The sequence below is a fragment of the Macaca thibetana genome, chromosome 4 (assembly GCF_024542745.1).
Source record: "Macaca thibetana thibetana isolate TM-01 chromosome 4, ASM2454274v1, whole genome shotgun sequence".
Taxonomy (NCBI): Eukaryota; Metazoa; Chordata; class Mammalia; order Primates; family Cercopithecidae; genus Macaca; species Macaca thibetana.
This window is the reverse complement of record NC_065581.1, coordinates 81,875,871-81,947,959: the sequence shown is the minus strand read 5'-3', so window position 1 is coordinate 81,947,959 and position 72,089 is coordinate 81,875,871. Positions and strand designations below refer to the sequence as shown.

At 39.2% G+C, this 72,089-nt stretch overlaps 1 protein-coding gene and 1 non-coding gene across 2 annotated transcripts; one reads left to right on the top strand and one right to left on the bottom strand.

Moving 5' to 3' along the window:
* Positions 1-38,597: 38,597 nt before the first annotated feature.
* TBX18 (T-box transcription factor 18) lies at positions 38,598-68,633 on the top strand. Its single transcript, XM_050788177.1, has 8 exons — positions 38,598-38,889; positions 40,009-40,213; positions 42,409-42,510; positions 45,965-46,136; positions 54,746-54,913; positions 58,453-58,517; positions 64,532-64,626; positions 65,710-68,633. Exons 1-8 carry the CDS (start codon positions 38,598-38,600, stop codon positions 66,432-66,434), a joined length of 1,824 nt encoding a protein of 607 aa, XP_050644134.1. The 3' UTR covers positions 66,435-68,633.
* On the bottom strand, positions 56,115-56,217 carry LOC126953974 (U6 spliceosomal RNA). The gene has a single exon (XR_007725444.1). It is a non-coding gene; the product is annotated as a U6 spliceosomal RNA (small nuclear RNA).
* Positions 68,634-72,089: the final 3,456 nt, after the last annotated feature.

The following is a 72,089-nucleotide window of genomic DNA, read 5'->3' as shown; positions in this document are numbered from 1 at the left end:
AACACTGCAATAAACATATACCATAATGATTTCCCTAGTCCTTCCCCAAAGGGACATATATTCATATACTTGGGTGACTGGATACACTGGGAAAAGAGGAATACCCAGACATATCAAGACATAAGGTCTGAGTTGACACTGATTCCCAGAGACCCAAAGCATCATCATAGCCCCCTTTTAGAGAGGGAACTTTCAGATGCCTGATAATAAATGGAGTTCTGGTTAAAATCTAGCTTATAAGGTCTATGGACCAAGCAGTCATTTCCTCAGTTCCCTATTTTATGACTGGAATTGACATACTAGGCAGATGGAGTTACCCTACGTTGAGTCCTCAGCCTGTGGAGTAAGAGCTATCATAGTGGAGAAAACTGAATGGAAACCTCTGAAACTGTTCTTGTCCCACAGACCAAGACAGTCAATCAAAAACAATTGCACAAACCAGAAGGGAAGGCAGAGATTAGTGTCTCCATTAAAAAGATGCCAGGGTAGTGGTCCTGATTACATTTCTGCTTAATTTGGCAGTCTTCTCCCTGCAGAAAGCAGGTGCCTCTTTCCAAGCCTTAAGCTTCTTTATCCAGAAACAGAGTGGAGAATGATTCTGTTGTCATGATTATTACACATGGAAATTTCATCACTTGAACTCTGATTTATTACTCAAATTATGAATACTTGCAAATCACACCAAATATTAGGACTCTTTCATTTTTTGTAGAGTTTTTGGTTTTGTTTTGTTTTTCTTTTCTTTTCTTTTTTTTTTTTTTTTTGGAAGAACTCAAGAAAGAGAACAACCTGGCTATGCTTTTCGACAGGGAAGATTACATTCTGGACACATTATATCCATCTTGACTGCACTCCATCAACAAGAAAATTCATGACATTCTCAAAAGTGGCACATTTGTGTTTGGTGGTTTGCTTCTCCAAGTTCCTCTACATGGATTGTTCTTTTCCCTATATTGTGCCAGATACACTACAGCTTCTATTTTAAGACCCAACACAAGAGCTTCCTTGACCAGGAGACTTCCCTGAAACTTCATCTACACACCACACTAGTTTAGTTGTCCTTTCTTGGTGCTCCAGCAATATCCTCTGCAATTTAAAAATTGCCAACAATATTGCACTTATTTTATAACCACATTTTAATGTATCTGTCTCCCTCTTCAACTGAGAGCTCCTTGAGGGCAGAAACTGTGTTGCATTTATCTTTGAGCCTCAATGGTTTAGGATAGTGCCTGACACATGCTTGGTAGTCTGTAAATACTTGCTAAATAAAGGAATAAATGATAAAATAAATTTAAATGTTCCAGTGTGATGCTTGGATTATATACCAGATCCTTAGAATGCAGCACTTTATGAGCGATTTCCTCCAGAACACATTAGACTGTTTCATGAATGTGTATGTAGGCAATTTTCCAGCTCATTCTTTTGAAGTGGAGCAACATCCTACTCCAGACCACCCAGCAAGGACCAGTCTCTTTGCTTACTACTCCGCACCCAGACTGAAACATTGGCTTTCAGTTGATTCCAGGTGGACTTCTTGGCACATATCATCTCCACAGATGTGTCCACAGGAGGTCAGAAGAGTTATCAACAGCAGAATTATTGATTAACTTGTAGGACAGTGTGTTCCCTGAGGGCCTGGGGTACGCTGGAGCCTCACACCTGCTTCATCTGTCAAGGGTCCCTTTAGGTGATGCCACTTTTTACTCCAAGCTTAAAGCATCATTTTACCAGGCTCCAGAGGACTACATCTGTCATGTGCCCAGTGAGAAAATTCTGTCATGGCAGTTAGGTCAGTTGCAGATCTTGCATCTATCTTAGGTTAGATCTTATATTAATTCTCAAGCCATACAAGTCTGATTTCACCATCTAGAAGAACCTGCTGCAATCAAAGCTACAACCAAGATCTGCATGCACCACATACAGGAAAGAATTACAGCACAATTAACATAAATAATTAACTGTTTAAACATCTGTGCACAGCAGCTAATAATATGTTGGTTACTCTTTTATACCTGTTTCCACTGCCTGATTTGCTTTCCCCAGGTTCAAAGTATAAAAATATGAGACATCAATAAATTCAGATATATGTCTCTACCAGAGCAGAAAGGATCCAACTACATGTTAGGACCAAACAACTTCACATAGTTGGATCTTTTATCATTGTTCAGGGACATGAAGGAAGGAAGTGAGAATATTACCAGCTTTTGAAACACACTAACCTAGATTCTTATCTAGGCTCCACGACTTACCAAATGTGCAACTTTGGACAAATTATTTCATCTCAGTTTTATGCATTCAGCTGCTTCCATCTTATCATGCTGCTTCTCATGACATATGATCTTTGGTCTTGAATATATGATTCTAGATGGGAAAAAAGATAGAAAAGCAAGTAAAATACAATTTAAACACTTTCCAGTTACTCAGGAAAGTATTGGCTCAGGTTTCTAAGAAAACAGAACAGGCATTCAAATGAAAAACAATATATACATGCCTCTCCCAGAGGCTCATATAGAGGCTCATATAGAATATATACTATGGAATAACAATATCCTGAACACTTAGGATCAGAGCTGCCCACTTAGTCATTGTTCTGACCCCAAATGAGTGTTTATATCACTTCTCTATGTAATGTACTTTTTAATGTGGAAGTAAAGTCCATCAAGCAAATTCCTAATGTCTGTGCCATAATACTGTGCCCTCTGGACATCTCAGCATAATTGATCCCAAATTCTATCTGCCTACAAGTTAAGATTCAGTAGCTAGTAAGTCTACTAGTTACTAGCTACTTGACCTTAGCTGCTCATCTATAGAATTGTTTATAACACATATCTCACGGGGTCAGTGTGAGGATCAAATGTGGTAGCATATTCATTTTATAACATTGCCATCAATAATTGTCAAGCTCTTATTTGTGTCTTCAGCATTATGGATAGAGTGATAAATGAGAAAGAATAACCATTCATGAGGAGTCTTAAGTCAACATTTATAACACGGTGCCTGCCAAAATATTCTGCTCTACAAATAGTAGTGGTAGGATTTGAAATCTGACAGCCAGAAGGACATTCAACTGTTTATACTCAAAAGAAAGATGCATACCCTTGCCATATCCTGATTCCATGTCCACAACAAGATTCTGTGGTCCCCATATCTATATTACTCAATTTTGTGATCATGGGCACACTCAAAGATTATTGCAAAACATTTAGTTCTAGAAGATTCCAAGGCTTATTTATACCAACTGCCCAAGGCTGGTCAATTTACAAAAGAAAGAGGTTTAATAGACATACAATTCCATGTGACTGAGAAGGCCTCACAATCATGGCAGAAGGCAAGGAGGAGTAAGTCACATCTTACATGGATGGCAGCAGACAGAGAGAGAGAGAGAGAGCTTGTGCAGGGAAGCTCCCATTTTTAAAACCATCGGATCTCTTGAGACTTATTCACTATCATGAGAACAGCACAGGAAAGACTTCCCCCCATAATTCAATTATCTCCCACTGGGTCCCTACCACAACATATGGGAATTCAAGATGAGATTTGGGTGGGTGGGGATACAGCCAAACCATATCACCAACCCACACTTAAAAAGCTCCCACTGATAAATACTTTTGCTGCTGCCTATGTATGTAACATTTATTTAAACTTAATAAAAGGAATAGTATTTATTTCCAAAAATATCCCCTTAAGTGGTATGATATCACTTATTACCTATGCATAGTTTTATGTATATCAACCTAAACTGCATGTTATACAATTTCTTCTAGCTGAGTTTCTGTTTTTCTCATTCTTTCATAGAGTAAGTTATCAGATCTAATTTTGAAATATGAAAGCTATTATTCAAAATGTACCAATATTTCCAGGTGCACTTTATGGAAGTGCAGAACTATTTCTCAGAAGTATAAAAGAGTCATTGAAAAATGCTTTAAAGTGTCAACAAGTTAAAATTCTTATGAGTTGAACAGGGTCAAACTCAGTGGAGTGGAACCTCGAGATCCATTTGTGCCAGTCCCACATTCATGATGGGCCTCATATTCAGACTTTTGACAACCTATGATAAAAAGGGAATTATAATAATTATATATAATAAGTTTTACTTTGAGAGATAAAAACATTATTTTATTCCTTGTACACATTTAAAATATACTACGGTTATTTTAACTCCATGTAATGTTTATTGTCTAATACACTGCAAGTGTCAAAAACAGCCCAGGCTCTCTCAAACTTAGAGAAGACCTGGAGGAGACAAAAGATGTTCAGACAGCCTTTATATTCTAATATATTTAGTTTGTCAAAGCTTTATATTGGAACATCAGTGATCAAACAATTTTTCTAGTGATCAGAATTTTGGAAAACTTACACAAGTGAAGGTCATGAGAGTAACTTATAGCAAAACCCCAAATTAATGATTTACTATTAGAAGTATAGCATATCATTTACACTAAGGACAGGAAAGCTGTTAGGAAAGTCTGTTTAGGGGCTGCCATCATGAGTAGAAGCAAATTGCTGATTTTATATCTTTTGTTCTTCAACAAGCATTTATTGAACACCTAAAATGTTCTGAGTAGCACCTCAGGTATAATGGCAAGTGGTAAAGAGACCAGTAGAATTGGTCTCTTTAGGAGATTTCACTGGCCATTACAGCGGATGCTTAATCCTTAATGCTGAGCTAAACTTTGATCCTTAATGCTGCAGTTGCTCCTGTAGGAATAATTAATAATTAGCTCCCTACTCTACCTCATTCTAAACTTCCCTCATCCTTGGCTGGCATTGTGTTGACTTACCGGAATTAGACAATCATTCCTGAGGAGTCAAAGCCTTCAATTATACTGTTATGGTTGATGGAATTGCCCTTTATCGCTGGCCACAGAAGCACACCAGTAGACAACCTAGTGAGTCCTTTGGCTATCAGACATAATTATTCCATGCCCCCAAATTTGTAATCACAACCCAAGGTCCTAATGATAATCAGAATTAACTATCCCAGGCTTTGTTGGTCTAGTTATGCTTAATAAAAAATGGCCAGGTAATAATTACAGCTTTCAGGTCAATGGATCTGACTTTGTCTCCTAGAAGAAGTCACTACCATCTGTGACCCAGGAACTCTAACTCATCAGAGCCTAAAGAGGCAGGTCAGGGAAACAGAAATTCCATAAATGGACTACTGGGAATGGATAAATCCTACTTCCACCTTATATTAATTTGTATCATCATTCAAGAAATACTTTCTACCACTCCAAGATGGTATTGTTTGTTCAATTTATGTATTAAGGAAAATGCTTGTGGTGGATAAAAGGAAGAAGAACAGGAATAAGCATTGAGAGAGTGCAATTCAGGTCTAACAACTGTGAAAGAAAGTAGGGAAGGTGAAATACTATCTTTGCTATGTAAATGAAATTGCTATTATTTCTTCCTACTGCTGGAGATCAAAGGAAAGCATTCCCCAAATTAATAGCTGCATACCAAGTGTCTTGATGCTGTAGTAGCTGAAAATGAAGCTAACAATACTCACCACCACTAACACACACACACACACACACATTACATTTCCAGTCCATATAGTATCTGAACGTCATAAATCTCCACTCTACCCAGAGAACCAGCATGGTTCAGATCTCCTATTATGAGTGTCAGCTCAGCCACCGTATCTTGCAGTCTTCAAAAAGTCTGGATGTTCCATTTTTTCCCAGAGTAAAATTACCCTGTTCACGGAGTCTTTGAGAAAAAGACCTGTATATATTTATCATATGTATCTGAGTTGACACTTCAGGTTGTTTTTCCAAGAGGAATAGTCCCTTTTTCACTAGACTCTGGTGCTGTGAACTATACCCAGTCTGGAAACTGAAGGGTATAGGTAATGATTTTTCCATGGCTATAACTGATGTCGGCTGTCTGCTTTTTAGATATCAATTATTTTTGTTATACAAATCAAGAAACACTCAAGTCAACTTCCCCTCTCTCTTGGTTCTAAGAAACTTATAATCTATTAGCCATCAACACAGATCTGTGGTCAAGGTTCACTGATTGCTACTCTTGTCTTACTGCCAATTATAGCCATCATGTCCCTTTTACCTCTGATAACTAATGCTGCTACCAGCCTCAGCGGTTATATAATAACACCATCGCCATTGATATTGGGATCCAAGTTCTGTGACCTTCAGAGGACAACCACAGCCAAAGATCTCAAAGATTTTGGGGGTTCCCTTCACCAGTGCTTACTGCTTTAGATAATGGATTTTTCCCTCTTGCCTCTCAGGAACATGGTCAGGGGTCCCATGTGCAAATTCAGTTCTAAGATTTCCACCACACTGAGCCTTCTGACGTTTCTTCAATACTCTGGAAAAAAAGTTCTGACATTACTACCTTACTTACTGTAGGCCACTGCATATCCAAACTTCAAGGAGTTATCTCAACAAATTATTAAGACTAGCTAGAGACATACTCATTAGAACACTGAATTGTGTGAAATCCCTATGAATTCTCTCTTACCCAACCCATATGCTGCACCTCACCCTAGTTAACCCCCTCAAGATCCCATCCTGCATGTATTCCTATTTTCCTGCTGGTGTGTGTGTGTGTGTGTGTGTATTCATGTATATATATACACACATACATGTATATGTGTGTGTATGCACACACACACACACACACATCCTGTTTCTTCAATCCTGTTGGTAAGTAATTGTTTCTTCTGAATCAGTTCCCTGCTTAGGCTATGCTGGCACCTAACCCCAGTTACTGTCTGGAAGCAATGAAATATGGTGGGGACAGATCTTAATGACCATGAACATCATCTTCTGAGGCATCGACTTACTCGAAGTAATCACATAGTCTCCAAGGCCTGGCAAAGGGTTACACATACTGGTTACACCTGGCAAGGACTTGCTTCCAATGGCCAAGGGATTCAGGAAAATTGGGGGTTAATAGCTCTCAGGCATATTCACCCAAGTATCTGTATCCCAATTCTCAGAACTCTTCCTTACCAGAACTCTCATTTAGACACAAAGGAACTATTGAGGCTGCACATTTAGTTTTTTTTTTTTTTTTTTTTTTTTTTTTTTTACAGACTTGCCATCTTATAAACAGATCGAGGGACTGAATTTCAGCCCAGTCAGTCATGCAGTTGCAGGAGATGAAAGTTTTGTTAAAATTGCCATAAGGTCCTCTGACTGTCACAGCATGGCATAGGTTATCAGTTAGCTGTCTTAAGCCTATATATATATATATTTTTTTTGCAAGGCTTCTGTTGATGTCAGAAGCAGCCATCCAACACTGCAATCCTTATAATTATTGTTTTCTCTGATAATGTTCAAGTTCAGGAGATACCATGTTCTAATGCTATGTCACTCACCTGTACCTCAGCCAAATTAACCATATGTAACAGCTTTAACAACATATTAAAGCATATTAATATAGTAAAGCATACTGGGGGTTAGTACCATGACACTTCTATACCAATTGCCTTATACTGTGTTTCTTACAGCTTTGTAACTCAAAATGTGATCCACAGACCAGCTACATGGCATCACTTGGGAGCTTGTTAGAAACACAGAATCTCAGTCCCCAGCCCAAGGGTATTGAATCAGAATCTGTACTTCATTGAATTACTCAGGTAATTTTTATGAACATTAACATATGAGGAGGTTTACTCTAGAAAACAGATCCTGAAGCAAAGCTTATATGTTGCCACTTTTTTGGATAATACAATCCCAGTGAAACCAGACAAAGGGAAAACTGAGGCAGAAAAAAAGGAAAGCAAATGCATTGTCAATTCACCATAACTCCTCAGGAAATCACAGGCTGAATAATTGGTCACATGGTATTTCTTCAGGAAGAACACATATAATCACAGTAATTTGAAAAAAAGAGCCTGTTGTTGGGAGGAAATGGGGGGATGTGAGCAATTATGTGCTGACTCATTTCTGGTTCCTATCTATCGGTCAAAGATTGCCACAAGAGGCTTTAGTTTCCCAGCACTTCTGGGTGTACTACCTAGCCCCTTTACACAGCCACCCCAGAAGCCAGAGTTTCTTCAGGTCCCATGAGACCATATCTAGCTGCTGGATCGTACCCAGACACCCAGGGAAAGTCTCTGTTATAAAACACATTAACCAAAGTAAATCTAGAAGAAGAGCATCTTAGAATAAGCAGTATAGTGAGGTGAAAACTTTACAAAATCTATTAATAGTTGCAGAGAAGATAAGGTAAGTGAAAATATATTGCTTATTATTTATAGAAAGTGTTAAATGTTTCAGTTGAAATTTCAATTTGGTCATATATCTTCTAGAGTAATTTATATCAGTCTCTTTTCTGCAATGTTACATGATCTAATCTTGAAATATGAAGGCTATTAGTCTACAGTGAAGTGAGAGATAAAAGATGGTGCATTTTTAAGGCAAAACAGAAGGATTTTTTTAAAGAAACATTCAGGGGAAAAGGGAAGAACTCTTCACAAATAAAATATGATAGCAGAAATGAAAACTATATGGAAGGAATGGAAGTAAATTTGAAGAAATTTCCAAGAATGTAGAGCATAAGGACTAGGTAACATATGAAAGAAAAAGTAAAAAATAAATAAATAAAATAAAAGGTCAGTTTAGGAAGTCCAACAGTTAAACAAAAGAAGTTTTAGAAAAAAAAGAAAAAAGATACAAAGCTAAGGGGAAAATCTACCAGGTAATTTCAAAAAATTTTTTGTATCTGAAGGACTTGCGATTCTAGATTGAAAGCAGCCCATCTAATGTTCAACATAATAAATTTTAAAAAGATCTACACCAAGATATGTCACCATGAAATTTTAAGACACTGGGAAGAAAGAAATTATAGGACTTCCAGTAGGAAATAACAAGTTACATCCAAAGAATCAAAAATCAGAAAATCAGATTTATCTACAGCAAGATGGAAGCTAGAGGAAAACTGATACAAATAATGGATTTAATGACTTTAAAAATTGATATAATAAATTTGGAGGAAAATGGATTTTCACCTGAAATTCAATATCAGCAAAACTAATAGTTTTTGCAGGAATAAACAACGCAAGAGTAAAACAAATACATTTTAAAACATTCAAGCTCTGAACATTTTTACTCAGTGTGTGTACTTTATCAAGAAGCTATGGAAAGAGGTATTCCACCAAATCAAATAGTACACCAAGAAATAGAAAACACTGAGTCCAGATGACAGAAATCCAAGAACAGAGAGAGAAAAAGAAACTCCCCAGGACTCCCTTAGATCCCAGAACCAGAACTGTGCTTAGAGAGTAACTAGGACAGATTAGAACAGGTCAAAAGACTCTGAGATGCAAACCTAGTAGAAAGTGTAATGTGTCTGAATATATTGAAGAGAGGATTTGACATTTAGGTATCAAATAAGCTCACCTGCAATACCATTTCCATAGTTATATTAATGCAAATACTAATACAGATCTAAGTAAAATTGTGATGTAACTATATCTGAGGAGGGGAGATGGGAAGTCTGCAAGTGAGTGATGAGGGAGAGAAAGAAGAGGTGTGAGAGAGAACTAATTTCCCCCCGACCCAGTGTTGAAAGTCAGTAGATAATGCCTTAAAATGAAACATTAAGAATCTTAAAAACATGGTTTATTTGTAAAAAAATTATTTGTTAACACAATTTCATGTTTTAATTATGTTGCTATGAAGTGTTTGGTGCCATCTGGACCTATTCCTCTTCATTAATCATATTTTTAAGTATGCACACAAACACCCCTCTGCCCCAATGCATGCGTGCACACACACAAATGCATGCACACACACTTTATTTTTAAAACACTTTTACTGAGATATAGTTCACGTATCATACAATTGACTCATCCAAAGTGAATTTAATGTTTTTAACATATTCACAGATATATGTGAGTATCATTACAGTCAATTTTAGAACATTTTAACCACCCCAGAAAGAAACCCTGTATGCCTTAACTATCATCTCTCCCCACTCTCCCTCAATCTCTTCCAACCCTAGGTAACTACTAATCCACTTTCTGTTTCTATAGATATGCCTGTTCTGGACATTGCATAAGAATAGAAGCATGTAATATATGGTATTTTGTGACTGGCTCCTTTCCCTTAGCAGAATAGTTTTCAAGGCTCGTCAATGTTGTAGCATGTATCAGTACTTTATTCCTTTTTATGGCCAAATAATATTCCATTGTGTGGATATACCACATTTATTCATCCATTCACCAGTTAGTATTTGGGTTGTTTCTACCCTTTGCCTATTATGAATAATGCTGCTGTAAATTTTACATTTGTTTCTGGGTGAACATACGTTTTCTTCTTTCTTGGGTATATATTTAGAAGTCAACTTGTGGACTCATATGACGACTGTATGTTTAATCATTTAAGGAACTGCCAGACTGTTTTCTAACATGGTCACACCCTCTTTTATACTCCCACCAGCATTGCTTGGGTTCCAATTTCACCACATCCTCACTAGTACTTGTTATTATCTGACTTTTTGATCATAGCCATCCTAGTGGTGTGAAGTGTTATATCATTGCAGATTTGATTTACATTTCCCTAGTGGCTAGTGATGTCAAACATCTTTTCATGTGGTTATGGGTTATTTGTATATCCTCTTTGGAGAAATGTCTGTTCAGATCTTTCGCCCAGTTTTAAATTGGGTTGTCTTTTTATTATTCAGTTGTAAGAGTTCTTTGTGTATTTTAGATGCAAGACCTTTATCAGAAATATTATTTGAAAAATATGTGTAGAATTTTGTTTTTACTTCCACAGGTTTTTTGGGGGAACGGGTGGTATTTGGCTACACGAGTAAGTTCTTTAGTGGGGATTCGTGAGATTTTGATGCACCCATCACTCAAGCAGTGTACACTGAACCCTATTTGTAGTCTTTTATCCCTCACCCCCTTCCCACCCTTTCCCTATGGGTCCCTAAAATCTACTGTATCATTCTTATGTCTTTGTATCCTCACAGTTTAGGTCCCACTTATGAATGAGAACATATGATGCTTGGTTTTCCATTCCTGAGTTACTTCATTTAGAATAATAGTCTCCAATTCCCATAAAAAACCCTCCAAAAAATCAATGAATCCAGGAGTTTGTTTTTTGAAAAGATCAACAAAATTGACAGACCGCTAGCAAGACTAATAAAGAAGAAAAGAGAGAAGAATCAAATTGACGCAATAAAAAATGATAAAGGGGATATCACCACCGACCCCACAGAAATACAACCTACCATCAGAGAATACTATAAACACCTCTATGCAAATAAACTGGAAAATCTAGAAGAAATGGATAATTTCCTGGACACTTACACTCTTCCAAGACTAAACCAGGAAGAAGTTGAATCCCTGAATAGACCAATAGCAGGCTCTGAAATTGAGGCAATAATTAATAGCCTACCAACCAAAAAAAGTCCAGGACCAGATGGATTCACAGCTGAATTCTACCAGAGGTACAAGGAGGAGCTGATACCATTCCTTCTGAAACTATTCCAATCAATAGAAAAAGAGGGAATCATCCCTAACTCATTTTATGAGGCCAACATCATCCTGATACCAAAGCCTGGCAGAGACAAAACAAAAAAAGAGAATTTTAGACCAATATCCCTGATGAACATCGATGCAAAAATCCTCAATAAAATACTGGCAAACCGGATTCAGCAACACATCAAAAAGCTTATCCACTATGATCAAGTGGGCTTCATCCCTGGGTTGCAAGGCTGGTTCAACATTTGGAAATCAATAAACATAATCCAGCATATAAACAGAACCAAAGACAAGAACCACATGATTATCTCAATAGATGCAGAAAAGGCCTTTGACAAAATTCAACAGCCCTTCATGCTAAAAACGCTCAATAAATTCGGTATTGATGGAACGTACCTCAAAATAATAAGAGCTATTTATGACAAACCCACAGCCAATATCATACTGAATGGGCCAAAACTAGAAAAATTCGCTTTGAAAACTGGCACAAGACAGGGATGCCCTCTCTCACCACTCCTATTCAATATAGTGTTGGAAGTTCTGGCTAGGGCAATCAGGCAAGAGAAAGAAATTAAGGGTATTCAGTTAGGAAAAGAAGAAGTCAAATTGTCCCTCTTTGCAGATGACATGATTGTCTATTTAGAAAACCCCATTGTCTCAGCCCAAAATCTCCTTAAGCTGATAAGCAACTTCAGCAAAGTCTCAGAATACAAAATTTATGTGCAAAAATCACAAGCATTCTTATACACCAGTAACAGACAAACAGAGAGCCAAATCATGAATGAACTTCCATTCACAATTCCTTCAAAGAGAATAAAATACCTAGGAATCCAACTTACAAGGGATGTAAAGGACCACTTCAAGGAGAACTACAAACCACTGCTCAGTGAAATAAAAGAGGACACAAACAAATGGAAGAACATACCATGCTCATGGATAGGAAGAATCAATATCGTGAAAATGGCCATACTGCCCAAGGTTATTTATAGATTCAATGCCATCCCCATCAAGCTACCAATGAGTTTCTTCACAGAATTGGAAAAAACTACTTTAAAGTTCATATGGAACCAAAAAAGAGCCCGCATCTCCAAGACAATCCTAAGTCAAAAGAACAAAGCTGGAGGCATCACGCTACCTCACTTCAAACTATACTACAAGGCTACAGTAACCAAAACAGCATGGTACTGGTACCAAAACAGAGATATAGACCAATGGAACAGAACAGAGTCCTCAGAAATAATACCACACATCTACAGTCATCTGATCTTTGACAAACCTGAGAGAAACAAGAAATGGGGAAAGGATTCCCTATTTAATAAATGGTGCTGGGAAAATTGGCTAGCCGTAAGTAGAAAGCTGAAACTGGATCCTTTCCTTACTCCTTATATGAAAATTAATTCAAGATGGATTAGAGACTTTAATGTTAGACCTAATACCATAAAAATCCTAGAGGAAAACCTAGGTAGTACCATTCAGGACATAGGCATGGGCAAAGACTTCATGTCTAAAACACCAAAAGCAACGGCAGCAAAAGCCAAAATTGACAAATGGGATCTCATTAAACTAAAGAGCTTCTGCACAGCGAAAGAAACTACCATCAGAGTGAAAAGGCAACCTACAGAATGGGAGAAAATTTTTGCAATCTACTCATCTGACAAAGGGCTAATATCCAGAACCTACAAAGAACTCAAACAAATTTACAAGAAAAAAACAAACAACTCCATCAAAAAGTGGGCAAAGGATATGAACAGACATTTCTCAAAAGAAGACATTCATACAGCCAACAGACACATGAAAAAATGCTCATCATCACTGGCCATCAGAGAAATGCAAATCAAAACCACAATGAGATACCATCTCACACCAGTTAGAATGGCGATCATTAAAAAGTCAGGAAACAACAGGTGCTGGAGAGGATGTGGAGAAATAGGAACACTTTTACACTGTTGGTGGGATTGTAAACTAGTTCAACCATTATGGAAAACAGTATGGTGATTCCTCAAGGATCTAGAACTAGATGTACCATATGACCCAGCCATCCCATTACTGGGTATATACCCAAAGGATTATAAATCATGCTGCTATAAAGACACATGCACACGTATGTTTATTGCGGCACTATTCACAATAGCAAAGACTTGGAATCAACCCAAATGTCCATCAGTGACAGACTGGATTAAGAAAATGTGGCACATATACACCATGGAATACTATGCAGCCATAAAAAAGGATGAGTTTGTGTCCTTTGTAGGGACATGGATGCAGCTGGAAACCATCATTCTTAGCAAACTATCACAAGAACAGAAAACCAAACACCGCATGTTCTCACTCATAGGTGGGAACTGAACAATGAGATCACTTGGACTCGGGAAGGGGAACATCACACACTGGGGCCTATCATGGGGAGGGGGGGGGGGGGGAGGGGGGAGGGATTGCATTGGGAGTTATACCTGATGTAAATGACGAGTTGATGGGTGCTGACGAGTTGATGGGTGCAGCACACCAACATGGCACAAGTATACATATGTAACAAACCTGCACGTTATGCACATGTACCCTAGAACTTAAAGTATAATAATAATAAATAAAAAATAAAAAAATAAAAAAATAGTCTCCAATCCCATCCAGGTTCCTGTGAATACCATTAATTCATTCCTTTTTATGGCTGAGTAGTATTCCATCATATATACATGTACCACAGTTTCTTTATCCACTTGTTGATTGACAGGCATTTGGGTTGATTCCACATTTTTGCAGTTGTGACAAGGGACTAATACCTAGAATCTACAATGAACTCGAACAAATTAGCAAGAAACAAATCAAAGAATCCTATCACAAAGTGGGCTAAGGACATAAATAGACGTCTTCAAAAGAAGATACACAAATGGCCAACAAGCATATGAAAAATGGTCAACATTTCTAATGATAAGGGAAATGCAAGTCAAAACCACAATGTGAAACCACCTTACTCCTGGCAAGAATGGCCATAATCAAAAAACCAAAAAATAATAGATGTCGGCATGGATGTGAACAGGGAACACTTCTACACTGCTGGTGGGAATGTAAACTAGTACAGCCACTATGGAAAATGGTGTGGAGATTCCTTAAAGATCGAAAAGTAGAACCGTCATTTGATCCAGCAATCTCACCACTGGATATCTACCCAGAGGAAAAGAAGTCATTACATGAAAAAGATACTTGCACATGCATATTTATAGCAGCACAATTCACAATTGCAAAAATGTGGAAAAATATGTGTAGAATTTTATTTGGCATGTTTTGGTAACTCTCTACATGATCACAATCTCCATTGAGACACATTTACTGTATTCAAGTTAACTTCAGCATGTTTTGTAATTAAACCCTTAGAATTAAAATTAGATGTGTTGGATACATATTCAGTATTTTCCTTCCCCTCATTAACAGTTCTGTTAGAGTCATGCATACTGTACACACCAACACATGGAGGGTTGAAACATGTATACCGTAATGGTTATGTAGGGAGGAGGCACTCTGGAGCAAGAGAGCCTGGGTTCTAACACAGGCTTCACTACAAATTAGCTGTGTTGCTTAGGATGCTACTTCACTTTTCTAAGGCTTAATTTCCTCACCTGTAAAATGAGTCTAGGGATAATATCTACTATATGGTGATGTACTAGTGATTAAACTGGGCTAATAGAGTAATGATTTGGCTGCAATTTCAGACAAAAATAGTAATAGCTATTATGTTTATTATTGTTATTATTAGGATATGTACTCTGTTCCAAGTATTCTGTTTGTCTATGTTATCTAATTTAAACCCTCAGAAAATTATATAAAACCAATATTATCATAGATAGTATTTTCCTTATCTCAAAATTCAGGAACACTTAAAAATATTATTGTTCTATACCATAAATAAAGCATTCAGGCTGGGAGCGGTGGCTCATGTCTGTAATCCCAGTACTTTGGGAGGCCGAGGCAGGCGGATCACAAGGTCAGGAGATCGAGACCATCCTGGCTAACGCAGTGAAACCCTATCTCTGCTAAAACAAACAAACAAACAAATAGCCAGGCGTGGTGGCGGGTGCCTGTAGTCCCAGCTACTCAGAAGACTGAGGCAGGAGAATGGCGTGAACCTGGGAGGCGGAGCTTGCAGTGAACCGAGATCACACCACTGCACTTCAGCCTAGGCCACAGAGCGAAACTCTGTCTCAAACAAACAAACAAACAAAACTCATTCAATAACCACTCCCTGGCTAAAGACAATTACTGGATTAGATTATTTGTTAAAATCATTTATATTCAGTTTTTCAAAATCCTGGTTTATTTACCTATCCTTGTGGGGTTTAATTATTTAAACCTAGTATGACTTAAATATATACTTGATTTGTTTAATGAAAAATATTGACAGTGTTTATTTTGGCATCCAGATAAATTCTTTAGCAAACATTCACTTTTTTATTAAATGGATTTTCATAGTCTTTCCTCAAACATGTTTTAGTGATTTATATTCACTCATCACATTAATAAAATAAACGATAAGCAATTAATTAAAATGTTTATTTAAAAAAATACCAGAGCATAGTATTTCAGGAGACAGAAGTTTTTAAACAGCACATGTTAAAAAAGAAAGAAGGAAAAAGTTTTGTGGCATGTACTATAAAATTCCATTGTCTCTGAAAATAGTCATCATGTCTTGTGTATTTGCTGAATTTTTAATTTATAGATGGCATTAGAGTGCTAATTATAAAGACACCTTTTGGAGGGCTGCAGCAAGTTTCTATAGGCAGTTATTATAATCAAATACATTAATTTGTGTAAGCTATTTCATCTTTGGATAAATAATATATATGCTCAGATTCCACAATTATTTGAGAACCAAATGCTGAAGTGAATGCTATCATATCCCTGGAATATTATTTCTTTTACTCCTAAGAGCAATGAGTAGAGGCAAGTTTTATTATTACCCCTATTTATACAGAACAGAAAACAGAAGTTAAAAGACGTTGTGTGTCTTGGCAAAAGTTCTTGAGCTCCGAGTATTTAAGAAAAATCTATTCTGTTGCTTGCATCATGAGTAGGTGATGAAGTCTTAATTAGTGAGTAGAGTGGGCTCTCCTTCTCCTCTGCCTCCCCCTCCCTCTCCCCCCCCCCCCCCACCCCATCCCCATCCCCTTCCCCCTCCTTCTCCCTCCTCCCCCTCCCCCTCCCCATCCCTCTCCCCCCATCCCCTCCCTCCTCCCCGCTTCTCGTTCTCCTCCTTCCTCCTCCTCCTCTTCTTCTTCTTCTTTTTCTTTTTGTCCAACAACTCTTCCATTCTTGGTGCTCTACAGCAGTGATACTTCAAGTATAGTCCTGGACCAGCAACAGCAGGATTACCTGGTAACTCGTTAAAAATGCAAATTTCCCAGGCTTACTGAATCAGAATAGGAGGATGGAGTGTGGGTGTGGTCCAGTATTCTGTGTTAAACAAGCCCTCCAGATGATTCTAAAGTGTAAGAATCACCACTCTAGAAATTGCTGTCTCAATTATCACTGTCAACCTCTTAATTCCAAATTCATTGACCTTAGTTTCTATGAAACTTGCTCTTTGGTGGCATTTAATATAACTCACCAACATCTCATTCTTGAAACTCTGTTTTCTTGAACACATTTTTGTCTGGTCACCCCTTCTGAAACATCCTTTCACTAGTTTTCCTCTTTATTCCTAAAGGAGGAGATTTCCTAAGGTTCCTAAATTCTCTTTTTACCTCTGCTCATGATTGTTCATTTCACCAGCTCTCACAGCCTTGAGCATTATACATATATCACTGACTTCCAACTCCCATCTCCTCCGAGAACTTTCAATTAGTAAATTACTTTGTCATTAACACCATTTGTTAGGGACACTACAGGAAAAAAGAAAAACATGCCCTCAGGAGCAGATTATAGAAATTGACAAAACATTTGCATGACCATTAAACCTTCATGTTTTATGGGCATTATCTCAGCTTTCCCCAAGTTACTAAAATCACCTTTCTCCCTAAACTTTGCTTTTTGAGTTCAATATCAGTTAAAAGTACCATCATCTATGTTGAAACTATGTGACTCCTCACTTTCCTTTATCCCACATACCTGCCCAATACCCAAGTCTCTTTGTTTCTGTAAAACCGTGTCTCACATGCATCTCCCTTCCTCACAGCCGATGCCTGTGTCATGTTCTCATCTATGCTGTAGTAGATTGTAGTATATAATAGACTGCAGTATATTACTACCTGCTTTTCCATTCTTTTCTCCATCTGATATATCTTTCACAGTGTTGTCTGACTTATTTTCCTAATATTTAAGATTTAATATTGAAAGTCACAACATTACTCTGCTTAAAAACACCCAAATACACAAATGAATCACTTTAATGCTCCAAAGTGCCCACAAAGACAAAATTCACAAATGAAACACTTAAAGTTCTGAATGTAGCTTTAAATTCACCTTTCCCACATATACACTAGGCTGTGGTGGAAGGTATCAAGGTTCCATCTATCCTGTTGCTGTGTTTTACATGGCCTCCATTCCCAAGGCAGCTAAACCTATAAAGCAATTATTTCCACATTCCAGTTATTTTCCTTTCAGGAGGCTTCCCATAAGTTGTCACAATAAGGTAGCTTTAGAGAGGGTGATCATAGCCTCTCTTAAAGGGGCACAAACTTGCTATAATAATGGAGAGAACAAACTGCTCAACAGTGCACAAATTGCACCCTGAATTTGTGGCTAGAACATCCTGCAACAAGGGAGTAAAAGAGCAGAAGGGAAATCCTCATATTCACGCAAGTACAGAAACCCATGATTAGTCTCCTTGGGCTGGCCTATGCTCACTATAATAATAAAAAACACACCCCTGGGTGGAGAATTAAAATGTTAATGAGACGTGATATATGTACTAGTATGTACAGCAATATCACATGCACATCCAGGAGAGCACCCACAATATACTTAACAACAACGCCCATTCCCATCCCTTTGTGAATAATGATGCAAGATTCCCATAAAGGAAGTTTCCTCAGTGCCAGATGGTAATGTCTTATTCTAGAACAGTCTGCTCTGACCAAACTATCAGAGTGTATTTTCATTTTGCAATAAACTTCTTTACCTACCTTCACTTTGGACTTGCTCTCAAATTTTGTGTGATGAAGTCAAGAACCTGAACCAGCCCACTGAAAAAACCACTTCTGCTTACATCCTATTGTCCAGAATTTAGCGCATAACTGCAGCAATTGCAAGGAATCTGGGAAATGTAGTTTCTATTCCAGGAGCTATGAGTTCCCCTAAAGATTATCAGTTCCAATACTAAGGAAGAAGGAGGAATAAAAGGTGCAAGACCATCAGCATCCTCTTACCCAGTATTTCAAGCTTCCATTCTCAGAGGAATTCCCTAATACACAGTCTCAGTCTCACTCTCCAACAATACATAAAGGAAGCATTTCTGTACTTGAAAGATAAGTGGCCCTCCCACATCAGCATTTTACTGTCAGAGTAGAAAATACCTTAGAGATCATCTCCAGTGAGTCTATAAGTGATTTGTTACTAGTCCATAAAGAGGTAAGATCAAAAGTTGAGAACAAACACTTAAAAATTCACAGAAATTTTACATTTCTGTAACATCTAAGCTCATGATCAGTATACTTACCTCGTTGAATAGACTACATACCAGTTTGAGTGTAATCTAATTCCCTCAGTAAATCATATGTGGCACAAGCTGTGTGTAAGTTATGTATACTAGGACCATGTATCAGTCCAAAAAGAATTGGAAAATTTTTAAATTAGTCCTTCACATAGAGTTTGAGAAGCATGGATCTAAGCCAATTTAAGGGAAGATCTGGGGCCAGAACATGGGATTTCTGACTTCTGGACCGGCATTAGCTGTCAGGTTCTTAACTCTTCAGATGCTGGCATTTATGCCACCAATCCACATCTCTGACCACCTCGGGGGTTCCATAGCCATTCCTCATTACAGCTCTAAACCTACTGTGGGTACTTCTGAAATCTGATTGGCTTCTTTATATCCAGACTTCAGTGTTCCTGGGATGGCTCTTGCACATCTGAGTTCTATGGGATGCATTCCCCAGCATTTGCCTCCACTCCTATCTTTTATCGTCAACACCATTCTATATCCTTCTCCAAACTGCATAAACTGTAGAAAAGTATGACTCTCTTACCCAGCTTAAAAAATTTCCACTGCCTAAATGACACCACTGCAGTATTCCCCCTTCCCTAACACACACACACACACACACACACACACACACACACACAGACGTATGCGCGCGTGAAGAAAGCAGTTTGGACACAACCCACTCTCATTTGAATCAACAGTCACCCTTTACTGGTCTGACCAAGTTGTTAAATAACTAATTCACTGAATTGTTATTGATTTTTTTTCAAAATGTTAGTGTTAGTGATTGTTCACATCAGTAGTTTTCACAGATGATTTCATATGTCTGTTCAGTTCAATGTCAATTTCCCATGTGATTCACATTTCTGATGCTGAAGCATTTTTCCAGTATTTAACATTTAAAACATGAGCAGACAAGCTTTCCTTTACATACACTTTACAGCCTTCTCTTTTCCCAGTGGCATATGCCCCATGCTTGCCTCTACTTCTGCTCGTGAGAAGACTTTTAAAATTCTCCTCTTTCTGGTAAAATGTATTTGTTGGATGGTTACCCTGAAATTGGTAATTTGGCAAATTGATTTTCAGACAACTGATCTAGAGTCACCACCAAAGGCTACTTCCTCTCATAGCTAAATTATGTCTTCATTCACAAAGCAAATGTTTTCAGCAGCCTGCAAGCAAATGTTTGGTGGAAAAATTATTCACCAAAATTACTGTTTTTACATATATTCAGGATGCCAAATAGCATATCAAAAAATTCTCACCCCCATCCCACCTCCCCAAAATGTGTTGTTTCCTGTTGGCTTCTTCCATGTGCTGAAATGAAGAGTCACAGCAGTTTGTCTGTGGATGTGGGGGTGTGGAGGGGTGAAAGGAGAAAGCAGAGAAGAGAGAATGAGATGAGGAAGTACAAGAGTAAGGCCTCTCCTTGCCTTTACTTTATGTGGCACTTTACCATCCTAAAGCACTTTAAAATGTATAGTCTCACCCAACCTGCACAGTCAGTTAATGCATTTGCCAGGGCCCACATTACACTCTTCATTTTTCATTTGAGGAAATGGAGGCTCATAAAAGTTAAAGAACTTACCCAAAGTCATACAGGTAGTGAGTGAAAGAATCTGTACCAGAAACAACCTCTCAATTCTTATGGTTTGCTTTGTCCTGACTCCTACTTGGGCACTTTTGGACATTTTTCCCTAAAAGAATATTAGCCACATATTTTTACCTACATTTTCTTTAGGTATTTTCATTGGTTTGCCTCTGACTATGCTTTCCTTGCTTTATTAGTAGAGTTAATTGATTTTTGATTTACCATACAGTTTACTTGGCTATAAACTCCTGAAGGCCAAGGCCACATCTTCTCCGTGGTCTGTACAGTTTGTAACATGTATCTCCTGTCACTCAGTGGATTTCCATTAAATTATTTTCTTTGGCTAGAGTCCTCCTTGGGTGTTTTCAATATGGCCAGTGAACATTAGCCAATTCAGCAATTTCTAAGATTTTGGAGGACTTTTAAGACTCCCATACAAGTTCAGAAAAAAGAATAATGTTAAGCTATTTTAAACAATAAATGCAATTTTTTTAAAAACAGACAACACAGATGTTTTTCTAGTCTCTTTGACCCAATACAGATTAGCTTGCAATGTCCATTGTCTCTCCTAGAATAGAAAGATTTCTAGTTTTCTTCTCTGCTGTACTTATCATCTGGAAAATGTGATGGTACTGGTGTTGAACCAACTATCCTAAATGGTATTACAATATACTGCTTGGTGAGAAGGTAAAATGCAAGACTGTAATGGAAAAAAAACTTAACAAGAACACTGTAACCACTTTAGAATTATAAAGCTCCTTCCACAGGGTAGTTGGGACACTAAAACTTCCATCAAAGCACATGAAAATAACATCAGTGGTCTGTTATCCTCTCATAAATTAACCAGAATTGAGCAAAGACATTAGAGCAATGTCAGCCCTTGTCAAACCAATAACAAGATTTGACATCTGTTAAATCATTAAAGATACAAATAAAGTGTTAACCAAGACAGAGTTTGAAGGATGAGTGCTGACAGCATGCATTAGGACTAAAAGTAAAAGACCAGAAAGGAGGTGATCAAATCCTGGATTTTGGAATATCACTACAGCTTGTCGGCAAAACTATCCCAAGTTTCAAGTCACTGGCAACTACTCTGGTAATAAAAAGACTATGGAAATATGTAATAGAATGGCTTTCGGGCTTTTAACACTGATATAGCAGTTACCACAATAAGTGGGTATCCTTTGGTTCTTCACATCCTCAACTTCCTGCGGGCACTTTGTTTCAATTCCATGAAATATAATTCTCCCTGACCTCAAAGAGAACTTTGGCCTTGAACCAGTTCCATAAGTGCAACGTCAAATAATGGCCTACAGCACCCAACCGAGCTTTTACACCTGATTCAACAGTAGATTCCACTTTCTCTGTTATTTGAGTCCAGGGGCATACTGGCCTTAGTGTTTCTCCAGCACAGAAAAGAGAAAAGTTTCCCTTCAAAACTTACGACAGAAAGCTAGGGAGTCATCAAATTGTTTTATTCTCTTTTTCCTGGGCACAAAGACATGCTACATTTCTTCAGATTCTTCTGCAGGTACAATGGGCTTTGGGGATGATATCTTGCCAGTAGAATGTGAACAGAAGTCACAATGTCACTTCCAGGCTGAGGTAATTAAGAACAGGTACACCTTCTCTATACTCTTTCCTCCCTTTCCACTGCAAACATGAAAGTCAAGTTCCAAATGGCATTGCTACAAAAAGGAGTTAACTTCTGGGTCCCTGAGTCACCAGTTGAAAGAAGGATGCACAGAAGAGCCACCTGATTCACTCAGGGCTCTTAAGTGAGAAGAAAACTATTGAGTTATTCCACAGTTATTCAGGGATTATGTTATATTGCAGTTAGCATTAATTTTGATGACTAATAAATAACTGCTAGAATGTTGACAGTTCCTAAAATAAATAATCCTAAGATTTTCAAGATAAAAGTACCAAAAATGTACCATATAAAGATTTAGATGATACATGAATGGGAATAAACATATATCCAACTGAGCTCAAGGAAACCTAACTGGCCTGAAGGAGAACAGAGACCAGTCTCCATGTGTCAATACATGGGGACTCCTACAGCTACAAGGAGAGGTACAAAGGAAGTACTATTTCATATCACACCCCACCACACCCTTGGACCTGGCAGTCAAGGAAAGATCTTCAGCAAGAATAGCCAGAGTGCCTTAGCTCACTGAAAAGGACTTTCACTGCTGTGTGAGGATGGGGCTGGGAAGGGAGGAGAACCCAGAGCAGGAGGAAAAGGCAACAAAACTGGACCACTTTAGCAATGCCTCCAACATGCAAGATCCAAGCTTGTACCCAGGCTCAGCAATGGGAAATTGGGTTGACCATGGAGATGGCATCAGTAACAGAGGCAACAGCAAAGTTCAGCAACTTGGTGGCATTCAGCAGTAGCAGCAGAAGCTCTAGAAGCACCAATCTTCTAGGGAAAAAGTGTGTGAATTCTGGGCCAGCTGGCCTAGGCTGAGGCTCTGGGTTGCCTACCGCATAAAAGGCTGCTTGGGGGAACTTCAGTTTAAGGTGAGTATAAGGGCCTGGAGGAGGAGGAGGCAGGGCTGCAGTCCCAAAGACCTCACTGGTAGAAGCAGGAAAAAAAAAAAAAAAAAAGGACTATAGGGATTTATTGTGTCCTTCTCTTAGCAGGATTACTCTAAAGATCTAAAGAGTAGTCTACTGGTTATTCTGGAATCCATTACAGAAGAGGAATCTAGAGGCATACCTTTCAAACAGAGTAGAGCTGTCTTCTCACTCCTTTTTTTTAAAATCTCCATTTTCCTTGGAGAGTTTTACAGAGTTGGCAAATATGGCCAAGAAAACCATGCCACAGGAATAGGCAGGCCTCTCTGTCTGCCCATACTGGGGACTAGGAAGACACAACTCAATACCCACTACCTATCTTCATCCGATGAGAAAAAATTTCCCCCCATGTGCCTTTCTCCTTTCTGCCATTATGAAGCCTGCTTCTTTTCTGCCACATTCTCTACATTAGCTAAGGGAAAGAGCTGAATAATTGCTCTAGACCATTCGGCCTGTACCTTCAAACAAAAATAACAAGCACAAGCATGACTGTATATACCTGGCTGACATGCAGACAAGACAGTAATACTTGACAGAGAAGGAACCTATGTGTACCAGTGCCCCCAAAGTCTAGCTGTCTCTGCCAAACAATGGAAGAGTGTTAGCTTGCTCTCTAACTATTTTTATTTTTTTGAAGCAGGGTCTTGCTCTGTCATGCAGGATGAAGTGCATTGGTGCAACCATGGTTCACTGCAGCCTCAACTTCCCGGGCTCAAGCGATCCTCCCATCTCAGCCTTCCGAGTAGTTGAAACTACAAATGCATGCCACCAAACCCAGCTATTTTTTGAAAAAACAGAGACAGGGTCTCACTAGGTAGCCCAGGCTGATCTCCAACTCCTGAGCTCAAGCAATCTTTCTGCCTCAGGCTCTCAAAGTGCCAGGATTGCAGGTGAGAGCCACTGTGCCCAGACATTGCCCTCTTTTTACACCAAATTAGTGTATGTTATAAATAAAGGGTCAGATTTTATTCACTCAAAAGTACTTATTGAGCACAGTTGTGCAAAATACGGAGCTAGCTCTTTTGGAAACACTGATGTAGGCACCTGTCCTGAACTCATGGGGCTTATGCCTAACAGAGAAGATAAGAAATAGTTTGCAATCACTATAATACAAGGTAGGAGTGCTATATCCATCAAAAGAGGAAGACAGAAAATGCCATGGCAGTTAATTCAGAGAAAGATGAAGTTACTCTCAGCTATAAAGTGGATTCAGGATCATAAAATGTTGGTGCTATGTGTCATCATTGGGATCATCTTGTCTAAATACTTCAAGTAGAAGCTCAAGATGTTGAGTAGTTACTCAAGTTCATAGAGCCAGTGATGGAGCCAACAAGCCTTGGGCACCCTCTTCTGACTCCAAGTCCTTGTCCTCCCTGCTGTCATGTGGCTTCTTGGCAGTTTAGTCATGGGGCTACATCAAGCTGAAACAAATTATCTGCTGTTCTAGATTTGGCCAATCAGTACATAAACATCATGAGGTTTCTGATCTTAGGGAGCTTACAATCTACTAGAATACATCAAACATGCACATACATTTCTCCATACTTTTCTAAGATACCATTAACCTTGGGAAATACAATATAGGGTCTTAGATACGTGGTATTGATATTTAATCTATTATCAATCCACAAGTTTTTGCAGGAAGAGAAGGGTAAGAGTTTAGTGGATGCTTAGCAGGTGAAAGAAGGGAAGACGGACGAGGACCAAAAACAGAAGACCTCTCTGGAGGCCAATTGTCTGGATCGTCTTAGGTGATGGATCCAGAACAGAAAACTTGTCTCCACAAAACCTAGCACCACTGCTGGGTCTCAGCAAGTACTCAGTTTAAAAGCACTACACAGGAAGTGGCAGGATGAGGAAGGATGCGGGGAAGAGAGTGTGACCATTTTTTAGGCTGCCCCAAATCCCCAGTACTTAATACTGTAAAAGAATATTGACTTTCTGTAGTGACATGCAAAACCTCCCACTCCAAAATAATATTCTTTACCTTCTTTTGGATATACTTACCTCCTTTTGGAACTAATTCATGCCATGACTTATCCCAATATTAAGGCAATTCAGTCAGCTGCCATCCCCACTCGTGACTAGCAGTGTGGCTGCTACAGAGAGCAGTCAGGGACTGGCCTCTCCTGTACTTGCTGATCTAATGCACATCTTACCAGCACTCACTTCTCTCTCCCAGAAACTGACTCCACTCTTTACTACAGACAAGCAGGGAAGGTGAGGGAGCTCAGAGATCTTGCTCATCTTACTGTACCGACAGGTCTTTGAGTTCAAATTTGGCATTATCCTTTGCTCTGAGGCCCAAAAGAAGAAGTACCCTTGAATGCTATGAAATTGTGAAAAAGGAGGAAGGAAACTAACATTTCTGGTACATTGATGACAATAAAACAACAATAATAGCCTAACACTGATAAAAAGTTTCTGACATGTCAGGTTATAGAATAATCTCTCTTTCAGCTAATAGGATAGATTTTCTCCATTTTAATAAAAAATACTGGGTCTCAGAGAGAGAGGGGGGGGGAGAGAGAGAGAGAGAGAGAGAGACTAAGTGCCTTGCCAAGCGTTACAGCGGAGCAGGAAGTTGGCACTCAATCCAGGTCTGTCTGATTCCAAAATTCAACAGCAAACTGCCTCTCTGTAGAGAAGCAGCTTTAATCTATATGTCACAAAGTAAAAACAGTCCAGGAAGAATAGCTGTGTGTGTTGAGGTGAGGCAGGGACAGTTGGTTTCCCAAATAGAGCAGCATGTTAAACATACTATTGCTACTGAAGCAAATATCATATCATCATCATCATCATCATCATCATCATCATCATCATCATCGTCATAATCTTAGGGAATATATTGCTTTCTGTGAGTAACTGATATGATTTCTTCTTGTCTTTTGATAGGGTCATGTTTTGCTTTTTACTTTTGCTGCTAGGAAGCTCTGAGACAAATTTGAAGTTCCTCTTTAACAACTATCTAGTATTTCTATGTATATCAGAGTTCTCATTTTCTTCTAATCTTGACTCTGGATTGTGATTTCAGTTTTACCTGGTTTTAATCTTTTACTCACCATTTACATATTTATTATATGTATTCTCCAGAGACTTCGCAAAACCTTAGTGGAATAAGGTAAGGTATGCATGACATTAAAAAGAAAAGTAATTTACCTGGGTAGGGCTTTCATCTGTAGCATCACACAGATTCTTTAATCCTTTGAATTCTATTGCTAAAAAAATTCTGAAGAAAAATCAAGACACCATCTGGCTGCCTTTGGAAACACAGAGGTAATTCGGGTCTTTGATCTGTTCTGCACATGGATTGGGAGAGGGAGAGAGGACCAAATCTCCCTGACACAGACAATCGTTTGCTTTATTAAACAAGTGTCTTGTATTACACACAGAGAGTATGCATTATGTGGATGCACACAAAAAATATGATGAAAAGTAGATACTGAGCATACTGAGTACTTTGGGTTTTGAATCATTAACATCACAGCTGTTTCTAATAATTTTTCCCTAAATGCAAGCTTATTTCCACAACATGTACTAATGTAACTGTAACTGCCCCAAAATGTTTCATTTAGTAAAAAATGAAGTCTCAGAAATAACTATGCAACTGAGAGTCCGTAAGCACTTTAGATCACCACCCCTATATGCCTTTACTTTGCTTTTTTTTTTTTCTTTTTTTTTTTTTTGGTCAGCTATCATTCTAGATGGGGGCAGTTTGAAACAGTTGATATACTTACAAACTTGTGAAATGTGCATTTCTAAAAAAAAAAAAAAAAAAAAAAAAAAGATGGGGCAAAAATAACTTCACTAATGAGAGAAGTCAAAGAAAGTTCTAGGTGGAGTGCCCTGGGATTTTAAATGGAAATGCAATGGAGGAGTTGCTCATTTATCAAACACTATATGGAGCGATGATAATGGTAACGGATCGTGGGAACTTGACTGGGAAATATCCCTTAGCTGACCAGGGCTTGGGGATACTTGGCATTTTTGTCAGTTGGTTCGTTTGTTCCATTAAAATTCTGAGGTTTAGACAAACCTCTTCATCATAAAATAAAATCTGGGGTTACCTCACACTCAAGCGCAAAGAACACTTACGTTAATATTCCTTTCAGGTCCCTCCTCCTAATTACCTTTTATTTTTAATTGTTTCCCTCCATCCATGTGGTTGCTAGCTTTTCCAAATGGCTTCATATTTTTGTAAACAGTTGGGAGACTTAGAGTCTATCTCGCGGAGGTTCGGCACGCAGAGGGCAGTGCCTTCTTTAGGTCGCTTCTGAGACGACCTCCCTCGAGTCCGCAGCACAGAGCAATCGACAGGGCTTCCCTTTCAGTCTGGGTTGCCATGGGCACAGCTCCTGCTCCGGCCCAGAGTGCCACAATCTCCCAGGGCTGCTGCCTTCAGCCAGGTGGAGGGGTCGGCGCGGCGCCAGGTACAGAGCTCCTCCGAGCCTGAAGCGGCGGGAGGTGCCGCGCTAGGTTGCGCCTCCCCAGGCGGGACGCCAGGCAGTGCGGCGGACAGTCCCCAGAGGGCGCCACGTGCTCAACCGCCCGCAGCCTGGGGAGTCCGGCGGAACCTAAATTGCCCACGAATCCCTTTCTGCGGGGTGGGGAGAGGGGGCGCAGGCCGGAGCCCGAATACCTCCCAACCCACCGCTAAATCTGGGCGGATTGTGAACAGCCACACAGCGGGATAGTTAAGTGTCTCTGCCCAAGCCCGGTCCTTCCCCCACCGGGATATATTATCCCGCCACCACCAGGCAGGCGGGCCGGGGATTATTATCCCCGTTGTAACGCAGAGGAGGTTATGGCCGGGACGCGGTCAGGGTCACGAAACAAAAACATGTGGACCCACGTCGCGAACTGAGGTCTGCCGGCCTACCCCGCCCCCGAATCCTATAGAGCCGGGCTGGCCGCCGGTAGGGGCGAGGCCGAGGCCCGAGCGTATTCGGGTTTACGTCTGCGGGGGAAGGCGGTGGGTGGTGTGGCTGGCGAAGTCGGTGAGGGACCGAAGACAGCCGGGCCCGGAGAGTCGGGCGCGGGCGCCGCTGAGGCTCGGAGCCGCAAGGAGGCCCAAGCTCCCCGGGACGCGGCCACTGGACCTTCACAGCCAAAGCGGCGTGCGCCCAACGTCAGAGCGCTACCGACGAGAAAGCCGGGGCCGCGCGCCCAGGAACTAGAGCTCCTCGCGGGGACTTTTAAGTTTTCACTCACTTGGCTCTGAACCTATTTTTAAAAAGCAACTCTTTATTCAAATATCTAGAAGACAATGACAGCTCCCTCTCCGCAACACCATTCCCACCCGAGCTGCCTGGGTATTCGACACCAACCGCCTGAGACGAATCCGCGGGCGCACGCACGTACGCCGCGCGCCGTCTCCCGGTTGGCCTCGCCTCCCAGGTTGCCGGTGCAGTGCGGGAGTGCAGTCCGGGACACCGTTTGCGCGGTGGTGCGGTCTTATAGGTTCCAGGGTTTCTGAGGCTTTTGGTGAGCATTACGAGTTCCCCTTGGAGGAGCCCGGCGCCTTGCGTGGCTAGTGGTGTGCGGTGGCCGTGACTGCGCGGCCGTGACTGCGCACCCTTCTTGGCCGGCGCTGGGAGGCGCAGGCGCGGCGCGGACGCCGGCACTAAGCTATAACCCTTGACGGGCTCTGAAACGCAGGGGGCTAAGAGGCCTGTTCAAGACAGCCGCCCCGGGAGATGATGTATTTATTCTTCGCACTTACTGTGCACTTAGCACCGAGAGGACTGTACTTTGCACTTATCAACAGAAACCCGCGTTCCGCGGCCCCTGACTCCCAGTGGTCGCCGAGTGACGTGCCCCCGTCGCTGGCGGGGTTCTTGGGCCTGCGCTTTCCAACAGGTGGAGAGAGCTGGAGGCCACCGGTCGGACGAGCCCCGCTTAGGCTGACACCCACGCCTCGGGGGTTCGGGGGCGCGGCCGGCTAGGTCTTTCCCGGGAAGGGGGCGCGGGCTGGGCTGGGCTGGAGCCGGGCTTCCGGAGCGGGGGCTTACACTGGAAAGTGAATGCGCAGGCGGCCTCAGAACTTCAAGAAGCCGCGCTGTAGAGCTTCCTAGGCGCCGCCTTTGATCTCTCTTAAAAAGGGTATCATTGTTAATCGCTGAGACGAATCTCCTTTTCTAGTGACTTAAGCAATCAGAGGGACGACTCTGGGATCCAGAGAAGTTGCGAATTGTTTCGCCTTCCTCAATGCTCCCCACCCAAGTTTGCCCACCAAGTCTTTTTTATTTTATACACATGCACACACAAACACCCCACTGGAGAATTCTCAGTGATGAATTGATTAGGAGGTCGCTCCTGAGTAGTCTTGCCTTTCTCTCCCAACACGCCCTTTCCCCAGATGACTCCGAACCCCTGGCGGAATCCGATTCCTGCTCGGGCTCCTGCGGCCAAGCCCCGCTTTCTCGGGCTGGGCGAACCTAGAGGCTGCTGAGTGCGCCTCCGAGCGCTCAGCTTCCCAACGCCACCGCGACGCTGATTTATGGTCCAGTCGCTCGCTCGAACCCCAACGCTTTGGCTGGGTTAATTTTTGTCGATTGTTCCTCATCACACTCAGATAGTTTGTAGCTTGAGACGGATTTTATTTATCACCCTGCACATGTGAAATACAGTCAGACATAAAAATAACTGACTCTGGAACCTGGCACAATATTGGAGCCGTCGGGGAATAATTTGGCTAACCGATTTGGACGGTTCACCTTCTAAACAGAAATGCAGCTCTCAGTCAAACTGTAAATCAGATTGTCTTCGGCAATGTAACAAGAAGAAAAAAAAGCACCAAAACCAGAAAGAACGAAAACTAAATGAAAGAAAACGGAGATATTGCCCAAAACAATATGAGCTTCAGAAACCCAGACTGGATTTTAATTTCAGGCGTGGAACTTCATCGGAAATATGAATTCCTTATTATTTTACCAGTGGGAACAGCCCCAGGGATTTTAGGGTGTCCCCGGAAACTGGACTTCTTTCTTTTTACTTTATTCAGAGTTTTGTTACTAAATAATATCAAGTAATAAATGCTACATAAAAATGAATAATCCCGAACTAAGCTTACTCTCGGGTGGAGTCAGGTTGGGGTCCCCTTACAAAGTTCTAATTATAAGTGGAAACAAGGGGACGTGGAATGGCCTGTACAGGGCCAGATAGGAGCTCAAGAAGCAACAAAAACTTGGAAAATAAAAATATCAGAAATTTCTGCAGCGCTCTCCTTGTTTCCACCTTTCCGTAGGCAGATGGAAAAGAAACTGATCGGTTTTTCTGCGCCTCATTTCGTCTCCCTCGTCTTTCTGGAAGTCCATAATATGAACCGCTCGATTCCTCACTGTCTCACAAGGACCCAGTGATCCAATGCCTGGCCATGGGGAGTACTGGGCAAGGCAGGAACTGGGAAAGAAGAGAAAACCAATACAGGCAGACCACTCGATTGATCGCAAAGGGAAAATTCAAAACACAACCAAATAAAACTTCTGCCTGGGTAGGGAACATCTGCTGTAATTTTGCATTATTCTCTCCGCAAATCCATTTCATTCTTCTACAACAAAGTGGAGACCAATCTTGCGTGTTTCCCTATGCCTCCACGATGGAAATCTAAAGATGGGTTCCTGGAAGTGAACTCACAGCGAACGTACCTGTAGGCACCTGCCTACTTTCAGGGTATTTATTTGTTTGAACCCATTTTTGACCGAGACCATTCAGATAACTTGCGTCAAACATTTCTCCAAATAAACTGAAACAAGAGAACTCTGAATCTTAAAATCTACAAAATTAAATGTATATTTAAAGATAACAGGGTGCTTCAGGTAGAAAATTAGAGCGATTATTTTTTAATCACTTTGAAGGTGAAGGGAGATGTCTTGGTAGTTGATAGTACTTGATATCCATTGATAATACTGAATACGTAGTATCACATTATTATTGCAATCAAAATGTGGTTTCAAACGTGTTAAATAATTAAATTGAATATTTTGATGGAAAAAAAAGTCAGCAAGTACTTGGAATTTTTTTCTCAAAAGCAAGTTTAATTGGTGTGTTTTTGACATTTGCATGGTCCAGATCTTAATCTGATGGTTTTAATATCAGCCCCAAGCTGGCTTTGCTCAATTGATATATCTGCTTCTTTGCATAGGGAATTCAATAAATATAGCACGCCCTGCTGACGGGTACCTCCCGTGTTGTGTGTGAGTAATTCTTTGCCAATGGATGACCTGATGTCCTTTTCAGTATAACAAGCTGAGAAATAAAAGAAAAATATTTGCCACTCCACATATTTATTTGTTAGGGATTTTTTTCTTGATTTTAAAAAAATACAACGATGAGTTCTTTATCTTAGAATCTCAGACCACGAATATCTCAAAAAACATATATTTCAAAAATTAAATCTACAGATGTAATACACACTGTGAACCCTATAAAATGCGTTTACAATGCTGACTTAAAGAAAGAAATTTATAACTTTCATATGTACCTTCCTTGTGCAATAGGCAACTGCCATATGTTTCCGACTTCCATAATTCAGTTTTCCTGGACATCTGTAGCAGGTAGTGAGTGCTTCTTAAAGTACATTTTATGTAATTTGAGAAGGAACCCGCACTGAAGACTAAAGGTGAACATTAAAAAGCACAAAGCTTTCTAGAAATGCTAGTTATTCTAAATTTACATCATCTGTTATGCATGGCCTGAGATAGTATTTTTTTTTTTTTCATTCCCTTTTCTTCATGTGACTGAATTTGATGTTTTGGTAGAGTTCCTCTCATTATGACTACTCTTTAGCCTTTTACTTGAAGATTCTCATTTGACTATTTCTGAAAATTCAGCTTGGAAATATATTCCAATATGATTATTGCATTTGAAATAAATTTTAAGAATTTTATATTGAAGTGGGAAAAATCCCTATGCTCTTTCATTTTTTTAATTTTTCTTAATTGTTTATGATACACTTTTTAAAGGACAGAAGAGTTTACACAATTTAAAGTGAAGACAAAACCAAAGCAAAAGTCATGCTGCAAAGTCATAACTTCTTGTCAAACTGTTGCTCGTGTGTTTAAATGCAGGGTTCATTCCTAATGCTAATACTATTTTTAAATTTTTCAATAGCTTATTTCTTTTTGCATAATTCCAGTGCTGGCTTTAAATTAATCCATTAAAAATCCTTTCATTCAGCTAAACTGAAATGCCTCATCTGTCAGTACAAAAATATGAATAAATTCCAGCCACGTTTTTCATTGTTTATACTTTCAGCAGATTATATGAATGTGCACAAAATTTCCACTGTTTAAGAACTGTCGGTATCTACAGATGTAAAATATGAGAACAGGACCTAATTTACAGCCAATTAGAGGGTGTAATAATTTTTATTAAAAGCAAAACACTAAATCTAGTGACCCTTAAATGGGGCCTAAATGGGGACATTTAGTTCCATTTTCAATTCATTTTATAAAACCAGCAGACTCAAGGTAACTTTTTGTCTATAAGGAAAGATAACATTAAATATTTAATTCAAAGAATAGGAAGCTGTGTATTTTCAAATATCAATTTAAACATGTTTTTATATAGCATAGACTATTAAAATGCTCATTATAACTAATTAGAGAATATTAGTTAGCTTCCCTATTCAATAGTTTGCTTTATGTCCAAATTGATCTGTTGCAATGTTGGTATTAGCAATGTCCAGCTAGGCATCTTCGAGTATTCATTTACATCTGGGTGTTAATTTCAGTACCTCCTTCAAGCCATCTTATATGTCACATATTAGTGATAGAGACAAGTGTGGCCTTCTTGAACATTTCTGTTACTGATCCCTCAACACTGTAGTGTTGTGGGAGGGATGTGAGTCAATAAATGAGGGAGATAGGGTAGCGGTTTTTCACCCACGGGGTGAAAAAAAAATAATTGCAGTGTAGTTTGGAGGTAAAGCAGATACCGCTGGAGATAGGCCATGCATGAATACGGAAGCTTATTCTCGCAGAGGGTGAATTTTCTTCTGGACGCATTACAGATTCGTTACTTCCTCAATATCCCTCGACTTGGTGGACCAAAAGCCCCCTTCTCTCCTTCCTTTCTCCAAGTTGGAAAACTGGGTGTGTAGGGGTGGGGGGCGGTTGGAGAGAGAGAGGAATGAAGACAAGCTTACCCTGGGAGTATACTCTTCATTCCACACTCCAGAAACCGCGCACCTCCCTGGAACCCCAATGAGAAATGATCATTGATTTAAAAAAAAAAAAAAAAAAAAAAAAAAAAAAAAAAAAAAAAAAAAAAGCGCTCAAAGAGAAACTCCGCGGGCTCAGACCTGATTCTGATTCTTCTACCTGAGAACTGTGGAGTTCTTCCGTGAGCTGCATAGGTCCTTTGTAGAGGGCCTCAGTCTCAGCTAATCGGAATTGAGAAGGACGAATTGTTCAGGGTGAAGAATGGAAAACAGTCGCCAGCAAGTGGGTAGGCGATGTCGGCGTGTGCAAGTTAGCCACAGGAGTGAGCAGGGAGGAATTGCAGCTCCGGATCCCTTTCTTCACGGGGCCTGGGTTTGCAGCTGCAGCTGCAGACCCGGCAGAGAAATCCGCAAGAGTGCAGTCGTTGAGCCCTGGGACTACTGAATTTACTCCCATAGCCTTTATAAACTTGTACAAGTTAAAATATTTTCATTAACCCAGATCAGAAGGAGAGGCGAGAAGAGTATGTGCGAAGAGAAGAAAGAGTGGGAAAGAGTAGGGACAGGAATGGCAGAGAGGGGAAGCCCTAGCCCATTTGTGCGGCGCTGCCTGGTGACTCAGAACGGAGGCTGAAGTTCACGTCCCCAATTAGGCTATGGCTCCTTCCCAGATTAAACTATAGAGGAACGCAGCCAAATAAGTACCCCTCTTGGTGTTTGGATTTGGCCCTTGCCCATCCCTACTCTCCCTCCCATTTCTGCTTCTAGCTCACTTAATCTTTTACTGATAATAAACTTCTCTATGTGTGGCAAAGAAGTCTGGGTCCAGATTATTTGGAGACTCGGGGACCATTTGATGTGCCCTGAGATCAGGGGCAAAGAACAGACTCTTGTCTGAACAGAATCAGGTCTTACCTTATCAAGTGTGAGAAATCAAATATAGGGGTTAAATACAGCCAGTGTCAAGTGTAAAAGAAAAAAAATTCAGTCTTTCGAAAGAAAGAATGAAGACCAGACTCATAGAGCTTTAACATTTATAACTTAAAAAGAAACAATTGTTTATAAATAAAATGTAAGTATCTTATAAATCAGGTAAGATGAAATGGCAAACTATACACAACTGGCCATGTGTCAATGCTAGGTAAACAGGCTCCAGGCTAAAAAGCAGAGTGGAAGCCGACAGAATTTTTTTAAAAAACAAAACAAAACAAAAAACACTGTTTCGGAACTGTCCAATTTTAAACTGCACCAAGAAAAATAAAGAAGAGACCGGATATGCTTTTTAAAAGTCCATCTCCTGGCCCTGCACGCCCCCTCCCACCAGTTAGTGTTGCAGGACATGGATTCCACCCTATACCATTGTCCCAGATCTGGGAGCTCAAGGATCTTTTGCCCTTCCCTCTCTCCCCAAGTCCCTGAGACTGATTCATTCTGACAATATTCTCCTCTGGCTGACTTTTATTTAATATAGAATCCGGTTGGTCTTGAGAGAGTCCTGACAGTTGATTTCAGTTTTGTTTCCTCAATGTAGCTCAATACTGGGAAAAGACATTTTATCTCCTAAAACAACAGAAGACACACACTCTCAGGTATTTAGACCCCAACTGCCAACAGACGCATTTACACTTGAGCAGGTGCACACGCTCACGCACACATGCACACACAGACACGCGCACACGCGAGACTGGATATAGCCGAATTTTCCCGGGAGATTACGTGACCTGTCCCTGCTTTCTTTGCTCTCTTGACTTGCAAAGGGCGAGGGCCTGGCGCTCTCCTTGCAAGGGCGTGCCACGCTGTTGGTAAAAGGCCTTGCTAGGAGGAGGCTTTGCTGTGAACACTCTCAAGGCTGCTACTCCTCCCGTCAGTCAACTCGGAATGTCTTTCCCTCCCATGCCCAAGGGAGGTTCGACGCCCCTTCTCCAGAAGCCAAGGCCTGAGTGGGCTGCAGTCTGTGACACACTGCCCCTCGGGACCTGGGTTAGCTGGTCCTGCTCAATCCAGTAGCCTGAGCTGAACTTTACCCAAGTCGGAGGCGGCGGGGAGCAGCGGTGTGGCTCTACTGCTATGATTCTCCTTAGCCAGTACCAGGACTAGGGGGCAAACGCCTTGTCCTGTCTTCAGTGCCCTACTCGCACTTGAATTATTTCTAAGGGCCACATTCTAGAAACATCGTGGATGTCGACGAGGCCCTCCTTTCCAGCCTTTCGGCTGTGCGGACACCAGTCCCCAGGTGTCCGCCCCTTCTGGGGTCTGCTGCCAAGGGTGAAGGAGAAAAAAATAAAGAAATGGCAGAGGAAAAGAAGAGGGCGTGAGGCTGTATGATCCTGAGAGTGCCTTGCAGGCCTGTGTAGCCCTTTCTAAATCAGTTTGAGCTGCAGGACATATACAGGGAGAACTTCTTTGCGGAATAGGCTTTGCGTCAGCAAACAGCGTTTGTCCCTGGCAGTTTCTCCCGCTCCCCCTACCCTGGCCGCTGAGCCCCAGCAGGCCCGAGGGCTCCGACGACTCTACCCCTGGGCAGCAGCGTCTACGAGTCTCTAAAGCTGTAAGGACCACTCGGAGAAGCACCGGGTCGCTCCTTTCTTGGGGTCCCGGAGAGCCTGGGATTGGGGCGGGGCACCTTAGCTGAATGCAACTTTGGGCGTCTACTCCTGCTAAGTTAGCTCCTGTCTTGTCCCACTCCCACTCCTGGCCCAAACTCTCTAGGCGGCCTCTCAGCTCTCCCCGCCGGCGCCCGCCTTCCGCTAAGTTTCAGAAATGGAATTTGCGTTTCTTTTTAAGGATCTAATACCGGCCTAGGGTACCCCGGAGCTTGGAGACCCACCAGGGACGAGACAGCTCTAAACCGGTCGCAAAGCCTTCATTTTGTAAATGCAAAACAGCTCCTCCCAATTAAGTTTGTTTCTCAGGCGTCTAGAGGACGCTTCCTCCGCAAGGATATTACAAAATCATTTTTGACCTCAAGGCTGCCAGGTTTGGCTGGGCGGCTTGCTCGTGCCTCTGCTCATCGCCTGCCAGGTTCCTGCCCCTGCTGTGGTGTCCGGCCTCCAGGGACCGCGCGTTCTCTTCTACAGTAAAAGGATCAATCTCAGTGGCGAATCTACCCCCAAATACTACTCTACTGAAAGCTTACAGAGAAGTCAGAGATAAAAGGGCAGCCAACGGTTGCGGAGATTGAATTAAACAAGGGAGACGAGGGAGAGGAAAAACATCCTTTGTCATATATATATATATATATATATATATCCTTTGTCATATATATATATATGACAAAGGATTATATACAGAGAGATGTCATATATATATGACAAAGGATTATATGTGTGTGTGTGTGTATATATATATATAGAGAGAGAGAGAGAGAGAGAAGAGCGAGAGACACAGACACGGAGTCTTGCTCTGTCGCCAGGCTGGAGTGCAGTGGCGCGATCTCGGCTAACTGAAATCTCCGCCTCCCGAATTAAAGCGATTCTCCTGCCTCAGCCTCCTGAGTAGCTGGGACTACAGGTGTGCACCACGACGCCCAGATAATTTTTGTATTTATTTATTTATTTATTTACTTATTTAGTAGAGACAGGATTTCACCATGTTGGCCAAGATGGTCTCAATCTCTTGACCTCGTGATCCGCCCGCCTCGGCCTCTCAAAGTGCTGGGAATACAGGCATGAGCCACTGCGCCCGGCCTGCCGTGTATTTTATACTAAAGATGGAGTAATGTGCATGTTTAATTTTATTCCACAAGAGATTTGCTCCATTTATACCAAACATATATATATGTTTTGTTAATCCTAACAAAAGTCGAGTGGAAACTACAAAATAAATTGTACATATATATGTTTGGTGTCATTTAATTAAAAATCACTGATTTTATTAAATTTGTTTTAAATATATCAGTGGACTCCTTAAAAGCCTGAAGTAACAATGGTAAATTGTCAAAAGTAGGACAAATACAAAGTTAGTTAAATCACAGAGAAGTTTTTCAAATGGGGAATTTTATTGCGTCTTTATACTTATTTCATTTTGCGAAGTTTTAAGGGGTTTTAAAGTTGTCCATATCGTTAAAGACATACAGAATGAAAATCTCATGACCTACGTTTTAAAATAACTACCACTCTTTGAAAGAAAAGCGGGGCTGCGGAAAGGGCGCGCTTTTTCTGACATTTATATGAAGGACTGAGCGTTAACGTAACATTTTACATTCCTAAAGAATTTACATATTAACCTGGTATCCCCCAAGAAAAAAATCACGGAGTAAAATTTAAATAAGCCTAAGCCATATCTGGCGCAGATTGAGTGCTACCAAAAGCAGGAACGTTTAAATGAGGAAGGAGGGGCCTGCGAATTCTTCCCAGCTTCCCCATATTCTGAGTTGTAGCAACATTAAGTGACACGGAAGTGGGACGGCAATTACGGAACCTTGAAAGATTCTTGATATAATAACTTGTTGAACGTCTAGTTTAAAGCCGGGAGCTTCCGCCTTTCCAGGTCCTGGTGAGGAAAACTGGAGACTACGGGGCTGGACTCAGCTATGGACGTCAGAGAGACAGATCGAGTTCAGCGCGCGTGGGGCTGGCACATCCAAGCCAGACGGCGGCGCTTTTCACTCCTGGTTTTTCGCTACCTTGTAAGGAAGTGGGCGCGGGCTGCGCGGAGTCGGCGCCTCCCGATTGGCCGGCCGTCTGACTGATGGACAGGGTCCCGGGCTCCGCCCCCGCCGCTTTATTGACACTAATGAGCAAGTTCTTCCCACCGCTCTCCTGCCTGGAAGTGCTGACAGATCAAGGCAACAAATTTCAATTACAATCCCTAATTTGTGTCCACAGAGTGTTTTTTACCCATGTTAGTCCTCTCTGGCGCATCAGTTGAGGCAGACCTCGGAGCAGCAGGAGGAGGTGGAAGGGGTGGGAGCAAAGGAGTGCATCAGTGAGAGAGCACGCGAGAGACCCAGGGAAGGAGACTTGGCCGGCGCGTCGCCGGTTCCTCGGATCCCAACACAAGCGAGAAAGAGGAAACGCCAAATCTGTTTTTTGCCCGCGGTGGGGAAGGGGGCAGATCTCGGGAGGCCCCGAGAGCCTATTAGTTTTTGGTAGGGGAAGAGCGAGAGCGCGCGTGTGCCCGCGTGAGTGTATATGAGAGAGGGGCGGGCGGGCGCGGGGCGGGGGGGATGGCCGAGAAGCGAAGGGGCTCGCCGTGCAGCATGCTAAGCCTCAAGGCGCACGCTTTCTCCGTGGAGGCGCTGATCGGCGCCGAGAAGCAGCAACAGCTTCAGAAGAAGCGGCGAAAACTGGGCGCCGAAGAGGCGGCGGGGGCCGTGGACGACGGAGGCTGCAGCCGCGGCGGCGGCGCGGGCGAAAAGGGCCCTTCTGAGGGAGACGAAGGCACTGCGCTCCCGCCGCCGGCTGGGGCGGCGTCTGGGCCGGCTCGGAGTGGCGCAGACCTGGAGCGCGGAGCCGCGGGTGAGTGGGCCCCTTTCTGCCTAACTTCTCTCCGGCGCTAACCTGAACTTCTGCGAGTCTGTGGGTGTGCGTGTGCGCCGCGTCCCTACGTGGCCAAGGCCACTCAGCCGCGAGCGCATTGGCCGTGTCAGGCGCAAAGCTCGCCGAGCAACCTGGTCACCCTCCAGACAGTTAAGATGCTGCTTCCAGCTTTGCCTCGCGGGCAGCCGCCGCCCACTCGGCGACCCGCGCCTTCGGCCGCGGCTGTTTGCGGCGTCTGGCGGTGCAGCTCTGTGTGCTTCCTGCGTCTGCCTCCCTTGGGGTTCCAGCCAATGGGTGCTCTTTTTTCTTTCCTAACTTTTAAAAGCACAGGGCGGGGAGGAGGGGAGCGACGGCATACCCCACCCCGAAACCGGAACGAATGCCCTAAACCGTTTGTGCAAACCAGGAAGAGGGCGGCGTATTTGGAAACTTGGTTTCCCGGAGGGTAGTTGAGCGGTTCCCTTCCCTTCTCTTGATTTCTCTGCCAAGGCCGACGGCGACCGCGGGCTTGCTTTTCACACGTTCTCTGCTGGGCTGGAAGCGCAGGGCGGCCGGGAGTTTGGCGAAAGCGGGGTCTGCAGAGCCTTTTAGAAGATGCCTCCGGCCCGGCGCAAAACGAGGCCCAAAACGAGGCGCCGCAGACGCCTATGGCTTAAGGAGGCCCAGTCTCTTGGGACCAGAGTCCGGGCGCTTTTGCTGCGTGCGCTTAGAGGCGCAGGTTACATCGGAGTTTGCACTGGGCACTCTGGACTCGGGAGCTCCTCTGACTCCGTCGGGCAAGCGTCCCAGACCCCGGCGGCGGCGTGAAACCTTTTCTGCTGGGGCCTTGACCCTGCGGAGGCCCAGCGGGTGGGATGGACGCTGCCCGCGCGCCTCTCCCAGGCTCAGGACTCTCGGGGACCAAACAGGCCACACTGGAGCCCCGAATGCGCCCCTTCGACAGGCACAGCGTGGGTGTCTATCGACTGGCTTGTTCTTTAGGAGGATCCGATGGCACCAAAGCTTCCCCTTTTCTCAGCCACTTGGTGGGCCCGTCTCAGCGGCTGCCTTCCCCTCAGTTTCCCTCACCGGTACCCTCTCTCTTCCTTTGCTGTCCAGGCGGCTGTGAGGACGGCTTCCAGCAGGGAGCTTCCCCTCTGGCGTCACCGGGAGGCTCCCCGAAGGGGTCCCCGGCGCCCTCCCTGGCCCGGCCCGGGACCCCTCTGCCCTCGCCGCAGGCCCCGCGGGTGGATCTGCAGGGAGCCGAGCTTTGGAAGCGCTTTCATGAGATAGGCACTGAGATGATCATCACCAAGGCCGGCAGGTAAAGGGCAAACTGGCGTGGACGCCTCTCCCCACCCCAGACCCTGTCTTCAGCCACCTCTAGCTCAGTCAGGAGGAAGGGACTGCAGCTCCGCAGGGGTTCTGGTTAGCGTTTTCGGTCAAACGGGACAAGGCCCCAGACCGTGGTTCACTTTGGAGGCTAGCTTTGGCTACCCACCACGAGTGCAGTCGGTGCACAGTCCAACTGCTCTCTGGTTGAATGCCAGGAAGAAAATTACTGTCGCCGCTGATGCCACAGCTGTCGCGGTTGATGTTCTGGGTTCAGGGTGGTTATAAATTTGAGGTCGTATTTACCCTTGTCCAGGTATTTATTTAGGCTCTAGTTGTCAGTTCTGGAACTAGGAAACAAATTCTTTTTTGTTTTTCCTTTTCTCTTTTATTTTTAAACAGCAGTTTACTCCAGTAAACTATGATTTGCTTTTTCAGATTTGAAACTCCCAGGCAGATTGGTTCTTTATCAGAAGATACCCTGGCAATTTGATAACATGATCTGTCCTGCTATTTCATATTAGACTAGGAGGAAAAGTCACTGGACTCACCCACAATACATGTTTAATTATGTATAGGTGCAAGAATAATTACCCTGATTTTTAAAAAGCATCCTGTTTATGGAGTAGCTGGTTATTTTATTTTATTTATTTTTTGTCCTAAATGGAATCCAACACAGCCTGAATTTGCTAAGGAATACTTACATTTTTTTTTAAATAAAAACTTACATCGGTTTTTTAAAAAGTGTGAAATTCGCCCATCCATTGGTTAGTAAAATAAATGGATTTGTTGGGCAGATCATATTAATTTAAGGTAGGTACATGAATATTTGCATTTTAAGTTTTCAGTTTATTTAGTGCAATGAAATCTATGAATAATAAGCTTCCTTAAACGGAACTTTAAAAAGCACACACAACTCTTTCAGGGAGTACACATGGTAAAAACCTGGATAGCATAAAAAGTATCCAAACTTATTAGAAATTACCAAAAAAAACCCATATTTTATTGAATCCATATGCTACCTTCTACATTTTCACAGAGCTTTTATTAATGATCCAAATTCAGTCTTCACCAACACAAAGCAATAGTTGTCTTATAAAGGATGTAATTAAAGACCTTTACTCTTTATCTTACAGGTGCACTGAAATAACACTAAAACAGCCAGCGTATTAAATTGTTCTCATACCTAGTTAGGAGTAATAGACTTTATTTTTTTCTGGAAGTAGTCTTTCATGGTTGTTATAGAAAAAAATTTGGTAAATAACTACTAAAATTTCTGTTAAAAGGTTAAATTAACAAAAATTAGATTTCCTTGGAAGGGACTTAAACGTAAATCATTAGATGATTTTAAAAAAATCAAACTGCTATATTTGTTTCTTATATACATTAATTTACTGTTGTATTCTTTGCTGCTGTGCCTTTTTAAACCGATGGGTGCATTTACGCTAGCATCTCCTTTGATATACATCTTTGGGAAGCCAGGATAAATGCAAATTTTCATCTGTTTTAATTAGCAAAGTTTTGAGTAAATGTGGTTAAGTAAGAAAACATTTTCGTGGTATGGCGGGGGAAGAAATGATTTGGTAAATATACATTGTGTTTAGTTTCTGCTTTCAATAAAGAAGTTTTACTATACCTTTCAAATTTAAAGCAACTTTTGCACTTCACCTTTACCATGCTGCAGACAGGAAGTCCTGTCTCAATAAAGAACATATTGTTTGGTTATAGCATGGCACATTGGCTCCTTGTGGTTTTTTATAACCCTTTAAAAATTTCACATTATAATGTATTTTATCACTTTCAGAGATCCAAATTTTGTATTTCTACCATTTGTTACATTTTATTAGTTGTATTACTAAAGTAAATATGCTTATTGATTTTGTTTAAAAAATAAGATGCTTTCTTTTGCGCCATTACTCCCTCAGTGTAAAATTCTTTTACTTTTAGCTATACTGACATTTCAGTAAACACAGAACACATGTACACAGGGCGTAACAAATTACATTTAAAAATATCAGTTTTGATATGTTCTATGTCCCCACTCCTTGAATTACATTGGCAAAGTGAATACTATAAATTTATCCATATTAAAAATAGAGATCCAAGAGGTTTCTTTGCTTGTTCAGTCACCATCCTTAGTCACAACCAGAAACCCCAAACCCTCTTTCTCTTCGCCTTTTTAAATAGGCGCATGTTTCCAGCAATGAGAGTGAAGATCTCTGGATTAGATCCTCACCAGCAATATTACATTGCCATGGATATTGTACCAGTGGACAACAAAAGATACAGGTAAGTGATTAGATACTGAACTATAAAAAAAAAAACACAAAACACTAGGATTTTGCAGGCTAGTGCCTGTTTGATCTGTGAGGACTGTGATCTTTGTTTCCAGAAGTCTGTAGAATTTCCAGATCCGTACTTTAACGCCCATGGGTGCCAGCGGCCCAGATGGTGCCTTTTCTTGCAGCAAATGTGGAAACTTAATTTTTGTTTTGTTTTTAGTAGACACAGAAATGTTTTCAAATATTGAGAACTTCTAAAAGGGGATAATTTGGTGTTGCTAAACTAAATGTGTCTTTTATATTGACTTACATTTCAATGCGAATTTTGAGAGGAAATGTTATGTAATGTTTACAGATATAAATTATATTAAATGGAAAGTCATAATTTCTTCGTGATCTTTTTGTCATGTAAATTTCCTTTATCTTGTTACATACAAAACCATCAATGTTTGTAGACTGTTTTTTAATTTCAGAAAATTATTTAAGGTTTTCTACAAGTAAGATAAATAAAAATCATATAATTTATTGTGATATTAGGACATCACTAAACTAGTAAAAAATTTTTTCCTTTCTGTTGTTTTTTTGGTTTGTGTTATAGTAACTTTTAAAAACTTTTAATATTTGGATTTTGAAAGGGAACGTATTTATGTAAAGATCAAGTAAATTTTGAAAATATACACGTTCTTCAGTTTCAAACCAGTCTTTACTCTTTTTTTTCTTCCTGCAAGAAAACAAATCAGCAATTTTCAGTGACAATGCTTTATATTTTTCTGAAGCGTTAAACACATTAACATTTAAATAAGGACGTTTTGTGTGTTTGGAAGATTAGAAGATACTGTTTTAAATTTTGCTTGTCTTCATTTCTCACTTTTTGTTGTTGTTGTATGGGACAGAGCTTTTAATACGTTTTTAAACAAAATCAGATTTGGTTTTTATCACTTCAGCAATTTAAGGAATTGCTTTTTCGAAATAGCCTACTAAAAGTACACAGATTTTAATTAGTCCGTGGACATATGGAATACTACAAAAAGGGGTAATAAAAAAGACAGTCTTATTATTTGTTTTGTGTATAAGTTATATTATTTTAATCAAATAAGTCATTAGGGAGTTTTGCTAAAATGATCTACCACATGACAGAAGCTAGAAAACATTAAAGTTCATTATTTAAATATACTTGATTTAAAACCCATATTCTAAACTGGGGTTTTGTGCTGAGGAAGATAATATAATTCTTAATAAGCTTAATAATTATTCTTTCTCTTCTAAGTTTGTCTCCTATTTGTTTTCCCAATGTCTTCCCTACATTTCAGTTGGTTTATTTTACTTAATTGATTCCAATTTACTGTATAGAAATAAAGACATTTCAGAAATTAGTATTATGATGCCAGGTTTTAAAAGATCAAATTGTAAAATGTAATTTGTTTTCACTTATATTGCTTCCCAGGAAGAAATTTATTTGTACTATTTGTGTTTAGAATGTTTTACAAAGAATGTATAACTTGTAGCTTTTATTCTGTCAGTGGGTGTGGAGTTTTGACTATTCTAATTGCATACTTTTTCAAGGTTTTGTTAGAGCATATTACTCTATTTGTTTTGGCAGTAACTCAATTCATTTCCACAGTGTAATTTTTCTTGAATTTCTAAGATTTTCATTTCATTTATCAATGTTTTCAGCAACATTAGGAAAAAATTTGGCTCATTTTCTAATGTTAGAGTGGTATTTGGTCAAGTTAAAAATTATTGTCACTTGTTAGAATATAAAATTAATATTTACAAAAGCCCACAATTAGGAACTTATTGAAATTACATCATACCAATTAAAAGAAAAAGGTTTCTCTCTTTCTTTCTTTCTTTCTTTCTTTCTTTCTTTCTTTCTTTCTTTCTTTCTTTCTTTTTTTTTTTTTTTTTTGATGGAGTCTTGCTCTGTTGCCCAGGCTGGAGTGCAATGGCGTGATCTCGGCTCACTGCAACCTCCGCTTCCCAGGTTCAAGCCATTCTCCTGCCTCAGCCTCCCCAATAGCTGGGATCACAGGTGCCTGCTACCATGCCCGGCTAATATTTTGTATTTTTAGTAGAGACGGAGTCTCACTATGTTGACCAGGCTGGTCTCGAACTCCTGAACTCATGATCCGCCTACCTCAGCCTCCCAAAGTGCTGGATTACAGGCATAAGCCACAGTCCCTGGCCTAAAGGAAGATTTCTAAAAGAGTATCCCTAATTTTATGATTACATATTTTTTTCCCAAGAAAAGAAATGAAAGACTAGAAGGTGTATTGAGCCCAAAATGAACTATGTGACGGATAATTGAAACAAAAGGCCTCATCAGAGACGTTCTGAAATATTTTATACTCTCATAAAAAGAAACGTGTATATAACACAGGTAGACTTTTCTGAGACTATTTGCAAATTACGACTTTAAATTGTATGCTAATCTTAACATAAATGGAAGGAAAATATCTAAGTATAGAATTTTATTTTATAATTTTTTTCTTCATTGTTATACTAGTTTCTAATTTTTTAATTAGCTTATTTTAAATTATTAAATGGTAATCTTAATATAGTTAAATATTAATATTTCTTGAGGCATTGTTATTTAAATTTTTATTCTTACTGAGTCAATATATTTGTCATATAAAGAAATAGAATAGGATGTTTTGTTTCCTAATTAGAAAAGTAATATTAATTAGATATACCATTATTTTCAAAGTTTGATTTATTTTTTGATTAGTAATATTTGAAAATGATTTGAAAGAATTTTTTTAAAAGGCTCAGGAAAGAAATATAGGAGATGAATAAGGGCCTACATTTTATGATAATACAGATAATACAGAACGTTCTAATTAAACCAAATACTTTGTCCTCAATATATACCTCAATATATAGTGTCATAGTATTGCAAAAAATACCAAATGATAACAGATAAAACATTTTTTCCTATTAAAAAAAAAGTTTCTAGAACTTCTGACTATTTCCTCTTGCCTTTCTACTGTCTGTTCCATAAACCTGAACATAGTCTAACATGGGAAGCGATCTTGAAGGAAGTGGGACACTTTGAAATGTAACTCTCAAGTATTTTTGAGATTTACTTAAAGGTGAGCTTTACAAGCTATTTGTTTTTTCATGTTGATGGAATATTCAGAAGAAAAATGGAAAATATCAGAGTTGGAATGTCACGGGTGAATAAGTGTCATTCATAAGAATGAAGATACTTGCATTTATGGTGGTGATAGTGTACATATTTTTCACGAAGCCCTTAACACGCCCCTTAGTCTGAATTGTCAGCAGGCCACTGCTGCCTTAGAAAGGTTTTGAAAAGCACTTGAAATCTCATTTTTAGTGTAAAGAGGAAATTGATTTATTTTAAACCTGAAACAAAATAGGCACACATTTTGTCTGATTCTACTGAGTTGGACATTCCAAGGTACAAATAGTATACTGAATGCCTGGTCATTGCCTTCTAGGTATGTTTACCACAGCTCAAAGTGGATGGTGGCAGGTAATGCTGACTCCCCTGTGCCACCCCGGGTGTACATTCATCCAGACTCGCCTGCCTCAGGGGAGACTTGGATGAGACAAGTGATCAGCTTCGACAAGCTGAAGCTCACCAACAATGAACTGGATGACCAAGGCCATGTGAGTAGATGGCCTCTTTATTGCATCTATAGATGGCACAGCCACATCTACACTGTGCCTGACTGAAGGAAATGGATGGTTCTAAGATCATAATGTTCATTGCCTGATTGATTAGTATGTACATAATCTGTGCAAAATCAAGTTTATATTTGCATAGACTGCCTGTTTCCTGAGTTATCCTATGGGGCATTTAATAGGTTAAAACTAGGTACTGCATTTTTATTGGAATGAAAGTACTGGAAGCAGAGATGTTCTTAGGCAAAATATTTGTGTGAAATCTCATGAGGTGTTAATTATTATACTGTGAATATGAACACTTTGGAGTTGGGTTAATAAGGATAATGATTTATTGTGTCCTGCCTGCATCCAGCTCTTTGTCAGCGGAGACTCATTGCTTCTCAGTAATTGCCTAAGCTTATGCTGTTTGTGTGTTCCATCTGCAAGTTTCCAGTTGTTTTGTAATGACATCTAATGTGTCAAAATGTTGCAACAGTCATTCCTTTTATTCTTAAAACTGCTGAAACATGATACATAAATCAAAGTTCAGCCATTCCAATAATGCAGTCATTTTTAACACCTTAGTAATTTTTATGCAGTATTCTTCCCAGGCAAGATTTCTACACTATTATGTTAATAAATACGTAACTGGATACTTGCTGATTTCTGTTCAAAGCCAGCATTTTTTAAATTAGGTTTATGTTATTTAAGAGTGTTTTGATTAAGGGAGGATTAAAATGCCTTTCGAAGAATATGTCATACATAAAAGAAATATCAACTTGTTTATTTCTTAAAGGAGTGATGTAAAGATAGCATATTTATGAGAATATCTTTTAAAACAAAATGCAGGTTGTCATAAACTAGTAATATAGTGATGACAGGATATGGTTTGGAAGTTGCCAAACAGTATCTTAAGAAATTGACCTTAATGAAAACATTCCAGTATAAATTTCACTGTGATACAAATGCGGTAGGTGGATTTTTAAGATGTAACTAGTAAGATCTCACACTGCCAGTGTTTTTATTTCTTGATTGTTGCCTTTTATGACTTAAAATAGAAATAAAAAAGTAACATAGTAGATTTCTTTTCTGCACCCAACTTCATGTCCTATATTTTAGTGCATTACTTCTTCACTCTCCTTATTTTTATTCCTTATTTTTACAGTTTAACACAGTTGTAACTATTTTTCACAGGAATTCAGTGAAATAACACTGGTTTCTTCTGTGTCACTGAGGCAGCTGACTGTGAAATATGCTCAGCACATTCACTGAAGGACTTTTTTTGGAATAGAACATTTTAGACTTAATGTCTTTAGCATTACTTGTTATCAAAACCTTAAGTACACTACCTTTTCTCGTGAGTTCTACAGTTTAAAAAACATATGGTCTAAAGAGATAAGTGGTGATAAAAACTATATGCCATCATGTATAAGGTATAAGCTTCTTAATAATTTAAATCAATATAGTAATTTTACAGTTCTCATTCTTTCAGTTCGAATTACTGGTTTTCTATTTAATATCTGATGTACCAAATATTAGATGTAGATCTAGTAATTTATCAACCTGTGTGATACTAACTTTATGATTTCAGTAGACTTTATTTAAAACAGCATTCTTCAGAAAATAGGATGTGTGTGTGTGTGTGGAGAGAGAGAGAGAAAAAAAAGAGAGAGAAAAACAGAGACAGAGAGAGCAATTTATTTTAAGGAACTTACCAGGAAAATTTGGGTCCTGACAAGTCCGAAATCTGCACAGCCAAATGGAGACCTAGGGAATAAATGATGTTGCAGCTTGAGTGTGAAGGTAGTTTTGTAATAGAATTCCCCTTTCCTCTGGGGATCTCAGTCTGTTTTCTCATACGGTCTTCAACTGGTTGAATGAAGCCTACCCACGTTATGGAGGGTAGTCCACTTTTCTCAAAAGTCTGCTGATTTAAATGTTGATCTCATCTAAAAAGTACCTTGGTAGCAACATCTAGACTGGTGTTTGACCAAATATCTGGGTACTGTGGCATAGCCAATTTGACACATAAGATTAACTGTCACACAGCATTTGTTTACAACACAAAATAATATATTACAAATTGAAATTCAGTTACTTAAACCTAAATAATTATAATATTTTACTATTAGGGAAATAAACATAGCAGAAAATAGGCAAAACATAGAGATGTATATTGTCTAACTGCTGAAAATTTTCCTTTAAAGTTGTAGCAGAATGTACTAGTTGAATAAATAGAGGTACATTAACATGTGGGGAGCAGGGAGAGAGATGTATCTGTGCAATTTGGAAGCAAGTGAATTGCCTTTGGTAATGGTAAAAATGTACATACATATTACTTGATACCAGAGGAGAAGTAGGAGGGAAAGTGCCCTTTTTCATTATTCATTTAGAAAACATACTTCTGAAGATGTTATCCAGTGTGGTAAAAGATACAAAGCTGGGCACGGTGGCTTGACCTGGGCATGGTGGCTCATGCCTGTAACCCCAGCACTTTGGGAGGCTGAGGCAGGCGGATCACCTGAGGTCAGGAGTTTGAGACCAGGCTGGCCAACATGATGAAACCCTGTCTCAACTAAAAATACAAAAATTAACCAGGCATGGTGGTGCTTGCCTGTAGTTCCAGCTACTCGGGAGGCTGAGGCAGGAGAATCACTTGAACCCAGGAGGCAGAGGTTGTAGTGAGTTGAGATCATGCCACTACACTCCAACCCAGGTGACAGAGTAAGACTCTGCTTCAAAAAATAAAAAATAAGATAAAAGCCATGATCTCTGCTTTCTGTGAGTTTCTAGCCTAGGTGGGGAGAGAAGAAGCTGTGCACACAGATTATCATCCTGCCAGCTCAGAGAAGTACAGATGCCAGTGTCACCGTATTCCAGCCAGAAAAGATGAGAAAGGCTTTGTGAAGCAAGAATCTGTTTAATTACTCAGCTTGATGACCCTAAATGAGGCTAGATTAAATATTAGGAATTTGTTTCTAATTCTGTTGTTGATTGTGTTCAGGGTATAAGAAGACAGTGGTATTGTTATGGTAGGACTTTCTAATTCAAACGTCCCTTTGTTGATGCACTGATGTCTTGGGAACTTACCGCTCTACCCTTAAACGTAGTTGAGGTTCATCCCCTCTACCCCTGCCCACCCTCAGCCCTCAATTCCAAAAGAAGTAATGCTGATCTCTAATTAGTAAAGCTATAGACTCAAATCAGAGGTGATTTTCTAGCTTGCTTTCTAAATGGCCTTTTTTTTTTTTTCCTTCTCAGTTCCAGTTTTACTCTGCCAGATCTGTGCAAGTGTGCAGCATAGTGACTTGAGAACTCCTTGGAGACCTGGGACTTTATTAATTTAACACAAAATGATGGCAGGAATCAAATCTTTGCAGTGCTTTGACTGGACGTAGGAGCACATGGGACATGAGATGATGTGACATTGAGGTTTTCTCCAAAGTGACTTTTCAGGTGTTCAAATATCATGAATTATTTGGAGAGGAATAGTGGTGAAATTCCAGAGTGGAAATGTTCCACCACTCCACAGCTAATCTTTGAATGTTTTGAAGACCTTAATGTCTGCCTGATCCTTGGTGAATCCATAGCCAGCTTTATGCTGGCTTTTATACAAATCAAGACTGTTCCTTGAGCTACCCATGTGCAGAGGGGTTAGTATGCTTGAGTAGGGTAATTCCTTCCCATCATGTACATGTTTCCCAATTCCTCTGGAATTTTCCATCTGAAGGAAAACATTTAGATCAGCATTTTTATTAATAATTAGAAGACATTTAACAGGTAGTGGTGTACCTTAAGCCTCATAAGGATTTGTACCCATGGTGCTGTGGTGCTTTGGAAGGAAGCTTGGCCAGACAGCCACAGTGGGGCCTGTGGGAGGACCTGTACTCCCAGCTGCTGAGGACTCAGTGATACTGATGCCTTCACTGTTTCTTGCTTCTTCTTGAGAATCAGGTGTGGAAGCAGCATGTTATAGGGGAGATTGCGGAGGTCTCCCTGGTGGAAGGACCTTGCAATTGCTTAGAGGTATGACACATTTGTGTTTGTGGGCAAGTCACTTTCACTCTCTGAGGCTTGATTTTCTAATAGGTTATATATATTGGAATCAGAGAACTTAGGGTGAACCAAATGAACTGATGAACTCGAAAGTACTTATCTGTAAAGAGTCCACAATATACAGCATAATGCGTAAAACAAAAAGAAGCCTACCTTGCTACGGAGTTTGTGATCCATTGTTATAGCCTTGACACCTACCATTTAAAGTGAGTCAGTACGTGGTGTTACCAAAAAATGTAGGGAGCAACGTTTTTGTTATCTGTTTCTCATTGGTCCTTTGATTGACTTATTACATCATGTGAATTTAGGTCATCTGGAAAAATTCCAGTCAGCAGGGAGTGTTTTCTTATTGAGCTATCCTGTAAGACTAGACACAGTTGCCTGTCTGTGAGATCTTAGGCTCTTTCGACTCATCGGATGAGAAATATACAATATTATGCTTTTTTTTGACACAAATCTAGGTGTCCTTAGAGTAGAAAAATGTGTATTAGCCTGTACTGTGAATGCAGTTTGTATTTATGGACTTGTGTGACTGTAATACTAGCTAAACCCAAGAGAAAATAATCCTTCTGAACAGATCAGAGAGCACTGAACATTGCACATCACATAGAATTATTTGTGTTTTGGAGATGGGCATCATATCATTGTGGTCTTCTTGTTTATAAGACCAGTGGTTCTCCTGGTTCTATTTGCTCTATTAAATAAGCAAAATTTTGTTGAGCATTCATGATTATAAGTTTGATAGTTAATCAAATAGTTCATCCCTGTGCCCCTGCCCACCCTAGAGCCCCCAATTCCAAAAGAAGTTAACACTGATCTCTAATTAGTAAAGCTGTAGACTCAAATGAGAGGTGATTTCCTAGCTTGCTTTCTAAATTGCTTTTGTTTCTCTTCTCAATTCCTACTTTTACTCTGCCACATCTGTGCAACTGTGCAGCATAGTGACTTGAGAACTCCATATAGACCTGGGACTTTTATTCATCTAGCACAAAATGATTGCAGGAATCAAATCCTTGCAGTGCTTTAACTGGACCTAGGACCACATGAGACATTAAAAAGCATCTAATGCTATCGTACAAAGAAGAACTGAGGCTTGTTTCTCCGTATCTAAAAAATTCCAGGGATACACAAAATTCTTGTAGATAATACTGAATGCATATTATTTTTCTTGAGCAATCTTCAGATTACTATTGATAGTTGCTCCTTAACATGGAAACAAGACATACATCAGCCATTTATGTATCCTACTCCAATATACCCCACTTGAAGTCTTTTTTGAAATATGGTAAGGATATTTTGAAAAGTAACTTTAAAATATTTATAACTATATGGAGAAATCTGCTAGAGAGAACAGTCCTCATAAAACAAGAACCTGCTTTTCATTGACTAGTAAAAAGAAACCCAAATGAATCTTTGTTTCTGTAATTACAACTCAGTCCAATCTTCTGAAATTGGCTATGCATTTATTTTTGTTTGTTTAATGTAAAGTAACTTTTCTCCAGTTTTTCTTCTGCTTAGAAATTTGTTTCTAAAAGATATGCTAATTCTCCCTGGGAGTTTATAAATGTCATTGTTTTGTCCCTTGTTGTTTGCTTATCAGTGGCATTTTGTTTCTTAGCTTGGAGAAGAGGAAGAGTTCTCCCTTAAACTCCACTGCTCCCCAAAATATCAAGTGAATATCACTTTCTAATGAGATAAATTCATTAAGAAATAAAGAGGGAGAGGGAAAGCAGAGTTAACATTAATGGTTGCTATGACATGATTGGTCATTTGCTGTTTTATATTTATATTAAAAGAGTATGTTAAAAGGTACGTTAACTGATGAGACACCAGATGGGGCTTAATTAACTGCTTCTATAGGCTGAGACCCTTTTTTGAGTTTCCTTTGCTGGGCCTGGCCCTGTGATGATGCCCGCCCACAAAATATGAATTCATAATGAATGCACATGAATGTGGTGGTGAGAGGACGAGCCATGGGCCAGGGGACCCAGCTTCCAGGTTCAGCCTTGAGGATTCAGAAGTCTCTTGCTTATGCAGACCTTAGTTTTCTATCTATAAATTGGAGTATTAATGTCAGTTTTTTCAGACTTAAATATATCTAAGGTAATGTCACATAGAACCCTGCATATCAAACAGGGAAGGGAGGCACCTCTAATTAGAGGGCGGTAAACAGACCTCAGAATCCATCTTGCCTACTCCTTTTTCCTTCCTAATATAGTTATGAAAAATAATATCTATTGGGTCCACATGTCTGCAAGATACCTTTCAACCCTGCTGAGATATTATGCTTCCAAGAACATAAATTTAGATTTAGATTATACCTTTTTTTTTTTTTTTTGAGATGGAATCTCGCTCTGTCTTGAGACTGGAGTGCAGTGGTGCTATCTCGGCTCACTGCAACCTCTGCCTCCCAGGTTCAAACAATCCTCCTGCCTCAGCTTCCCAAGTAGCTGGGACTACATGCACGTGCCACCACGCCCAGCTAATTTTTTGTAGTTTTAATAGAGACAGAGTTTCACCATGTTGGCCAGGATGGTCTCGATTTCTTGACCTCGTGATCCACCTACCTCAGCCTCCCAAAGTGCTGGGATTACAGGCATGAGCCACCATGCCTGGCCGATTATACCTTTTTAAATGAGGATTAGTGAACATATTACTCAGGTAATATACAAAAGAAATGAGAATAAAAATATTCTATATTCACTAAAAATCTGTTTAGAGTGTGCTGATCACTAGAACCATTATAATTAAATGTTGCTTCTGTGTTTTTACACACATCAAGATATACATTTTATTTTCTACTTTATTTTGTACCTTTATTTATTAAAAAAATTTCTTGTTGCAACCCTTTATGTTGATTTCGTAAGTCACTAATAGATCATTAAAATTCTTCCCTTTACATACAGCAAAGAGAAATTTCCAGAATTTCTGGAATTCTAGAAAGAGAATTTTCCTGAGATTGCAGATTTGCATGTGTCTCCAGGTGATGGTGAGGGTTATTTTCCCTGTTGTCCTTTCCTCACACTCATGCTTCCTCCTTTAGTGTGTCTGGTCGGCATGATCATGTGCTATCTAGGCATTTCTTTCACGGACAGAAGGAAAACTGCAGGGTTAAAAAAAAAAATCTTGGCCACAGTGCTGGTTGCTGCCAGAAAGTAAAGAATCTTCTTGTGGCAGCAAACACACTTTCCAGATATAGGAAAATCTGTGTTTGGGCTGACCAAATATTCTGAATATGTCTTATTAAACTGCCCACATCCTAAACACAAGGCAGGCCAACCACTGCATTTCCCTAAGAGTTTTCTGTGAACCTTTGTTCTATAAATTCATAATGGCTCAGAAATTGAATTCAAATCTTATAGCTCAGGAAAGATACAGGTTTCTTAAGGAAACTCCTTAATGAATACCTGAATATGGAATCCCAGCAGCAAACAGAAAATCCCATTGGATGAAGCTGTTTCTTCACCCTACCCCATCAGCCTTGAAAGCATAGAATATATAAAGAAGAAAAAATTCACTCACAATTCCATCATCTAGAGCAATCACTGTTCATATCTTTCTATGGGTCATTTTTACTCTATTTTTATGTAGTTGTAACAAGCTTATAAACAATTTAGGTCATTTTTTAAAATTTAAGATTTTAAAAGTATTTTATTACATGCTAAAACAAAATAATGCTGTATTTCATTGTGTGGATTTCATTCACCTAAGTAATTTACTCATGTTGGATATGTAAATGGCTTATAATTTTTCTACTGTTATAAATAATGTGATACCCATCTTTGTACATGAAAAGCTTTTCTGAATTTGTAATACTTCCTTAGGATAAATTCTCAGATGTGGAATCATTGGATAGAAGGTAGTTAAACCATATTATCAGATTTCCCCAGCAGCATCTGAGAGGGCCAGCTTTTCTGTTCTCTGCAGTCTGAGTAATGGAAGCCTCATTGTGATAGAGGCACAGACACTGGGCGCTCCTAGCAAACTAGAAACTTTGTGAGCCACACAAAAAACAGATGCTGGAGTGTCCTTAAAATTCCCTTTGCCCTTGAATAGACATATGTAGTCACGAATTGGGGAAACATTTCCTCTGAAAAAAAAAGTATTCCCTTGTCTGGGAATACTTATCTTTTAGGGGATGGGTGTGGTACAATTTAAATGATGATTTCAGTCTCGTTTGTAGTTTTATTGGTTTGGACTCTGTGCTCCATTGGGGTCATTATAAATAAAAATGCTTATTAATTTATTCCTGTGTTTTTAGCAACAGAAAATTTGATGTTAAGTTCACATGGTTGTACACAGGGTTTCACTAAAATAGTGCTTTTTATTTTGTATTTTTATGTACATTTTACAAATAACTTCTTAGCCTTCCTTCTCCAGTTCTGATATATCTTATTAAATTGACACCTCTGCATCCTTCCTTCTCCAGTTCTGATATATCTTATTAAATTGACACCTTTCCAATCAGAATTGGTTGTACACATTAAATATTTTGTCATGGTGTTGAGATTGGGCAGAGGCTCCTGATAAATTTGGCTTTTCCTTCTTTGATACAGATTATTCTTCATTCTATGCACAAATACCAACCACGAGTGCACGTCATCCGTAAAGACTGTGGAGACGATCTTTCTCCCATCAAGCCTGTTCCATCCGGGGAGGGAGTAAAGGCATTCTCCTTTCCAGAAACTGTCTTCACAACCGTCACTGCCTATCAGAATCAGCAGGTATTGTTCTCAGAATTGGTATCTTTGTGGACTTTTCATTTTGGGTGAAGAGAGGAAGTTAGGTATCCTTCTCACTCTAAATGTTATGAATTAGCATAAAGCATTTGCCATATATGACATTCAAAGTGTATATATGTGAATAACAGTTCTTTATCCATGATTTTCCAAGTAAGGCTGCTCTAATGTTGACTTCTTTAGACAAACCATGTCTCATGACCGACAGTGTAGGTTTACTTTCCGTTTTGAGCTATTGAATTATGATATCATAATTAAAATTAGAATGTATTTTTATTGCCTAAAAAATAGACATGTAAAATATTAAAAATGAATTGTATCATAGAGCATGCGACTTGATAGCTCACTTTATTTTTAAACTATATTCTAAAAATATTTCAGAAACATCCTGTATAGTCATTTTGGTACATATCCAAAGGGCTATTTCTTTCAAGATATGCTTTAATTGTGATAGAAGATGATAAACATGCTTATAGTCTGAGAGATCAGCAATGGTGGAATAATAATTTCATAAAGTTAGAAATAGTTTGAGAAGTGAAATATTCCCTTTCTATATGGGTAAACGTATATATTTCTCTAAGGCTATGTTTATATGGGTCAGTTAGGTGGAGAATTGAATCAGAGGCAATATGTAATCCATGCTGGAATTCCAGCTGGTTTTCATAAGAAATATCCATGTAATATAAGCCAATGTGGCCTGTGGTAGATTTTTTTTTTTTTTCCTTTAATTTCAGTGGTCAGCAGAATTGTTTTAGGTCTCCATTTCTCTTTACATTTATATACATTTCAATTACAAATTTAAGGCTTTTAAATCTCTCTGTTGTGGTTTCTGTTGTTATAAAGCTTCTTAGAAGATTTAGATCCTATCCCATGTGTTCTTTGGGCTGAGAAGCTCAATGGCTCTTATCCGTATGGAGACATCAGTCTCACAACCGAAGCTGTCCTGTCCTCTCACACTCATGTTGCCACTCTTTTATAAGCTTTTAGGAAGGAACATGAAATGTTATTTTTTAAAGGTCCATAGATAATATATTTAATAATATATTAAAATATGTGTAATGCATATTTATTAATACATTAATATATCTACTAGATTATCAGATATATTAGTATATTCAAAAATATGTAAAATATATTTAATGTAATATATTTAATAATATGTTGAAATATATTCAATATTTTATATATATTTATAGAATGCTTCATGAATTTGTGTATCATCTTTATACAGGGACCATGCTAATCTTCTCTGTTTGGTTTCAATTTTAGTATATGTGCTGCTGAAGCAAGCATAATAGATTTAATATAGCATATTTAATGTGTTATATGTAACATATGTAATGTATTTAATATAATAAATATATTAAAATAAATATCTAAATACATAAATTGTATAATACACTATACAATAATATATTATATAATTATAATATGCTTAATATAATTACATTTAGTACATTATATGAGATATAATTATATATCTTATATATTAAAATATATGAGGGACAGAAAATGATTTTTTGGGGGAAAAAGTAACACATGAGAAAATAGCAGAGGCGTTTAGTATTCTTTTAACAATCTCAATTCGTCGTCTCTTTTTCTGTCTCTCTTCCTCTTTTTTTGTCTCTCTCTCACACACAAATTAACTGTGCTCTTTCTATATTTTCTTCCACCCTCAGTGGTACAGTAAGTGCAGTTTTGGCACATGTTGTGACTAACACAAATTAATTAACATTGAGAAGTTGATTAAGATGATGGACAGATTAGAGGGGAAATTGATAATGATAACATGCAATCATATTTACTTTTTAGTTTCCTGGCTACTATTTTTAAGAACTTAACAGAACATTGTAAGCAGATTAGTGGTTAATAGCATGAGCTCTGCAGCCTGTGGTCCTGGCTTACTTAAGCTTCAGTTTAAAATAAAACACAAAACTGAGATAATAGCTATATATAAGTTGCTCTAGTAATTAAATGAGTAGTATGCATAAAACTAAGCACAGTGTACATTTTATGCACTCAATACATATGTTAGTAATAAAAATGATGATAGCAGCAATTGTGTTATATCTCTGTTTTAACAAGGCACCATTATATAAATCTGTACTTTTTAAAAACCAATATTTTAAATGAACATTTACATTACTTAATGATTTTTAAACATTATTAAAATAAACAGAAAATTGAGCTGTATTGATCTGTAAAGAAGAATTGTTTCAATGACAGAGTGGCAGACATGATGACTTAATTAGCAAACCTTTTCATTATATCATTTATAATGTAGTTTTATCCACATACTAATATAACATCATATGGATCACATATGTCTTAAGTGTTGCGTGGCCGAATGGAGAGTATGCACAGGCAATGTAGGGGGACTGCAGATGACTTTTATCCAACAGTTTTTGTCCTTAGCCAAGATGGTGCAATTAGAAGTATGTTCATTAACTTTGTAGAGTTCATTAAGCCCAGGAATTTAGAAGCCAAAACATGATGTGTCTCTTAGAAAATAGGCTGTAAATTCCTCTGGGCAAAGTAGAGATCTGGTAATACGCAGATGGGATGGTATTTATTAGTGTCAAGTTCAGGATGTCATAACTAAAAAAAAACTATTAATGGAGATGATTAAACCATTTGTAAAAATTTTCCCCCTAAATCATGGTGTCTTAGTGGGCAAAAAGCTGGTTATGAGTCAACAAATTAGAACTCTTGTTAAAACTAAAACGTCATATATAGGAACCATTTCACTACCTATGCATATCTCATAGTATGTTGTGTACCTCAGTATAACACAATACAATTTATTTTGAAAGAAAGTTAAAATGAAAGCATCATTTATTTTTACTCCATTCAGTATGAGATTTGATGTCATTAGAACCTTCAAGTAGTGGTTACCTCTGTTTAGACATTCACTGTAGTGCTCTGACCAGGTTAGGACTCCACAGATAAAATAATAAAACTTTCAGATAAGAGCTACAAAGAATATTAAAGGAGAGACAAAAATACGGAGGCAGAAAATTAAAGGAGTGTGCATATTATTACCTAATTTTGAAGAAGAGAAAGCTGTGTAGAAGCTTAACAACATTTCAATGGCTGTTAAATAGAAGTTGGATACTAGTTATTCCTCATTACCTTTATTGAGAGAGAAACAGGATTAAACCACATCTCAGAGTTAAAGGGAAGAACTTCAATTGGGAGAGGGAATTGTCAGTTATAGGGCAAGTTACCAACAGATGATTCAGAATCTCCTTTTCCAGGAATATTAAAAAAAAAAACTAACATATCTATTAATGCAGATTGAAAAGGAGTGAAGTATCTTTTTTAGAGCAGATCAATTTTTTAGATGATTTCTGAAATTTTCCTTAGCTTTACTGCTAGGATATTAAAATACTTGGGGAATAAAAGAGGGGTATACAATAGAGTCCTCTAACAGTTAATTTTTTAGTCATTGTAGTTTTGCAACCAAGTAAAAACCTTGCTTGACATTTATATAAGATTTGAAATATATTTTTTCTACTCTGCAGATTACTCGCCTGAAGATAGATAGGAATCCATTTGCTAAAGGCTTCCGAGACTCTGGGCGCAACAGGTGGGTCTCAGTGAAGACCATTCTGGTTGTGATAAATATACTTGATATTTTATTATGAATTTTCTATTACAGAGTAAATGGCTAAATTTACTAATACGATATTGAAATCATTTCTGGGCCGGGCGCGGTGGCTCAAGCCTGTAATCCCAGCACTTTGGGAGGCCGAGACGGGCGGATCACGAGGTCAGGAGATCGAGACCATCCCAACATGGGCTAACATGGTGAAACCCCGTCTCCACTAAAAAATACAAAAAACTAGCCGGGCGAGGTGGCGGGCGCCTGTAGTCTCAGCTACTGGGGAGGCTGAGGCAGGAGAATGGCGTGAACCTGGGAGGCGGAGCTTGCAGTGAGCTGAGATTCGGCCACAGCACTCCAGCCTGGGCGACAGAGCGAGACTCCGTCTCAAAAAAAAAAAAAAAAAAAAAAAAAAAAAAAAAAAAAAAAGAAATCATTTCTGATGAGGACCATTGTGCCGCGGAGATGACTTATTTTTGTAGTGTAACGGTGTGACCTACCCTAAGGTGAATGTTCATGTGTGCTGCTGAGCTGAAAATGGAAGCTCTCAGGGTGTACAGTGCGTGCTGTTTCTGAAGGGGCCTTGAAGAAGCCTGCCCTTACAGGCACGGAAGCTTCAGTATCCCAATTAAATATCCTCTCTTCCTCTACTATTGGTTTAGAATTTCTTTGGTGATGATGCAACTATCTGTTGATATTGTCTGTGGAGTATGATAGGGTCTTTCATTAAGTCATATTTCCAGCTGGAATATGAAACTACTCTCCATTGCCAAGAGAGCTGATGTTCTTTAGTTTCCAAAGTTGTCTTGGCTCTGCTGACAGCCACACACTTGTTTATTTTTTCTGTTTCACGTTTTGTGGTGTTTGTACTAAGTGGTAGAGCCACAATAATGAATTCCACTCTATTACTTTTATCAAAAAGCAGATCACCTGGTCTATGTGCCAAAGGGTTTTTGAATTTATTGATATGACTCTACTCCAATATAGTTCAGTACAACATTTTCTAAAGCAACTGTTAGTAAGTAGTAATAGAGAGTAATAAGAGACTACACTTCTACAAATGCCTTTTCAGCGTAAGGCTTCTGCTTAAATGTTTTTAAAAGCAACTTGTTTTAAAAAAGAAGTATTTGAACAATCTTTATGACTTTACTCTTGAAATTATTCTAATACTTCTTGAAAACCCCAATTATTTTAGAGACAGTTTCTTCTGAAATTTTAGAGGGAAAACAAGCCATTCTTAGTTCTTTCAGTTGATTAATTGGACAAGATGGGTGACAGAGACCTTTCCTCAGAATACACTCAAGTGCTTGCAGAGACGTGATGTCATTTTTATATGCAGTGGCATCATTGAAACACCATGCAACACAAGAACTGAAATGCAGCTAAAATGCACTGAGAGTAGAGTAGCTTTCAACTTAGTGCAGGCAGATCAGGAAGACTAATAGCAGGGCTTCCCTCTGAAATTTTTCACTCTGTAGGAAAGTTTGCAGATATTCCTAACACATGAAAGTCGTCTGCTATATTGAAATTATTTTGTTTTTTGGATGTCTGTTTCAATGTAGAGAAAAAAATTGCTTGGCTTTTGTTTTATTACATTAGCTCCTGGTTAACCTTGTTTTTCAGAGGTGTTTCTGAAAATTAAATGTAAATTGAACCATCATTTAATAGCTGGAAATGGCTACTTAATGAGGTGACTGGAGAGAACCTTTGGGATGATTTCTGTTCTACCTTGGCAAATGCTTTGATGGAATTATTTTGTGATTTTTGTTACAGCAGAATAGTATTTGTCCATTTAAGAGTCTTGTATTACTTTTAGGTTTTTTCTTAAGCAGAAAAGGAATTTACAGGAGAGAAATATTCAGGCTTGAAGAATATACAACCAGCAACTATATCCAAGCTATCAATTGCTCTAGCAAAGACTTCACTGCTACTGACTCAGGGGTCACATGCTTGTATATAGTCAGTTCATTTTTGAAGGAATAAATTTAAAATATTTTTTGAAGTATATTTTGAACAGATAATAGTGAACAAACCTCTACAAGAAGGGAGATGATAGATGCATATGACAAGTTTTCAGGAAGAATTCTAGATATTCAGCATAATGAAAATACATTTGGTTACTTAAATTTGGTCAGTGAAAAAGACAGTGGTGTTGTTGAATATAAATTACTAGGCCTATTGTTTGATATGGTGAGTTCAAAATGCTAGCTTTGATATGGATTCTTCTATCCCTTTGGCTATTTCAGGAGTATGTAGGCATGACATCCATGGTGCTTGTTACTATTTCTTCCCTGACTCTAAAACTTTAAAAATTTTGGAGGAACATATAGAAGACAGTGAATTATGTTTTAATGCTTTTAAAATTTTGTTAAAATTTAAAATTTTTATTTTGTTCCAAGTGTTTAAACAATATTATATTACATGAAAAGCACATTGAGCCTATATATGACTTTCTTACTAGTGAAATAAAGTTTCAACTTTTTTCCTTGTTGAAACTCTCTTGCTTACTATAGACAAGCTATTTACTAATACTTCTCACTTTGGAATGCTAACTATCTATAAATCATTATTCTTCTATTTAAAAATCTCATTGTAACCTTTCCCATTGACAAATGCAAAAGACACATTGGGAGAAGAGATAATTCAGTCACCTGAATTACATAAGCGAACATTTCTAACTTATGTATTAGTTTCTTTTAAAAAAAGAGACCAAGTTATATGTAAGACTTGGTGGAGGGCACAGTTGTTTGGGGAGCATGGGCATGAAGGGGCATGATTTTTAAAATATAGTAGTAGAGAAGTAAGGCTATGAGAAAAAGTTTAACATATTTCTTTATTACCCCTAGTTCTATTGTGTTGTTGTTAGTGTTTTTCTTAAAACAAATTCTATTTTTATTTTCCCCACCCTGTACATGAAATATGCAAATTGACCAGGACAAGAAATAAACATAGACTTGGGATTGTTTAAACTTTATAAAACAATTTGCCTTAATTAAAAATTATCCTTTTCTGGCTATTTATGACTCCTCAGCCTATTTTACAGGAATCAGTAGCTTCGGCCCTTAAAAGCTCTCCTGCAAGACATTTGCTATGTGAGAGAGAATTTATGTGCTGAGAATAGTTTCATTCTTCAGTTAGGCCTTAGGTTTGACCCTATAAAATTTTTTACTCAGGAAGGTACAAAAATTTCTTCTCTTTAAATACTTCAGGAAAAACATAACCATTTTACTAAATAAACTTGGCCATTTGATAGCAGAAATTAGGGTGGTGATAAAATGTGGAAATTGTTCAAAGGCATCTTGTATAAATTATCGCCTTGGCTGCACTCCTGCAGGAGGTGCCTTTTATCTTTTCTTTAACTAGTCAGGAAAGGTCTCCATTACTGGAGAAAATGAAGGCTTTTTAAAAAATGTCCAGATTCAGCTAATAAATATTTTATAACTGTTTCCTGCAAAATATCTAAAATCCTTTCTGGAACTTGCAGTGTGAAACAGCAGCCTTAAGAAAATTATCGATTGCTCCAAATCAGATCACTTGTAGATATGTCACCTTCAGAGCATCTCTTTAAAGCTTAGGGTTATATATTCGTGATGATCAATAACTTCTCCCTAAGAATTTAGTTTATGGATTTGTATTTGAATCGTAATAAAGTTTACACTGCTAAAGCAAATAATGCAGTAAGATACATCTCTGTACTCAGTTTCTAAGTCCAGTGGTTGCTTGTTAATTATCTTAGTAAACTTCCCTCAAGACTGCTCTATAATCACTTTAGTATTTTTAATATTTAAAACTACAATTACTCAAACTCATCTATGTGATAATAATAAGCTGTTTTATATTAAGCTGTGTCTTAACATTCTTTTGCATTTAAAATAGTTGTATTTCTAGAAAGTCACAAAATTTAGTATTGGTGTAAACTGAATAGAGGGTGATATTCTAAACAGGACCCAGAATTCATTAGTCCAGTATTAAACACACCCACAGGCAACATGGGGTTTGGAACTGACCACGTCTGCCAAACTGCCCAGAAATCAATACACTAGTACAGAAAATACTATCAAGTGGCATGAACTTGGATTTGGCTTGTAGTTTGGTCACAGATATGATGAGTGGTTTGGAAGAAAAATCACTTAGAATGAAACAGTGTTAGGATTAATAAGGGTTTCAGAGCTTTTGTAATCTCATCCTCTCTTTGTGAGAAACTTAAGTCCAGGGAGATTAGCAAATTTACTTAAGGTCAGACAATGAGTTTAAGTGAGTTGCAGTGCCAGCCCAGTCCCTGTGACCCCAGTCTAGTATCCTTACCACTAAATAATTCTGTCTCTGTGGCACATTGATTACATCAGAAGCCAGATTCTGTTCTCTCTCAGGGTAGGCCAGGTGGAGCAGGTGCAGGTCCCCTCTGTGCTCTGCTCTTTTCTTTGGCAGTCCTGCACTATCCCCTCTGGGGCTGCAGACATCTCTTTGAAGTGCTCCCAGAGCTGCACCCCCAGAGCCTGTGACTTAAGAGATGAGTCAGGCTTATGTGCAGCCTCATGAGGTGTGTTCATGCATGCAAGTCTGTGCATGTATACACACCACCCCTCCACATATGCATAAATACATCATTATATCACTAAGATGGGGTAGGCATATTCCTCCAGAGTGAGTACAGAAATCAATTAACAGAGACTATACCCTGAACACTCTAAGGAAGCAAAGTCTGTGTGTGAAGCCTTGGAACAGATGGATAAGTAGTGTAAGATAATTTTAACAGCACAAGTCACTTACCTTTGGTGTTTAGAGAGCTTTCGCCATATTGTGTATGTGGTATGACTCTCTGGGGTGGATTACTCTAGTCTTAGTTTGCAGGTTATGACTTGGGGTGCAGGGACTCCAGAGGTGGTAGCACCTTGAGTCAAACTATTAAAGATATCTGAAATCACAGGAGATGTCTATTATTGGACATCCCAGGAAGCAAGTATTTTCTACAGTAGAGCTACAGGTTTCATGAAAAGTATAATGTTATCTAGATCAACAAATTACTTAGGGCTGAGGTGGTTGAAGGAAGAGCGATGAGGTCTCAGGTGTGGCTGTCTTGAGAATGATCTAGTTGAGTGAATGGCCTCGTTCCCAGAACCCAGAGGACTTAGTCACGTGATATACAGAAGGGAAGTCTCTGAATCATTCATGGTAGGAGATGGTTGATATATGTATTTAGAGTAGTTGCCCTTGTTTTAAAATATACATATGTCATGTAAATAGCCTATATCAAACTTATCCTGTCTCTTTAAGTATCCATTCATTAAGTGTATTTCAGGGCTTTAAAATAATTTGTGATTTAATAGTAACTCCATATACCAGATAGCCATGTGAGGTCACCTTCCTGCTCTCCTCCAACACTGCAGGGATAGGCCAGTGCCGTCTCTTCATGGCCCTCCTGTTGCTGGTGGGAGCCCAGCCTGGCTACACTGGGTTTGGTAGAGATTGTGCTCCTGAGAAAGAAGTCAATCAATCTTCTTTGGACAAGTGCTCCCCTGAACTGGCTGCCGAGGCATCAAATGATGGGCAGTAATGCCTCTTAGAAAAGAGCTGGTTTTCCAGGAATGTGCTTTCGTGGCAATGCCTTCCTCACTTAGAGGGAGAAGTAACAGGACAAGGAGAGAGGGTGTGTGCCAGATCACAGCAGAGCCTTGGACTCACAGCAGCCAGAATGGTCTCTCTTCACCTCAGCTTCTTAGCCCAAGGGAACAGCTTTTCACCCCTTAGGTCAGCTGAGTTTTCCAGAGAACATTAACAGGCAACTTAGGTGGGTGGTTTCAGTTCTCTCCTGCTGCTGGTAACAGAAATGTTAGCCCATTGCTGAAGCATTTCTTCTTGCCAATGCAAGCTCCTAACCTGACAATGTGGGGGTACTGTCAATACCAGTGTTGTTTTGAGATGCTTGCTGCTGGTGAAAGCTCCAAATGCTCCTAACTAGACTTCTTTTGTCCACCCCTATCCTGACCCCTTCCATTTAGAATGGGTTTGGAAGCCTTGGTGGAATCATATGCATTCTGGAGACCATCACTACGGACTCTGACCTTTGAAGATATCCCTGGAATTCCCAAGCAAGGTAACTCACAAAGTCTCCTGGGTCATATATACAGCCCATTCCTGCCTAGAAACTCAGGCACTAAAAGTGTACAAGTCATTATTTATACTTACAATAATGACCTCATCACCAACATTGTCCTACAGATTCCACCTGTCTTCTGCATGGTATAGGGATGGATCAGGAAAAAATGGCTCTCTTGGTCACAGATTAAATCTTAGATGTCTTAGGCTGTTTATATATTTCATGACCTTTACCTCATCCTTAAATCTCGTATTAAAATTAGAGGTGCTCTCATGCCAGGTGCTCTTCACAAGAAATTTTTGATGGTGCCCCCACTCCACCCTTTCTTCACATCTTGTTTGTTTTCTTTCTTCAGCAGAATTGCCTCTGGGCAGGGTTCTCCTGTTGGGTTAATGATGAGAAGGTCAGGCACATTCAGGCAGATTCTCCTGGGCTCATCTTTGAATATTTCTCAGCAGCCCAGGGCTGATTTCTCCTCAGAGGGAACTGCATGGAAAGCGATGTTGCTTCCTCTCTGGTCTGCTCCATAGGTAACACTCTCAGCTCACTCCTACATTTAGGCTTTTTACCACCATCCTGCCCAGCTTCCAGTGAGAATTTACTGTGCTGGGTTTCAGATAATCATTGATTGGACTGGGCTTTTGGATTATTTTGAGACACTGTGCAAAACACCATCACCAGAGCAATGAAGGTTTTACAACCTGTCCAGCCCTTTGGAATTCTCCTCTCCCCTTAAGTTCTGTCAAGTTTGCAAACATCAGTCTGCCAGCAGATCCAGAGGGGGCACCATCGCTGCCATTGGTTGGACACAGGGTTAACTACCCTCTCTGAGTTTCACAGGACTGTTTGTTTGTTGGACCTCTGCTCTTGTATTAGCATGTGATTCAACAACTTGTTTTCTAATTGGAAATGAGATTTTTCAACCAGATAATTCCTTGAAAGCTGAGACCATCTCCTTTTCATCTCTGTAGCATTCCCCCCAACCCTTGCCTTGTAACAAGCTGTGTCTAGCTCATATTTACAAAATTGAAGGAAAGGATGACTGTGGAGTCATTCTTTACATTTCAACTTCTTTTGTAGGCAATGCAAGTTCCTCCACCTTGCTCCAAGGTACTGGGAATGGCGTTCCTGCCACTCACCCTCACCTTTTGTCTGGCTCCTCTTGCTCCTCTCCTGCCTTCCATCTGGGGCCCAACACCAGCCAGCTATGTAGTCTGGCCCCTGCTGACTATTCTGCCTGTGCCCGCTCGGGCCTCACCCTCAACCGATACAGCACATCTTTGGCCGAGACCTACAACAGGCTCACCAATCAGGCTGGTGAGACCTTCGCCCCACCCAGGACTCCCTCCTATGTGGGCGTGAGCAGCAGCACCTCCGTGAACATGTCCATGGGTGGCACTGACGGGGACACCTTCAGCTGCCCACAGACCAGCTTATCTATGCAGATTTCAGGAATGTCCCCCCAGCTCCAGTATATCATGCCATCACCCTCCAGCAACGCCTTCGCCACTAACCAGACCCATCAGGGTTCCTATAATACTTTCAGATTACACAGCCCCTGTGCACTGTATGGATATAACTTCTCCACATCCCCCAAACTGGCTGCCAGTCCTGAGAAAATTGTTTCTTCCCAAGGAAGCTTCTTGGGGTCCTCACCGAGTGGGACCATGACGGATCGGCAGATGTTGCCCCCTGTGGAAGGAGTGCACCTGCTTAGCAGTGGGGGTCAGCAGAGTTTCTTTGACTCTAGGACCCTAGGAAGCTTAACTCTGTCATCATCTCAAGTATCTGCACATATGGTCTGATGAAGCCTTTAAGTTAAATGACATTTGAATCTGTCTAATGTATTTTCTTTTTCTTTTTTAAAAGCTATGTGGAAACTCTCTGTAGTTTATAAAATGTACACATAATAGAAAATGAAGGCTCACTGGGTTTTTTGACTTTATCATGGTGAGATTGTAATTATCTATGGTATATATGTATGCTGTATATACATAGCACATGGAGTATCACAGCCCCTATTGTTCCCCTGCTTCATCCAGTTGCACAGAGTATTGGCATGTGTGTAGTATATTTAAGCAAAGTTCTCAGACTCTTTTAAAAACAAGATGGTAAACTTAAAACTTGGCAATGATACTATCCAGATGAACACTTATAACTTAATTTATCAGAAAAATGCTCTAAACGGTTTCATACTTGACGTGTTGATAACCAATAGTAACCAGCATGTAGAGTCTTGTGATTTCTGTTATTCTTGGACACAGTGTGAGAATCTAAAATACAAAAGCCAGTTGAAGTCTTAGTGTTAGTTCTGAGGTATTTGTAATCAACTTTTTCACTCCTGCTTATTCTTATTTACCACAGATACCATATGACCTTGGGTCTATAAAAAATCATAACCCATAATAATTGTTATTTTCTTAAGGAAGGTAAAGGAGAGGCTTATGATTATTTTTTTGACTTTGCATTGGGCACATAAGAGGTTCTTATTCATCTGTAGAGAACAAATTTCCAGTATTTTTTATTTCTTGCTTATTTTAATTATCAAATAGACCATTAAAGAATGTTCTATAAACATTTTTAAATTCCAATTTTCACCAGGAGAGGAATATGTGATATGAATGGAATGGCAAAAGGAAAATAAATCCACCTCAAATTCATTGATTCCAATGAGAAATGTCTATCTTTTAAATCAAGAGTAATACTCTTGTTAACTATACCTTATGTTTTTGTATAGTTTGAGCTTCCTGACCCATAGTATATAAGTAAAAAATGCATTTATGCTACTTATTTATATCTTGTAATTCTACACATTCAATCCTTTCCCCCTCCTTAACCTTGTCCGTCTGCCTGCGTCTTTGCCAAAACAGATAGTTCCTAAGCCTGTATGGTGTTAAATAACGCGGTGAGGAATTTCAGTGGGTTATCTCCAGCAATCTGTCTTTTGGGAGCTATAGTGCAAAGGCCAAAGCCCATTACTATAAAGGCCCTCTTGGAGGACTAAGGAGGAAGATACTAATTATGATAAAGGAACTATAAAACTTTTAACCTCAACAGAATTAGTAACCTCAGAACTGGAGAAATTAAAATCAGTATTAAATGTTTTTAATTCCTAAAATAATATATGCGTGGTTGAATAGTTAAAAACAAGTAACTTTGAGAGCACATTATGAGATAAATGAAAAAGGCTAAGAATACATGATGAGGCACATTCCCCTTCTGAGGAGAAAGTAAAATAACATGTCTGTGCATTGACCCATTCATTACATTTCATATATCTTAAGCAAAAGAGCATGATTTCCTCTCATTGCTAAACAGAATTGCTTTAACTCATCCCTGGATTTGGTGGGGAAAGGGTACAACTCCTGATTTGCTGTTTCACTTTGAAACAATACAATTTGTTAGATATTTAGGGGGATATACTGTTGAAATTGCACAGGATGTGATTCTGTTTATACATACTAACAAATTTCCTTTTGGATTCCTTAGCAGTTCATCAAATTAGTATTGAATTTTTAAATTTAAAACTAGCTTGAAGGGACATGAAATATTTGCAGTAGGTAGATCTATGTAAGATGTTTGGGTATGGCATTAATAGCTTGACAAAGATTTGGGGAAAGGCGTTAAGAATGAGTCCATCTCAGCCGTAGTGCTTAGTGTATAATTCAAGAACAGAGAGTTTCCCATCTTGAAAAAACATGGAAAGTAATGCTTTATACCCATATGTATTAATAAGAACATTTTCCTTCTTGCTGTTGATAATTTCAGATGATACTACAATATGAGTATAATTTTTTATTAACCTTTTTTTGTGGTAAAATTTTAGCAATCTTGTACAAATGCTGTTTGTTTTTTAGGTTTTACTGTAAATATTAATCACCATGTCACTTCAGAGACTAGCCTTTTATTGCTGAATTAAATGACATGCATACCTGGATAGTTATATATCTGTATTTTATTAAAAAGTACTTAAAATTATATTAAAGTGTGTTATTGAACCCTTTTATGATTTTTGAGGGTAATCATTTTAGTGTCTAAAAATATTGTTTCTAGAATAAGCACACACATGCATACCCCAAATGCAAATTCTGTACCTCTCAATCACATGGCAGAAAGAAATGGGCCTGCTGTTCATTCTTCATGTGTTAAATATAATTTCTTGGTGTGTTGACCATGTCATTGAAGGTGAAGGCCCTGACAAATGTTGAACACATGAAAATTTGAATGTGAGAGGAAAGGGATGGGGTGGTATGTTTTGTTTTGAGTCCAGGGGAGAAAAGCAAGGTTACAAGAATGAGTGGCTTGCACCACTGACTAGTGATGACAGATTACTTCTATGCCGCTTGACTAGTAAACATTCCAAGGGACATCGTGATGGGGTGAGGTTGCTGCTATCAAGACCGGTCACATTTTGAAAATTAACACTTGCTTCCTTACAAGCTGCCTTCCAGAGGTCAACAGCTTTTCACAAGTGAGGCACCCAGTTGCTGACCCTTGATTTCTGGAATGTAGGGGGTCAGGAATCCTTGGTGGCCCCCAGAGGAGGTTGGGGCACAGCGTAACCTATATAAGGAAGGATCATACTCACTCTTTACATCAATTAGCAAAATTCTGAGGAAAAGCAACCTCACTTTTAAAATGTAAATAGCTCTTCATCACCTCTCCAGACCTAATCCTACCAGTAACTCACACCTTAGTGTGAAATTAATAAACAGCAGCTTTGGAGATAGCTGGAGGTTTGACTTGGAGGAACAAAAAGAGTAATTTTTGCAGCAGGACAATTCTGGGAAGATTTGTATGGGAAGGAGAAGGTGCAAGAAGAGAGATCCCTAACTAAACTCTGCAGTGTCCCATGAAGTCCTGGTGCAGAGCATTAAAAATAATCATTTCATAAACTTCTTTCAGGAGCCTTGGTAGAGCTGTTGGATGCTACCCTGATGCTGTCTCTAATTAGAGAGATTTGTAAAGAATGCTTTGTTGCAAAGTGTAACACAGTGTTATTTCCTCATGAGAAATTTATTGGCTCATCTAAATGAAGGTTTTTCTAAGCTTTCCCTTAAGAACTAATTGTGTTAAATTATTACCATGTTGTGTTTTAATCTCATTGTTCATCCTTTCTAAAAAGAAATGCTCAGATAAGTTGAGAGTAAGGTTAAATATGTGAGCAGTTAAGTACTCATACATGATTACAACATTCTAGGAGCTCAAACCTTAAAAATTATCAGTGCTAGAAATCGACAAATATATTCAAGTATACAAACATTCAACAGATATATAAACTTAGTATCCCTCTACATGCTGATAGATTTTCAAATAATGTGCTATCTTTTCATTGAACTTTGGTATGATGAGAACAACATTGCCTTGGGAATTAGAGAACTTAGTTTCAAACTATGGATTTCTCAATCATGATTTTGGGTAAAAAATTAGCTGCTTTATGTCTCAGTTTTGGTATGTGTGAAAGGAATGGCTGGGATGATAATTGTTACTATTCCTTTTAGTTTCTAATTCATATGGTCCTATTATATAAATATTTAGCTTGCTATTGGGAAACTAGTTTTATAAAACTATTGTATCTTTTGGAATATATTCTGTTTATTTTTGAATATATATACTGTATGGCTTTACAAAGAACATAACACTATCAGTATTATTTTTGATTTGTTGAATTTTGTGGAATTTATCCTTTAAATGGAACTGTGCTTTAGTTTTATAGGATAAATTTTAGTATTTTAATATTAGAAGAAAGCTATACTTAGTAACGTATTTGCTACTTTATAGTGAATAGTAAAAGATATTAATAAAATTTCCTTTTCGTGATGCTCTTAATTACATGGCATTAAATTATTTTGTTTTGAAATAAGTATGGCAGTCTATTGTAATATATGGAGATCATTCCAAGTCCATTCAAAATACATTTAAATCTTCAAGAAAACACTTGAACTTGTCTTTTTGTATGATTTTATTCCTACTGAGACTCAGATACAATAATATGATGCAGTTTATTACTCTGCAATTCACTGAGTTTATACAAGGCTGAATCAACACACACATCCTATGTCCATATTTTAAAATCATATTAATTATGTCACTACAATTACTTAATAAAAAGACCAAGACATTTTTCTAAATAACACCTATATTGAGATACAATTCACATGCCATGTAATTCATCTATTTAAATTGAACAATTCAATGGTTTTAATATGTTCACAGAGTTGTGTAACTATCACCACAATCAATTTTAGAACATTTTTATCACTCTGCAAAAAAACTCCATGCCCATTATTAGTCACCTTCCTTTTCCCTCCACTCCTTCCTTATCACCAAGTCCTAGACAACCACTGACATGCTTTCTGACTTCATAGATTTGCCTGTTCTGGGCACCTATGTCAAAGGAATTATACAATACGTGGTCTTTGGCACTGACTTCTTTCACTTAGCATAATATTTTCAAGGTTCATTCATGTTGTGGCATGTATCAATATTTCATTTTTAATGCTGAATAATATTTTGTTGTATCAATATACCACAATTGTTTATCTCTTCGTTAGTTGATGGACACTTGGGTTGTTTCCACTTTTTAGCTGTTATGAATAATGCTGCTATAAAAATTTCTGTACAAGTTATTGTATAGACATACATACACTTTCATTTCTCTTGGCTATATATCTAAGAGTGGAATTGGAAGGTTCTGAGGTCACCTTTTGAGGGACCACCAGACTGTTTTCCAAAGTACTTGCACCATTTCCCATACTTACCAGAGATGTGTGAGCGTTCCAGTTTCCCCACATCTGCACTGACAGTTGTTATTATCAACCTTTTTTATTACAGCCAGCCTAGTGGGTGTTATGTCTCATTGTTGTTTTTATTTGTATTTCCCTGATGACTCATGACATTGAACATATTTTTCTGTGCTTTATTGGCCATTTGTATATCTTCTTTGGAGAAATATCTATACAGATCCTTTGACCATTCTTTAATCAGGTTGTCTTTTTATTATTGAGGTGTAATAATTCTTTATATATTCTAGATATAAGCTTCTTATCAGATATATGATTTGTAAATATTTTCTCCCATTCTTTGGGCTGTCTTTTACTTGTATCGATGATGTCTTTTGCAGCACAGAAGCTTTTAATCTTGAAGAGATCCAATTTATCTACTTTTAAAAAAAATTTGTTGTTTATGTCTTTGGTGTGAGGACCAAAGCATTTTGATGAGCTCTTTCAATCAGCCTTTTGACATTCCTAGTAGTAGTAGTAGTAGCAGCAGCAGTAGTAGTAGTAGTAATATATTTCGAAGGTACTTTTCAGGTGTATACATTTAATAGTACTTGATAAATTACCCCTCTTCCCAACACACCTGAATATTCTTGGAGAAATAAATGATTCCTTCAGTATCTTAAAGAAAGACAGAAGGATCCCAAAGTATCACAAACATTTTATTACCATAAGAAATGG

Coding starts and splice junctions, on each gene's coding strand:
- TBX18 (XM_050788177.1), top strand. CDS start 38,598: ATGGCCGAGAAGCGAAGGGGCTCGCCGTGCAGCATGCTAAGCCTCAAG. Junction 46,137..54,745: donor AACTGGATGACCAAGGCCAT/GTGAGTAGATGG, acceptor TCTTTGATACAG/ATTATTCTTCATTCTATGCA. Junction 54,914..58,452: donor CTGCCTATCAGAATCAGCAG/GTATTGTTCTCA, acceptor TCTACTCTGCAG/ATTACTCGCCTGAAGATAGA.